The sequence below is a fragment of the Manacus vitellinus genome, unplaced genomic scaffold, assembly GCF_001715985.3.
Source record: "Manacus vitellinus isolate BGI_N305 unplaced genomic scaffold, ASM171598v3 scaffold_2_pilon, whole genome shotgun sequence".
Classification (NCBI taxonomy): domain Eukaryota; kingdom Metazoa; phylum Chordata; class Aves; order Passeriformes; family Pipridae; genus Manacus; species Manacus vitellinus.
Genome location: NW_021940208.1, coordinates 16,076,224 through 16,148,312, shown reverse-complemented (window position 1 = coordinate 16,148,312; position 72,089 = coordinate 16,076,224). Strand labels below are relative to the sequence as shown.

The window sequence follows — 72,089 nt, the reverse complement described above, 5'->3', positions numbered from 1 at the left end:
GTATGTAACCATAAATAAATTTTCCTTTCTAAAAAAACAATTGTTCATTTCATTTCATTGAATTTCACATTCTGCTGCAAATAACAAAACAATATCCTTTCTACAAATATAAAAGTAAGTATGTTCCAGTGCAAAGAGATGACAGATAACACTGACTAAACCTGGGGAATTAAATTCAGATGTCCAAACTTCAGTTGAATTTCTGTAGGTCCCCTGCATCTACTAACACTGTATCAATTTTGTACAAAGGAAGTATCAATTTTGTACAAAAACTCTGAAAGAAGAGCTAAGAGGAGTTCTTGAATGTAGAATTCCAAATGAAAGCCAGAGTGCCCTTCCAAGTCCTTTCTTTTTCAGTTTGTCACTACTGCACTCACTTCTGACACACTGCAATTTATTATCATTATATACACTCAGATTTTTGGGGGAAAAAATTCTAAATCCTAAATGGATGTAAATATTTAAGATTTGAGTTAGCAGTCATTAACTGGGAGAGCTAACAGTTGTAAGAAACTATGTTAAACCTAGATTTTTTTTTTTTTTAGACCTTTGGTCCTAATCCTCCAATTAAGTAACTGCAAAATCAGATGCATGATCAGAGTTCTGTATTTCCAATTTGACTGTTTCAGACAGGCTAAAAGAACATGTTGGACCATCTCATTTTCCAGATTAAATTTTTTATAAAATGTATATCTTAATTCTTTTAAATGGTTTTCTTGAATACTCAGCTTATTTTCCAGGCTTATAAATAGATGGGATGAGTTACATCTCTCACCGTAAGACTGACTGTTGTGTGCCTTCTGTAAAAAATTGGCCAGTGACTGGCAGATACCCAGGTAAGTGACCAAGAGCGTGGCTGCTTCCTTTACGTGATGCAGGACTACAGTCCTGCAGCTCAGATGTATACTGGAAGAGATCTTAGTGATGTATACTTCTACCAGACACAGCTGTCCTCTCCACCTCTCACATCAGACATTGAGGCAGCATCTGTTTTATCTAGAGAAGAAGTTGGTATCATGGTGCAGGAGTAGAAACCCAGTTTGTTTTTCTGTGGTTAAACTACACCGAAAGAACTACAGCACAATGGTGATGGGGATGTATTTGATAAATGCTTTTTGCTTACAGTAAACATGAACCACAACTACACAATACAGACCCTTAGGAACAATCAGCCATCCACTCTGTTAAACTGGTAAAGAAATAAAAATTAGTTTGGAAAAAAGGCAATAGAGAGGGAGGGGAAATAAATGTTTCACCTAATGGAGAAGCCCGTATTGAAATCATGTGGCCATGGCTGTTTGGGGATCAGTTTGGACTTGATTAGGACTTTAGTTTGGACTTTAGGCTGGAGCCCAAAGTAGGACAATAAACTAATGTTCAGTGCATTATTAACCTGCTTTTAAAACCAGAACAAGCAGGAACAAGCCAGAACAGCAGGGTTGGATGGTTCCAACCACCAAGCATCTTGGTGGTGCTGTGTTGGTGCCCCTTCAGCATCTCCCAGCATTGCCATCTGCCTGAGGAGGGCAAAATGGCTGCCCAAATTAATAAATAAAATAGTAAAAACCTGCCAAAACTTAATGGTAATCAGCCAGAATGTAAAGATATTCCTATTAAAATGGTGGAAATACTAATGATGTTACAGAACCGGTAGATATCCTGGCTACATTTTTGTTTAGTGCAGGTAACATCCTGCTTATGAAGCAATCTACAGTATCACAAGCTAACAGCACTCTGATTTAAACAGTGTCTTGGGTTAACTGGGAACCTTAGGCATTGGCAGTGCTTAGACCAAGTACTTTGTGCCTCCTGCCGATTGTGTGGTGCTTTATGCAATATGGTTGAATATCAGGTATGCCAGCTAAGTCTGGAACTATGCAGAGAGTAACAGAATTATTAATAATGGAAATACAACAGAAAGCTTCTGTGGCCAGTAATAAATGGCCAGTGTACTTACAAGGATAAAGTACTTGAAAGCTGTCAGGACATGAAATAGTTTCCATGCTACCGTAAGCAAAAGAAAGATTATTTATATGAGGCACACAATTGGAAATTAAAAAGTGTAGTTTGGTGGTTTTTAGTTCAAGGAGGCTTGACTGCGTTGTTCCAGATGCACATACCTGTTCTTAGGTTCACTTAAAGGTTTGTAAGTCATATCAGAGAAGAATTGAGTTGGATGGACTTTTGGACACAGTGCAGCACATCTTACCTTCTTACTAAATTCCTACGAATCATCTTATTTCTAGCAGGATATCAAAGAACATCTGCAACCTCACCACTGTCCTATGCAAAGTGTGAGCCATGTGCAGTTAGTGGCTATTTTACACTCATTGCTGAAAATGTTACAGGAGATATCAATCTGGCATGTATGACAAAGACAACTCCATTTGCAGATATTCAGAGTTTAAAAAAAAAACATACCTTTAAAGTTATTTTGAAATAACCTATAATTATGTGGCTCTAAGTACTTTTTTCTCTAGAATTCCTTTCAAAATTAGCAGCTTAAACCTATTTTTAAAATGTTTTTTAATTGAAATATTCTTATAACAATAATGCTTCATGGCATTGTTACTATTTGCCTTCCTCTGATTTGGATGTGAGCTGAGCAAACCCCACTGCTGTACAGCATGTTACGACCAACAGTTAGTTACTACGTGCAAATCAGCTCTTGAGCATTTTCTGCTTGCGGATTTTATTGTGATTTTCTTTTTTTCCTGTCTACCAAAGTGTTTCATCCCCTTATTTTGTTCTTATTATAAAGCTGGTGGCCTTTCCATGCAGCCATTCTTTATCTGACAACAAAAGATATTTTAATGTAACCAGGACACAATCTTCCCACTAGTGGCCTAGCAGAACTGCTTTCACCTTCATTTTTATCATGATGTATGGCGTTTAAATGGTGCTTGACAGAAAGCCTATATAAACACATTTCCTAAGATACATCGAGTTTGCCATCATCATCACTTTGAGCTGTCAAGCTCAAAAACACATTCTTACAATTTCCAGAACAAGGATCAACACACTCCAAATCATTCAGCTTACAAGGGGAATACAGAGGATATGGCAAACTAAAGTGAGCTAGAGCCCTTACTACTCCAGTTTCAGGCATTAGGCAGGTCTCAGTGGGAGCAGAATATTCCAAAATCTCAAACTAACCTCAGGATTTCCTTTGCTCCCCTGGCTATTCCTAGCTCTTTACCCTTTGCAAAAGGGGTGACCAAAGAGGTGCCTTCGTGTTCCCCCCTTCTCTCTCACATGGCATTCTTTGCTGCAGCCTTCAGCTCCTGTTTAGCTTTTTCCAAGACCTGGCCTCTCCCAGTGGCGCCACTGGTGGTGCAGTGCAAGGGCATATGTGGAAATTACTGTTATGCAAACCACACGTGCAAGGGCATCAGACAGGAGAAGGAAGCATTTGCAATTTGCCACTTTAGCCCAACAAAAAAATACTCCCTGATATCCAAGCAGATCAGACAGCTCCACTGCTGTTCAGAGAGAAGGTAGGGCAAGCTTCCATTTTGCTCCCACTGACCTAGAGGCAGGGGGCTGTTGCAGTGGAGAGGCTGCAACTCAGTGGTTGAGTTCACTGCCTGGCAAGGTAGCATATGCTACACAGAGCCAGGGCCACACAGCAGCAGCTCATCTCTCCCCTGATGCTTTGGCTCTTTCTGCAGTTTCTTGCTGAAATGGGCTCCATGATTTATTGTCAATCCTGGATTCCCAGTCCCCCTTCACAGCTTTCTGCAGGAACTAATGAAACAGATCTGGATTTTGTTATTTAATTAAACAACCTGTATTAGTGTCCCTGGAGTTTTCTGGGCTGAGGTTGGTTTTGGTTTGTTTTTCCCCCTCTTCTTGGAAGATGTCACAGAAAAACGTCATAGCTTCTTAATGTTTCATCCATTTCATTCATCACACTCTGTCTGGACAGTGTTTGTTTGCCATCTGTCCAGCCACAGCTTGCACACAGCCTTTACAGAAACACAGTCGGCTTTGCCAGTAGATGTGTATGGTCTTAGATCTGCAGACCTCTGTGTCTGCCATCACAGGGTAGCTCAGGGTAGCTCAAATTCAGCAGCTTCATGTCAGCTCCATAACCACACCCACAAGCAGCCCTCTCCCCCAGAGCAACAGCAGCAGCCCTTGCTGATGGCAGCAGTGACCTGCCTTTGCACCCCACAGAGCATTTGCTAAAATTGGCTGCTCCTTTTAGCAGAAGGGGAGGCCAAGAGGGTATTCCTTGGGGTGCTGTTTGCTGCTGCTGTGGTCATCCCTGGGGCCTGTGAAGAGTGGGGTGTGAGGGACAGACAGCACCAGGCACCAGTCGGAGAGGCTGGTTTTCCTTCCCTTGTGATACCACGTTGCAATCAGGTTCAGGAATAGACATTTTTCTGTCCAGGAGATGCCTTGGAGTTCCTTTTTGTGTCTCCCAGAGAGAAGATTTACCTTGGCAGCTGGGTATGTGTCATAAGCCAGACTTGTCCTGTGGGCATGCAGCTAGGCTGTGCTGGTAGGGGTGTGCACACAGCAGACCCACAACAGCTTGTTGGTTTCCAGCTCGTGTCAATTCAGTGTTTTTTCTTCACATCTACCCTTAATTTGTCTTACCGTGCAATTTTGCATTCTTCTTCAGAGACGAGATAAAGCATTAATCAGAGCCTGGTAGTTTTCACTATTCTCTTGTGTTTTTCTGCTTCTACTTGATTCTATTAGAGGCTGTTTTAATGAGCAGTCATTAAACACACGCATCTGTCTCCAGAGATCTAAACAGCAGAATCTCCATAATTTCCGCTGCTTCACAAAATGATACAGTGCTTCGTAGAGTCAAGTTAAAAACAGAACAAAACACTGCTCTGTGTCCCTTTCAATCATCTCACCTTCAGCAGTCATTTGCAAAAAAGTCTGTTCCTTTTTCCTCTGCTTAGGAGTTATTTTTTACACCATTTAAGTGACAGCTTAATCATATGATAAAGGACTTCCCCGAGCACAGGTCTTCCCCTTGTGTCAAAATATCAGTGGATTCCATATTTAACATCAGACACAGCTGCGTGGCAGCCATAGGTGAAGTTTCCCCTGTGAATAGCTTGAGTGATACTATATCACTGTAGAGAGCACTTCCTTTTGGAAAGCTGTTCTGAGACAGAAGTCAGCAGGGCTCCAACCCCCACAATGGAAATCAGTAGCAAAAATCCTGAGCAGCAGCTAAGTACCTGTAAAGACGTCAGTATACATGGAAAGATGGGGCCATATATAGAATAATTCAGGCCATTTATGATAAAGTAACAGTATAGTTTTCAAAGATAGAGAAGCCTTGAAAAACACATGTAAAGTGCTTCACAGCAGATAGCAATATGAGCAGAAAGAGGTCCTATCAAGCGTGTGGCAAGCACAAATATCTGCTGCTCCTCCTTCTTGCTTCCCTGAATGTTTGCTGTAAGAATGTGGCAGATTAGTGCTCTCTGTCATTGTGCATTTGTGGGATTAATGCCTAAAAGAAATTACTAAAGCATATTTAACATTTACTTGAAAGTTTTGAACAATGTCTGCTACTGAAAAAAAAAACAAAAAACAACTAGGTTCCATCACAGTACCTGCATGTCTCCCTAACAGAAGCTTGTATTACCTGTAGGAGTGTATCACCACATAGCAGTTGTAAAGCTTAACATCACATTGCCCTGTTGTCAGGTTTACAGTGTAAAACAGGCTGGCCTCAGCCTTCTGCTGATGCAGAAGCAAATAGCAGTGTAAAAGAGAGATGGTAATTTGAAAGGCCTCCAGTAACAGGGTAGGTGAAAGGTATGGATACTTCACAGATTCTATGAAGCTGTGAGCACTGTGCACCTCCTCCCCTTGCACACTGTAGACGTGTTACTAGTCTGAACCAGTGAAAATCCAAGGGGAGATGCAGCAACTGGGAGTTTCTGGTCAGTGGACTGGGTTAAAAGCTATGAGGCCTAACATTTATTTGACCCATTAAAAGTGCAAAAAGCCTCACCTCCAGCAGAGTTTTACCAGATGCTTTTTCCTGGTGAAGGTAGAGCCCAAGGGGTATTTTGCAAACAGCATCCATTGGTTGCAAAAAAACTGCAGCAGGGTCACAGGCCATTTGCAGTTTTCTGAGTCAAAAACAGTCCTTAAAACTCCATCTAAAAAACACCTGGAAGCAGTTGTCAAGCACTGTAATTGCCCTTGGGTTGGAGCAGCTGACTATGAGAACCAGAACTAGAAACAAAATCCTGCCCAGGAGAGATTACGGGTTTGTTGCTGATGATAAAACCAGAGCAAATGTGAAGTAGAAGAGCAGGACTGTGCTTTTGTGTGCACAGCATCATGGATAGGATATGGTGTTTCAGAAATAGGTGGGGTAATGAACTGGTGCCTGTATTATGTGAGAGATTATCTTCTCTACAGTGACCATTGTAAAGTAATTCAGGAAGCAACACAAAAACCTCTTGATAGCTCTGCTTTCCCTCTCATTCGCCATCAGGACAAACAGAGGTCTGGGTAGCTGATGAGGTATGGAGATGGTATTAGAGATCACTGTGAGACAGAAGAAGCTGGGAAGCCAGCAGGGCAGTTGAGAGGAACCCATCTTAGAAGAAAGGGTTTCATATGAAATCCAGTTTAGCAGATAAGATGACTAAAGAGGAACTAATGGGAAGCTTTGACATTTATATAAAATATGCAGGCACCTGTGCTTTAACCTACAAAGGCTTTATAATACCCAAATTGTCATCAAGATAACAGAGATCAGACTGCTCAACAAATTAACATCACCTTGTACTGCATTTTGATGTTAAGGAGTTTGTTTTATAAACACACACCCATACAGGTAAGTGCAACAGCTTGTGAGGAGATGCAGGGGGAGCTTGGCTCGTTCGGCCTGGAGAAGAAGTAGCTTCACAAGGACCCAGCAGTGCCTGTGGGGAGGTTATCAAGACAACGGATCCAGGATCTTCGCAGTGGTACATGATGGGAGACTACAGATAAGTGAAACAAGTGAGGTTGAAACTGCATATGAGGAGACATTATTTTCCCATCAGGACTGCCAGATAGTGGCACAGGTTGGCCAGAGAGGTTGTGCAGTCTCTCTTGAGGGTTTTCAGGACTCCGCTGGATAAAACCCTGAGGAGTCTGGTCTGACCCTGCTTTGAGGTTTCCAAACTGAATTGTCCCGTGGTCCTCATGGAGAATGAGACACACCTGTGGGTGTCCATACCATGGTCTGGAAGGCTTAGACCTTGGCAGAGCATTAGTTCATAACAAGGAGGCAGAGATCAAGCATTGGAAAACACTCTCTAGGAAATGGGGGATCCCCATTTCCTGACATCTAGGTCTGCTGATGGGACGGCTTGAACCAAGCACAAACTGCTGAACTTAGTAGAGGAATAAACAACTGTCAAAAGAGCCTATAAAATATTGGTGGTATGGCTCAGTGGACATTTCTGGTGTTAAACAATAGGAATTAATGACTGTAGTAACAGCACAGCCATGGGCACAACCTCTACATGTAACATATTGGATCCTCCTCTACCTCTTGGTATCTGCTGCCTTAAATAGTAACAACCAACCTTGGTGCCTACATTTAGGGGAAGGGCAGAGAAAGGATGGGCCTCTAGCCATATTTTTCACTTTTTGCATGATGCCCTTCATAATTTTAAGTATTTTCCCTGCTATTCATAACATTGGGCGCTCACAAAAAGTAACACAAACATTTTAAAATTTTAAACAATAGAGAAAGATCTGCCTTGGGGCATGAGTTTTGGAAATAAAATTAATTAAAGTTACGTAAAGGTCTTCAGTGGCCCAAAGTGTGTTTATGTCATATCAGAGGCAGAAACAGTGTTTAAAAGAAAGTGTTAACACTTAGGTCTCCTCAACAGGTAAACCAGAACAGCAGAAAGATCAGAGTTGCAGAATGAGGCAGCATTAGCATTTGGATTTGGAGTGGAAAAAATTTCCCAAGACCATTAAAAGCATATCCTTTATCAAACCAAACAGCTCACAGTCACTCAGCTCCAGCCCAAGATGTAGACACGTTTCAAGTCCGCAGGGCAAGATCATCTGAAAGAGTTAAGGCAGGGCCTTGTGTCTGCAGGGTACCTGTCACAGCATACCCTGGTCCTCACCTTAGAATTGTAGACAACCTGTGCTTAATACAGAGAAATAGAATGATCAGTCACAGTTATGAATTCAACCGTGATCTATTTCTCAAAATATCTGTCTAGCTGGTGGTGTCCGATCCATTATTCCTTTGACATTTGACCGGAAAAGAACCAAGAGCATGTAAGTAACTTAAAGACATCCTGTCCTCTGTAGGATTGAGGCACAAGGAAAAGCTACACAATAAGTAACTTTAAGACATCCTGCCCTCCCTACGACTGAGGCACAAGGAAAAGCTTGCACAATTTCTGGATGGACTGAGCCTTCCAGTCGCCAGGACTACCAATGCTGATGTCACGGCGTGGGGGGGGAAGTGAGGAATTAAAATCCTGCCACTGCCAGCATTACTAATCAAGTACTAATGTTTATGACATGAACGTTTTCTATGGCAGCTAGTGCTTTGCTAAGCTAATATATATTTCTTAATACTGTTTTCCATATTATTATGTCTGGCATTATTTCTGTAAATGTAATACAATTTTGCTGCTATAAGAGAATAAAACACTACACATCCACAGTTTATAGAAATTGCTGTTCCCTGCTTTATCTTGACAGTGGATCAAGCCACCTGAGTTAGTGAAGTAACAGCTCGTTTGTCACTGTCCCACCCACTTGTATAACCCCCTTGCTAGGAATCCTGTTCAAACTGCTTTTAGGCTTTCGTCCTGTTGAAAAGTTTCATTGAAAGTCTTGAATCTGCAACAAGAACTTGTTCCTGACTTACATTGCATGCATTTTTAAAAAACCTTCACACTCAAAAATACCTGATGGAAATCGCCATGTCAGCCACCTGGAACGATTAAAATGGGCCCACCACCATTCTGCCCAGCCAGAACCTGCTCACCCAGCTACTTCCATCTCCACCAGCCAGTGAGGTAAACATTTCCCCAGTTCATTTGCAGTTGGTCACTGGAAACCCCAAGTACTAACCCCTGAGTGACATGTTAGCCCACCCTGAAACATGACAGAAGCTGCCCTACAAACCCTCAGCAACTTGGCCTTGGAGGGGTGTGGGGCTGCCAGTGAGCATCATCACTCAGCCTGGGGATGAGGGAGGATGGGGGGAGGCTTGTCTTTAGGAGAATATGGGTTATAAACTCTGCCAGGTTTCACCTTAAAATAAAAACATTCTTTCCTGAATTTTCATAGAACAAAACTCACCACACACACAAAACGGTAAAAAACTGTCCCTGCCATTGAAACCTGATCCCTCTGACCTGGGTTACTTTAGGGCCACCAAACCTCTTTGCTTTGTGTAGGAGGGAAGTCACTGGGAAGATGTAGAAAGTGCGACTTGGGGGGCTTATGCTCACATCATTCCCTGAATACTTCTGGAAATGAAGGTTTGTGGAGAATCCCTACCACATGGAGTGTATTCCACAGTGGAGACTAACAACAGAGAAAACATAAAGGTTCGGATGCAACAAAAATAATGGTAGCACACACACATTTACACTCATGCAGAAGGTGGAGCCTATCCATCACCACTCTGCTCCCTGACAGGAAGAAAAGCAGCTGAGGGGAGTTCCTGGGGGAGCCTGGTGTTTTCCACGTGGGGTCTGTGCAACAAAGTGAATTATGGCTTTATCGCCCAACAGAGCTGTGTGCACACCAGCTGGGTGTAGGGCACCTGCCACATACCTCTGGTATAGAACGAAAGTTTGCATGAGCTAATTCACCCTGCCAAGAAGCAGATCTGAGGGTGCACCAGAGCACATTGTCACTTGAAAGACAAAGAAACTGAAATAAAATGAAGGAAGAATTTTTGGCTTTATGAGTACAGCTCCCAGGACATCAGGGCTTTTCCTCAGCTCTATATAACTGATAAAAAGGAATTACAGGAACCACATTACTAAAATTATCTTATAATATGCATGCATATTATAGCAAGGATTAGGAAAAGATTAAAACCAGAGCAGCTACTAACAGCGCTGTCTCATCCAAAAGATTTGCCTACCAATGGGAGACTGCTTGTGTAACACTCTTGAGGAGAAGCCAAGCACCAGGAGCTCAAGGACCCCAAAGCTACTGTGAGGGAGTCCTGGTGTGAGCAATGGGGCAGAGGGACCCTTCCCAAAGCCCAGGGGGGCATGCAGAGGACAAGCTGCAGCACCACCTCTCTTTTTGTACTAGTTTTCTCTTCCTTCCCCATTGTGGCAGGTGTCCTCCCTTTCTACTTCCTCTCTGCCAAAGTGATTCAGGAATTAGGAGGCCTAATTTGGCCTCTTTGTCATTACATTTAATTAGAAGATACCTTCATTTGCTTTCATTTTGCTCTTCTACCTGGTAGAATAGTTTGCATTTCACAGGCAATTCTTTGGTCCTGTTGATCTTTTTCCACCTGAAGTAAGCAGCATAAAGAGTCACACTGAATGGCTTAGCAGCAGCAGCTGTGGCAGAGCCAATGTTGACAGCTGAAAGAACACCTGGAAAGTCTACAGGATGGTTAAAAACCAATGAAAAAGGAAAAATGCTGAACATGCAGTAGGTCTGGGATGTCAAAGGTCAGTGCAGACACAGAGAGCATCGCAACTAGGTGGCACACAGAGAACAAACCAGAGCCCTGAACAGCATAGAGAAATAAGAAATTCATAGTTGTACCATCTACACCCTTTGTCCACAGTTACATGTGTGCCTGAAATACCTTGACAGCAAACATAGTACTGGAGTTCCCACCTCCTCTTCAAACGGCGCAGCAGCGAGGCAGCAGTTCACTTTCTGTGTTCCTTTGGCATCAGGCTTTGCCAGCGCCACTACCCAGAGCAATAACTCTTATCAGATCCAGTGCCACGTCACTTTTTTGGCTTTGTTGCATATTTGCATCAGCAGTATCATAACAAATCGTCTTTCAGAGACCAGATACTTTAAAACTCTCTGCCCCATAAGTTAGTAATAGAGTAATGAGAGCGTCTTCTAATTAAATGTAATGACAAGGAGGGCAAAATGTGTATAGGTTGGTAATACAGCAACTGTCACAAGTGCTCAGATTAAGATAGTCACAAACACTTCCATAATGTATGAAATAAATCAGATTTTCCAGGACTAGTTACCTTCTCAGTGGATATTGAATGCTAAGAGCTTTTCAGATCTCTGCTATAATAGTATGGATTACACTGTACCGTTTCAGATTGCTCTTGACTTGGCTTTTGTTTATGCCTCTTCTTAAGCCATGCTTCCATGGCTGAAACTTCCAACCTTCAGCAGCTATAAGTGAAGTTTGCAACTTCCGAGGTACGTAAGCTTTTCTTCAGATCCACTCTTAGAAAATGCTAGTGGGCCAGGAAAAATAAGTATGTTGCTATGAATGTGTCAAATACACCCTTCATGGCACACATACATGTGCTCACCTGGTGCCCCGCACAGGGGCAGCCTCTCACCAGAGACAACAGATCTTCACTAGATGCAAATGAAAACGCAGCAAAGCATGTACACATCAAATCCTAAAAAAGATTCATTGCTGAGGAGGCAATCTAGGAACAGAATGATGAAAAGAAGCCAGTCTGCTGTATTTCTTGCCACCTGTTCACACGAGGCTTTTTGAGTCTATTTCACTTAAAGAAACTGTAGTCATCTGGCAGAGCTGAAATGAAAACACAAATCAAAATAACAGCCCTGGTTTTTTGTTTTGGTTAGACATCTACAGAGATAGAAAGATATTATAATTGTACCACTCAAAAACTCTAGGCATTTCAATAGAATTAACTGTAAAGGAAGTTAATTACCTTGAAAGAAATAATTCATTAAAATAACCAAATGAGCTGTGTCTTAAAAAAAAATGTTTCAGGATCTATTCTCTTTTCTATAAAAAAATCAATATATTTAAAGGAATTTGCAGTATCTAAAGCTTTCTTCCATATTTTATTTGCCTAAATAGGCCACAACCAAAAAAATAAAATTAATTCCCCATGACAGCAGGAAATAAGGAATGCATAGTAGATACAGGCTTTAAATGCTGCAGTAGAGATGCAGTTTTACAGAAAAAATAGCCTGTCTGTACATGGTTTTGCCGTACACACAAAAGCAGCTGCATTACAGATTATTAACCAAACTGGTTCAACACTTTAGTTTCTATTCCCTAAGAAATTCTGAGAAAACCTTAGTCTAAAGAAGTCAGTTTTGAGTAATTTACTTGAAAGCCACTATGTGTTCTCTGAAAAAGCTAATTTTTTAAGCTATTAAAACAGCCCACCTGAAAAGCCACCTATTCTCCTCCCAGTCCCATGATTTTATCATCCTCCTCCCCCTACTTCAGTCCTCTTGCACCTGCTGGTTCTTTTTGCATCTTTGTAAGCACAGCAGATTTAAGACAGACTTAACTTGGTTGTGCAAAGCTGATTTAAAACCAGAGGAGAAGAGGTGATGTAAAGAATCTGAATGAAGTTAATCGTGGACCAGTGGCTGTATTCATCATACAGAAGAAGAGAGAGCCTGGTGGGGTGGGGAGTTGGAGAAGAAATAGCACCACAACTTTAAGAAGCTACAGAGAAACAGCCAGGGAGCATCAATACTCTGGCACATCACGTTCACTGCTACTGTGAATTACGATAAACTGCACAGCAGAAGATTTTATGTACCAGCCATGGGCATTCAGTCAATTTTAATTGTGACATGGCTTTGGAAAGAAACAGTGTTCTGATTGAAGGGTTTCTGGTTGTTTCTGATTGAAAGGTTTTCTTTCATTGTCACCTGTCCCCTCTGTTCAGAATCAAAGCAAATTGCAGAAAAAGAGAATCTGAAGAACAGAACAGCTGAAACAGACTGTTATATGGCTCCAGTCAGCTCAAAGGAAAGAACAATGAAAAAAAAAAAAATCAAGTGGTGGAAATGCCTTTCCAAGGCACAGCAGAGACGGATGATGTGGTTTTGCTATGGGCAGATGCAGACCAGAAGCAAGCTGGACTGGGAATCACACCATATGCTGTAGGAACACACTGGCTACAGGGTCTTTGCTGAGATGGCTGGGTTTGAACTGAATCCACTCCCTGCTTGATATCATTACAGCATTAAATTGAGTACAGTTTGGTCCATGGCAAATCTCTCTGCTCAGGGGTGGGCTTTGAATCAGGAAAAAGCCCAGGCTCCTGTTCAGATAATGTAGCTGCCCACCAGCTACCCCTCAGATTCAGGTTAGACTGCTGGGACCATTTTTTCTTTCTATGTTTATAGACCGTGTGCAGTTGCAAGCTTCTGGCTATAACCACAAACACTAATAAACTGACAATGCCTGCAACACATTTCTTGTTCTGAAAGAATGAAAAACCCATCTGGAAACTGCAGTTATATCAAGTTTATTAAGAAAGGATAACATGATCCTTCTTATGCTATTAGTACTATTGGCTTGTAATCTCTTGATGCAGTTTAGATATTATGGAATTTCAGACTTAATATTCCACCCAGAGGATGATATAAAAGCCACTGTTGATTTCCACTCCCTATAAGCAGGCTTGATCTCTATGTAAATTAAAGATTCTGTAATATATTTCACAATATAGATTAGTTGTCATTCAAGTCTTGTCATTCCAGCAACTTATCTGCAAGTTCCAGGCAGTAACACACCTAACAAAATCTGGTTAGGCCTTTGCCCATTAATGCCCACATCTATAGACATTCTTCAAACATCATAAGGAAATTTTGGGATGTATTATGAGAGAAGGAGTGGTATACACAGCAGTGCTGCAAAAAGCATCACTCACTGTCATCATCCCACAGGAATGATTACCCCCTTTCTTTTCACCTGAGGAGGACAGGGCAAGAGAGCAATGTTTTCCCTCTACCAACTATTTAAATCCTTCAAATATGTGGAGAAGTGCCAGAAAAGAGAAAGCAAAGCAGCAGCATAAGCATGCTAAGGTCTTCCACATAGCACCCTAGCTGGCTTCTCCCCTAACATATATCTGGGGACTAGGGAATGCTGGCGCTGCCAACAGCTCCCCCCATAACACAGTGAGGGTGTTTCCTCTATGCACTTCCCTCAGTGACCAGGAAGCATTTACTTTCTCCTCTTCAGAGCGATGAAGACAGTGGTGGGACCCACATCTCAGTCACTGGACTTTGGGAAGGGAAAGCTTACCATCAGGAAGGTCCTTGTCACACACTGGGGGAAAAAAACCAAACATCCTGGGAGGCATCAGATATGGGAGGCATCAGGGACTACATCAAGCCTTGAGCAGCTTGGTCTAACCCTACTGCAAGAAAGACATTGGACCAGAGAACTCCTGAGGCCCCCTCCTGCCTGATTTAACCTATGATCCTATGAAAGAGCAGAGGAAAGCATATCTGCTAACTAGGGCTCATTTCCACCACACAGAGGGGCACTGGAGTCTAAGGAAACAGCATTAGCTCTTGTTGCCAAATGTACTTCCCTTCCTAGCTAGGGGATGAATTGCACATTATCTCCTCATCCAAACATGTGCTTGTTCACAAAAGAATGCGGGAAAACTTATGTCTGCCAAAACCTCACTCTGATCCTCCAGTCCTTTTCTAAAGGGCAGCCACAAAACTCTCTTGTCCTTAAAAATTAGCCTTATCAACGCCAACAAGGCTCTCAGATTATTTCTCATTAGGCTGCTGATAAGCATTAGAAAACCTCTCAGCGTGGCGAAATTCAAAGTACATCACATAAGTAAGACTGGAGAAGAATAACCAAGGTTTTCTAGTTTCATCTTAGGCTCAGTTACAGCCATCAAAGTCCGATGATGTAACCTGCTGTGCAACTAACTTCTTTTTTTATTTAGTGATTTTTATTACCATGACACTCAGAAGCTGAACAGCACATCCATTGCCAGCCATACATTGTCTTTGCTGTATAAAGAGGGACTCACAAGATTTCTAACTCAAGCATTGCATTTAAAGCAACACAGTTGATAAGCACTGATGCTCAGCATCCCTAAAGCTCGAGCTCACAACTGAAGGCAATGGACACAAACTGACAGACAGGAGGTTCCCTCTGAACATCAGGAAACACTCACTGTCAGCCTGACTCGACACTGGCACAGGTTGCCCAGAGAGTCTGTGGAGTCTCACTCCTCAGAGATACTCAAAAGTCATCTGGACATAGTCCTGGGCAACCAGATACACGTCATCCTGCTTGAGCGGGGGGGCTGGATCGGATGGCCTCCAGAGGTTCCTTCCCATCTCAACCCCTCTGTGATTCTGTGAATGAAAAATTTAAAACATCCAATAAGAAGCTGCTGCAATTCACCCCCATCTACCAACTTCCTTGTAGGCCTTCTCTTCATTTGTGCAAAGTCGCATCACCTCACAACCACAGCAGGCTCAGACTTGTGAGGACATTTACAGGTGGGAGCTCAGCCAAGGTGCACCTTGGCTGTCATACCTTGTTGCTCCAGTGGTTTTAGCTTCACGGCAGTTTTACATTTCAGAGCACCTTGTTCCAATTTGGTCAAGGACCCCGAGACTCTGAACCTCCAGTAGTCAGCACAGTTGCATATGCACTAAGATTTTGCTGTACACCCACTTTTACCACAGCACCACTCAGCTACTCAAAGAGGAATGCATCTCTTTCTCCATTAACTTGAACTTCTTCATCGCCCCTCTCTGTCCTCATACACTTATATTTTAATTAGAACAAGTTCTTATGACTGCCCCATTTGTCCACTGGAGGTCAGTGTCTCTCTACAGAAAGACTGTCCCTCTTACCTGGTGGGTTTGCAGGTGATGGAAATCTTAGAGCAGCACTGCATTTTCCTGTTACAGGATTTTAGGCCTTCAGGTACATGATGAAGACAGAAGCCTAATGTGGGTCCATCATTGCCAAAGGAAGCCCGTTCCTTGCATGTCCTGTCCCAGTCAGAGTGACACAAAGAATTGCAGGAACCTCAAATGTAGTGTTTTCCCAGATACTAAAAGAAGGCTCAATCCAAAAGCTGCCGCTGCCCTCCCGCAGCTCTCCTGCCACCACTGCAGCATTGCAGGAGGCGTGTCAAGCTCCCCTCCCAGGGAGCATCTCACGGGGCAGGAGCTTCCTAAGTGATGACTGAGCATCTTGAAACATTTTCATGCTTTCTGCATTATCTGGCCTTGTATTTAAATCAAATACTAAAGTTTCATTACCAGCCAATAGATTTTTATTATCTAGTTAATTCTACTTGGCTCGTTTGCAGGGATGAGCTCCAGTGAACGCGGCTGTTTAGGCTGCTGCACAGGCTGCGTAGGAGAGGTGCTGCACCACGCTGCTTTCAGAAACACCCCCTCATTAGCAAGCCTTCCTCAGCTATTGCCAACACTTTGCCAGACATTCAGCACAAAGATATGGGTGTTTGCATCTCCCAAGCTGAGCAACATATGATGCTGAAGGATGACAACAGGAGCGGCCAAGAGCGAGCAAGTGTGGCAAGGAAGGATAAACAGCCATGAGAACAGGGCTGTCTGGCAGTCATGCATAGAGCATAGACATTGCTCAGGCACTGGCATCTCTATCAGTGGATATCAGCCAGTCTCTTCTTTGGAAGCAAATCTGCTCACTCCCTCTCACCACACTGTAACACCCATCATGGAGTAGCACAGGAATTTGGTTCCTCCCAAGTGCAGTTCAGCAGGAGACCTGTTCTCACTGCAGCAGCATTTAGTTTGCATGAAGCAGAATTCCTGAAGCCCCACTAGTGCTTACCAGCACCCACTGTGCCCTGCTCTCCAGACTCACTCCCTTTGAGTCCCACATCTGAGTAGCACAGACACGGTCTGACCAGCTAGCTGATGTCATGGATGTTTATGCTGCAGTTTTGCCTATTTACAGTAAATACCTCATCATCCATGAATCTCAAGGCAGTTCCAGTGAAAGGAAGGTAACGCTACCAGAGACTCTACTTGCCTGTATGCCCCTAGTTTGAGCCTCAAATGGAAAAAAATGAGGCATTAAAACTGATGAGATGAGACAGTTCCCATGTCATGTATCTCAAGACCTGGAACTTTTAAGTCCTACTATATTTCCTTTAACTTCTGTGCTAGGAAATTAATGGTGCCTCCTGTATCTTCAATTCTGTCCTGCCAAGACCACTGATGTTCTCAGAGGGAAATTTTGCTCTTTCCATCCCACTACGTCTCCATCTCATTTCACATATATATCTAATCATAGTCAACAAACTTTTCTACGTCCTTTCTACAGCACTGATACCCCTGTTAGCATTCAGACAGTTGGGTGAGAATAAATGGTTGCTGCCTAAAACCCAGAAAAAAGCCATACCTGCAGCAGGCTGGTAATTACAGCAATTGTGCAAAGCTCACATCTGGAAGCCTTAAAATAGAGCTGCACTTTAGAAGTGTGCCTTACCCACATATTCCTTATATATCCTACCACCCTGAGTATTTCATGGTTTGCCTTCTGAGCAGAAAACATTACCAGTTCACCAGACTCCTTTAGTAATTCTTACATTCACGAATTTTAAAAAAGACCTGTTTACTATTTAAAATGTCACCTTAAGTCTATTTATCAGGTATTGAGGCCAACAGCGCCACCAGTGTCATTTGTACCCTCATGTCTCATCTGATGAAGGAAATAAAGGCTGAAGCAGGCAGATGGCTGAATGGAAGAGAAAGGTCATGGCATACTGCAGCTGATAAGATGAGGAGAATAAAATAGGGAAGGTGATCTTCAGGGAGAAGGCTAAAGCTTAGCCTCACCATTTGGAGGATTCTGTATGGAGATAAAACAAAGAGAAGTATCATCAATTATTCACCGAAACATCTTCTCCTATTGTTTAGAACAGAAAGTGTCTTGACCTTTCTCTTCTTCCTCATCTCTGTTCTAAAAATCTTTATTTTCCTGAATGCCACAGACCTGTGGTGTTATTTTCCCCATTTAAGTGAGGCATCCATACTTAAATGCTTTTACTCTGTTAATGCAGTAAGAAGCCATGTTATAGCTAGACAACTCCCACATCTCCTATATCAAATAATTCTAGTTGTTGGTAGCTGCCTCACCATTTGGTATATTTTAACTAGGTTTGAAAATCCCTAAAGTAAGGATTTCTTATCTCTTTCAGCAAAGTAGGAAGTCAATCTATCAAGCCATATAAATAATTCATATAAGTTCTAGAAACATAGCAAGGAATATAGGTCAGGAGGGGCACCACAGGAGAGGAATGGAGCATCCTTTACTTAAAATGTGGTAGATATAAATTCAGTTTCCTAGGCAGACCACGTCAACTTAAAGAATGAAGATGGCTCTTAAAAAATTTAAAAAGCAAGGGTTGACTTGATAGTCACTGAGGGTTTTGAAGAGAGTACAGAGGATGATCAAAAATAGGATACTTTTTTCAGATAAGCATTTGTCTGGTGGCAGTCATTTGGGTACAAGGCAGCAATCTTGCTTATCTTTCTTAAAACACTTGTGAAATGTAACAATAGTGCTTTGTATCAGTTACAGCAAATCAGTGACTGGTTACTGAGAGAAGCAATGAGCCAGCAGGATCCATGTATTTTAAAGTAAACCCCTAATGCCCCAAAGAACTGTTGAGGAACACCAGTTGTTTTGATATACACACTGCAACTGGCCCTGCACACAATACACACCTTAACATTTTCTTGTCACAGTCAGATTAAATATTTTTATGAACTTAGACAAAGGTTCATCACAGCAATCCAAAAACTCCACCAAACTGCTTGTAAGCAAAACTTCTAAGCCTTTGTTAGAGCAAAATATGCCATAAATAGAAATCAGGTAGAAATAAATTTATGGGGAAACTTTCACAGCCAGCCTAGAAAGTGTTACTTTGATTATCATTCTGAGAATATGAAACACACGAGTCCTTCTTCCTCAAAGACAGAAATAATGTTTACAACATAATGGCAATCAGAAGCACTTTAGTCAGCTGTGTGAAGGCACCCTAAGAAGAGTTTTAGGAAGCATGCTAAATTTGGAAGGACACCCAAACAGAACAGAAGAAAACAAATACAAATAAATCCAGAAGAGTGAACCAAGCAAAGTTAAGGTGAGGCCTCACATGGTTGGAATGACCAGTAACTTCAGGAAGATTCAGAGTTCATCACTAAGATAAACCTTATGATAAAAAAAGTCCTGGTACAACCATCATTCTCCCCAGTGGAGGATTAAAGCCCTGTGTCCTGAAGTAGCACCCCTTTTAACACCATTACCACTTCAGTCACAGAACAAGAATCTATCCAAGGGAAAGAAACCACGGCTGGCCAACCAACCAAACCATAAATCCTGATGAAGGAGGGAATGGGAAAATGCTTGGCTGGCAACATACAAACTATCTATTGAAAACCAGGAGCATAAGAGTCAAGAGAGAAGGATGCAACCTTGTCCCTCCAGAGAGGAACAGGCTTCAGGTGAAAGCCAGGACTGGGCTAAGGAATTCAGAAGAGCAAGGGCACTTCTACAATCGCTGCTGACTGCATCCAGTTTGTGAAGAGTGACAAGCAGTGGGCACAGGCCAAGTCAGAGAAAGGTAACTGGGGACTAGGAAATTAAATTCATTACAGAAATAAAATATTAATAGCAGGATGACTCAGAAAACTAACTAAGGAATTCATCAGCACTAGCAGCTATCGAGAGAACCTGATTTTCAAGAACACAGAAAACAGATGAGTTCTGCCATGCCCCTTGGTGTAGCTGGTAGGACTCGCGTTTAGAGTTGCTGCCAAAGACAAAGGGGACAGACTGCTCAGTATTAACTGGCACTAGGGTAACTTGGTCAGATTCTCAGGCCTCCTTTCCTCTAACCTACACTTCACTGGCAACAGAAGTGACTGCTGAACAGGGCAGACAGTATTCACGTGGTACAACAGGACGCAATTGAAAATGCCAAATGACTTGGAAAGGCAACACATTTAGGACAAGCTGCTGAGATATCTCAAAACTGTTGCCGTCAGCCCTAATCTCCAAATCACTCTGCATGTGAGCCCTTGCCAAGAGGAAGGCGTAGTACTCCTCCCTGCTCTGGCTAATCAGATAAGAAGTTCTCTATTTATCTGCAGCAGTAAGAATTAATCTCAAAGAGACTACTATATTTAGCTAAGAATCTTAGGGGCTAGTTGTTTTCTTATGTAGCTGAAAAGCCTAGCCCAAACCTGAGACTGCTTTCCATTCAAAGTGCACATCTATGCTACCCACAGATGTTTCTCCAGAGAAACCTACAGATACTTGACAGCACATGAAAAAACATTCTTTGCCTCTAATGTTAGTAGAGAAAGCAAAATATGAAATTTCTTCTTCCAGTTTTGTACCTAAAGGACATTTTTTTCAGTCTACTTGATTTTTTCTTTTCATCTCTTTAATGAAAGATGATGGTCAATGGGGAACCCACAGTCTGGAGTACCCCCACTTCCTTTAAAGTACAAGGGAACTGGGAAGGGTGTTGAGTGACAAGCTCAAGTCTCTCCTGACTATTCTGTGACTGACACAAGGGCCTGAGGGATTCTAGGAGGGATCCTAATTTATTTTAATTCCCTGTATATCACTGACAATGCTTAGAGTACCTGAATGCAGATCTGCCTCAACATGCTGAAAATCCTTGGACTTCTGTGTGTGTGTGTGTCCATGTATATATGTACTCATTCTTGTCAGGAATGCCTCAGACTCAGAATTAAAAATTCAGGCTCCCACAGGGCAAAAACCTTTTCCCAAAGCAGAATACATCAGGCTGAATTTCTGTTTATTTGGTTTTTCAGAAGAAAAAAAGCATGTCATGTCACCAAAAAAAAAAATTCACTATCAAAACCATCTCTGGATAAGCTGGTCTAATATTTATTTTACTCCTGTGCTAGGAACTAATACCTCAGCTCAGAATTTAATTTGTGCAACTTCAGCTTCCAGTCATAAGATTCTAATGAAGTCTTCATTATTATCAGGTTTATACTCAGTTTAGTTTATAGTGAGATTTTAAACAATTTTAGAAATTACATATTTGCTGTACCCTTAGGTATCTTTTTTCAAGGGGAAGAGAACATCTCTTCATTATTAAAACAGCACCCAGCATGAGAGAGAACATACCTGAAAAATACATCAAGAACCAATTTTCCAAGGAATCATTTCCCTTCCTCTCAACTCCATCTGCGTATTGCAAGTGAGCTCAGTTTGGAGCTTGTTCTCAACAACATGCATCCCTCTTACAATAAAGATTTTTTTTTCCTCCTCTATTCAATTAATCTCGGTAAAAAGAAATCTCAAATACCTAAAAATCCAGTTCAGTTCAGTCCCATGTAAATTGTTTAATGTTCAAACGCAACCACAAGAGCTGTAGAAGCAGCACACTGAGTGACCATCAGTCCTAACTCCAATTGATCAATGAGCAGTCAGAAATGCTTTACACCAAGAGGACCTTTGAAACAAAAAAATAGCAAGCTTGTATATTCAGTTTCTACATAGAATCAGTGTCTTCGCTCTAAGTTACTTGAATTAAGTTCAAATCATAAAATGGAAAATTGGAGAGAAGAACTGAGTGCCAGAGGGTCAGGAGGTTTTGGTTGAATGGAGTAAAGATTAATTTATTTTCCCAGGAAACAACTGAGCCTAAGATGCATAAACAAATCTGCTTCATTTACAATTAGGCTACTGTATTACACAATTGGTTTATATAAGTTCTTTCCAGGAGGATGAAAAGCCTCTTCTGGCTTTAATCCGATTACAATTAAAAGATTAAATTAAAAATATTTTTTCTAGTAGGCAGACATGGGTTTGCATTTTACAGTATTGTGCTTGGCATCATTAACCTACAAAGACCCTTCTTACTGGGAAAGTGGGGAAAGAGACTTGCTAATAAAACTTATATTTTCTGCCTTGTTCTTTCAGGAAGCAAAGCTGATGTTTAATGCATTTCACTGAAAAAAAAACCCTAAAGCTACCTGTAGGGAAATTAATGCCTATTTAGACCAACCAAGAACTTGAACTTGGAGCTTGAATCAAGGTTGCAAAAGCAAAACGTACACATGTTTGAAGAAGCAGCAGAACATCAAGGGAACCTGGTTTTGTGGACTCCAGCCTTCATCCCAGGAACATCATGGTTCCCTGGGATCACAGACAGCATTTGGAAGCCTTACATTTTCATTTCTGTTACTTATCAATAAGTTAACAGCAAACTCTTACTAATCTAAGGAAAGACAGGCTCAAAAGTGAGATTTTATTAATATTTGTTACTTATCCACAACCCGAAGTATGATAAAACTGATAAAAACAGCCTAGAATCATGTTTACATCACTAAATTCAATTCACGTTTTGTTCATAAAATACCAAAAGGGAAATGACAACATTGCAGGTTCAGAAAAACAGGTTGGCTACTATGACTGAAAAATCTACACTATCTTAACTGGTCACAACTGATTGCTTGTTAAATGCTTATTATTTAAAATAAGCACAAATTACAAAATTTCAGACACACTCAACTTTTGTGCTCATAAAATATATCTTCTGTTGTATCAAATTTCAGGAGATTGGTAAGAATTTTCTGCTGAGATGTTTCATTTCAGCATGTATCAAAAGAATAGAGAGTACTGTCACAACCTACATAGTGATGTAACACTGAGGTCCCAGTTGCACTACCCATCCAAAGAATTATTTTGCAAGCACACCACTATGGTAAGGACAAGCCATCTCTCATACAGTGATGAAAACCACCATCAGGCTATTACCTAAATTTTGCCCTCTCTGGTGGACACACAGGCTCAGACTCCAGGACACAAAATAAAGCAGAATTTAGCTCGGCATTTTAAGGCAAAGACAAAACCAGCTCAAACTGGGATGGAGATGAATACCCTCAGCTGCCCCTGACTACCAAGAGCTGTGGTTGCTCACCACTATGCAGAGATTGGTTGTACTTAGTGATAAATTTAAACACCAAACTGAGGCAGCATCTTAACCCCCTACCATAAAGGCAGCTGCCACGGATTGTAAAGTCACACATAGATTAAACAGCAATGCAGTAGCCAACAGTTTGCATGCAAACATTGTGTTAGACTGTTACATTCTCAGGACTAAAACTGTTAATGGTGTAAACACAGGTTAGATAATCACCTTCCATTTCTCTTTATTTTACATACTTTTTTTTTAAGAACAGATAGGGCCTCACAGAACAAAGGAGCTTTACCAAATTTTAAACCTGGAATTACACAGACTTCCGTTACAAAGATTAAAACTGTAATCTGGTAAGGAAAGAGCTATTCCCCTGCTATGAATAATTTTTTGAAAGCCTCATTAGGCAAAGCAGCAGCCTGATTCTCTGTCCAGAAGAGAGCAAAAACAAAACAAACAAACAAAATTTTAATACTGTACTGTGGGGAAAAAAAAAAAAGGAATTATTTTTAAAGAAAACAAAGACAGCCAAAGCAGACTTTATGGCAGCAACTATCCGTAGGGAAGGAGCAAAAAAAGTGTATGTATGTGGCATAGTACCCCAAAAGCCATTAAAACTGCTTTAACTGTCAATGTTTTATCCATGGGATGTACTAAGAAATACATTCAACGTAAGAGTTCTGAGTAAATGTGCTACATGACTACACATGTACAAATCAACAACAACAGAACTTATTTACACACATTTATACCTACAGGCATAAAGACCAAGTTTAATACTTGTGAAATGTATCTGATTGCTAGATCCAGACTGTTCCAATCTTCGTAAGAACAGTAGCATTTCTACACTCCAATAACCATGTTGTTCCAATCAGGTCTATCCTGCATCCACGTCATCTCTACCATAAAACTGAAAAAGCTCTACAGGTATTTTAACTTTTATTTGTAACACGGACATGCATCTGCTACCAAGCAGAGATACCCCTCCCCAACACTCTTCTCAACAAGCAGCCAGCAACCTAAAGCTGGTGCTGTTACAGACATATCCAGTCTGCTCGCCAAATGTTCTTCTTGGACCATGTGCATTCATTTTTCAAAGTATACATTTCATCATCTGCTACATGTTTAAGATAAAAAGGAAGATAATATAAAATGAATTTTTTATGCATAAAAACTTAAGCCCAGAAGTGGTTAAAAATAGACTAAGGTGGGCATAATTAGTACCTAATAAAAAAGCTAAAAGTCACATTTATGGAACCTAACACTTCACTCAGTCATATAGTTAACTGCCCTCAAAGACTAACAACCAGACCAATTCACAAGTACCTAAGTTTCTTACATAATTAAAAGAATAAGATGTAAAGTCAAAAAAATATATTTTATCCCTTCAAGATCAGGAAAGTAAAATAAAATGCTGGTTCTGTAACAGTGCAACAACTGCAGCATATTTTGCACGCAGCACATGAGTTGCTACATTTAGTGGCACTTAAGTATTATGCAGTAAATACTGAAAGTAAGACAAGTTTCTGATCTGCATAAGCATAATCACATCATTATTACCAGAGTTGCTAAGCTACAGCATTCTGAATAATACCAATTCAATTTTAGCACTTCCATCACTAGCCTTAATACATGTCAACATCCTGCTTTACATCTTGCTAAGAGAGCAACCACTGAAGCCAAGTATTTAACGTAGTTGCCACTGGGCTTGGACCATATTCAGTCTGACCAGTCGTTCTCATCAAACTCTGAATCATCATCGGAATCGCTGTATTCCACCGCAATGCGCCTCGAAAGGATGGTCGCCACGTCATTGCCAACAGGCTCGCGCTTGGCTTCTTGCTCACGTTGCTCCTGCACCTTCTTCAGCTGAATTCCTGTAGAGACAATTACTCTAAGACAAGGTTTCCAATGCAAGAGATTTTAGGTTTTATATCGTTATTGGTGAGTTTGTTGTATTATAACAATACACTCTGGAAGAAGGAGGGGAAAAAACAGAAACCGTTGATTAAGGAGAGACTCCCTGAGCAGGAATTCCGAGAGAAAAGAGAGAGATCGGAATCCATTCTCAGAGACTGAATGCTTCTGGACTTCTAAAACTGCCATAAATATGTTAAGGATAAATATTCAAGACTATACAGATCCTTTTAATCTGAAGATGAAAGTTTTCATCATTGTATGTGGAAATACCATTAGACCTACAGCTCCATATTGTTAAGCAAAGTCAGGAAGAATCACTGGTTAAAAATCAGTGGGCTGAAGCCTGGTGTTGGGTAACTCAGTTCTTCTAAACAGAAGCAAAAGTCAGGTACATCTACTGGCACTTTACATAAGGAACACAAGTGCTGTTTTTATTACATCCACACAAACAGTAGAGCATGGTTGACAAAGCTGAACATCTTCAGGCATTAGAAGAAGATTCAAAGTCATGGTTGACAAATGTCAGAACAGGTGTGTGGTACCTGTGGCTCATGACACTCTGCTCAGCTGGCAGAAGAAGCCATGAACTCCTATCCATGGAAAACACAGTGCTTTCGTTGAAAAAAAGTAATACCTAGAGCTGAGTGTCCACTTACCCATTCTAATGGCAGCAAGGAGATCGCTCCGTGCATCGCTGATCGGTGCCTGGGCGGGTTCATGGCGCTTTGCCTCCGACGCCGGAGGAACGTGCATTGGGGAGGAAGAGAGGGATGCACCTGCAGCAGGAGGGCCTGGAGGGGGAGGAGGTGGGCCGGGAGGAGGAGGAGCAGTGACAACAAGCCCACTAGAAGGAGGAGGATGAGCAGCTGCATATGTAGAGCCAGTCACCAGTCCGGAGTGGGAAGGTGGCACAGGAAGCTGAAGGGGACTAACAAATGCAGTTTGTGCTGAAGGAATCATAGGGGGAGGAGGAGGAGGGGGAGGACCTGTAGGGTTGTAATAATCCACCATCTGAGCTGGAAGCATCCTATATAAAACAGAACAAAAACATTTAATGCATTGAAAGTTAGGACTTGGAGAATCATCACCTCTTAACCTGCTCTCATCCAACCTCAGCCAAAACAAAAATCAAAAAGAATTTAAACTGGTGAATTAAATATGCAAGTGATTATAAACATATGAACTGTCAAGTACTGGTAATATATTAAGATTTAAGACAGATGTCTTTAAAGACAGCATCCTTTCAGCATTCTACAAAGGGAGTTTTTTATCTTTATTCTCCTGCCTAGTTCAGTATAAAGTGTTTGTTACTAAACAGCTACTTTGTGGGACTATTAAGTACAAGGTCTATGATGAAGGGACCAAGAAAACTGCAAACTACATGTATCAATCCAATAGAAGACCAAATGTTATACAAATATTAAGAGATAATAAAGAACTCAGACATAGAGAGCTATGGAAAATATGAATGGAAAGATTTACCCAAAGGTATATCATGTGTCTCATGTGCTTCTTCAGTCAGGTTTATCAATTTAAATACCATTTAATTAAATTGATACAATTGATTGATACTTTAAACAGGAGGTACAGGGAAGAGCTACTTTTCTTGTTAACATGTCATGAAAAGTAATCTTAAGCAGAAAAAAAAAATGCGGCTATAAGAGCTATGAAGTAGGCAAAGAACTAGATATAGGAGACAGGAGTGGAAGGAAAGTGACTGATGACATTCAGTGACATGTCAATGTTCATGACAATTGCTGACAATACTCTGACAACGGTCATGGACCTGAGGACTAAGCACAATAATGTGTTATACACTGGAAATAACAGAGAAAGGGCAGGTTGAAGCAGTCACTCATAACTGAGTCATCTGCAACATGATACTATCATGAATCAGGCAAATGCTATCCCAGGATGCATCAAGCAAGGCTGACCATCCTTGGCTTGCCCAGTTTAGAACGACAAAGGCAAGAATGACTACAACTTCCTTGGGGTTACAGCTTGAAAGTTTAAGGTAATTACACTAAAGAAGAGACACAGACTGGTTAGAAAACAGATGTTTTCTTGCTATTGAAGAGCCAGTACTCTGGAGCAAGCCTTCCTTCAGAATGCATTCAGGCAAAATACCTACACAGGAGTTTGATAAATTCCTGTCTTGAATTATGGAGTGGCATTTGTCCTGCAGCAGTAGGGAATTCGACTATGTCTGAGGAGAGCCCTTCCTGTTCTAGCCTAAGCTCCTTTAAAAAGTCATTTCAGGGATGCAACAGACTCCACATTAATCACAGTGAGCAATACTTTTTCTATGCATTTCCTGAAGTTTAAAGTATTAATCAAATTATGTTGTAACTATTTTCCACTTTAAAGAAAAATTATCCCCTTTTTAATACTGTATTAGGAACCCTTAATATTTTACAAGCATATTGATTTCACCACATTCAATACGCAGTTCATTATTTTTGCTTTCACTATTTCATTTAAATTCAGTTCACACATAGAAATTATACCGATTTTTTCTGTCCTGCCCAAGGAGGTAGCTAATGTATTTGGGATCTTTTTGTGTGATACGTTACACATTATGATGGTTATGCAAAACATGCATCCCTCTAGTTTTGTCCAGAATCCACTAGAATAAATCAGGAGATTTACCCATATTCTGCTGGTACCACAGGTACTGAGCTATGCTGGCCATCTGAAGGCTGGGGTGGAGGTGGAGGTGGTTGCTGAGGTCTGTTTAAAGTAGCATGTCGTACAGTGGTGGAAGGTGGTCTGTATTCATGCTCATGGCTTTGGGATGCTGCCATGTACTGTGGACCATCTCCTGCTCCATATGAAGGCATTGCTATCTGCTGATGGAGGGAATGATTCGGAGTAGCAGGATAAGAATAATCTGTAACATCAGATGCATGGGACCTAAAATTAAAGTAAATGGATGCAGAAAAACAGATTATGTGAGAGTAACAGGGCATTATCTAAATAACTGAGAAAAAAAACTAAAAGGAATGCAATCAGCATTATTTTTCTTGCTGGAACAGGACTCTGATTATCAAACACCACTCCATTTTAAGTCCATAGAAAGCACAAGAACTTTAGTAGCCAGAAGGAAGCGTATTGTTTTTGTCAATGATTCTGACAGTCTGTTGTTTGAAGTGATTATACTTACCAGACCTGCCTCAAGTTAACAATGGCAGCAGAAAAAGGAAAGCAAGACTACAAGCATTTGCAATTATGCAGAAAAATATATTTTACCAGTGCAGAGAAACCCAAATTTCAAAAGTTAGAAGATGTTTTTTCTCTTGTTTGCACAATTAATTTTGTTGGAAAGGTTTAGAGAAACTGGGAAATGTAAATATTAGTTGAGCAGAGAGTTCATAAAGATACAAAGTCTAGGATGCTCTGTCAAATAAGCCCAAGAGAGGGAGCAAAAGGATCTCTTCGTCCCATTACTGTAAATAGTTGGTTTAGTAATGAACAATGGTGCAGCCTGGCTTTTAGTGAGCACAGTAAACTGATGCACTTATCTATAAGACTGGAAGCAAGGTAAGCAACAAAAAGCCAGGGCTTTGAGTAAAATGAAATAACAAACCCTTTGGGCATTTTGTCCTCTTTCATGCTTCCTGCCTGTTCCATTTTCTTTGCGTCACTCATGAACTCAATGCCCATTTTCCTTCTCTCCCACTCTTCTTTTCTTGTTCTTACTTTTCTCACATTAATTTGCTGGTTTCTGTTTGGATTCAGCTTGTGTTTCTCTCTCTAAAGTACAATAAGTATAACAAATACATGGTAAATGGCCACAGTGGAAACATTTGGATGTCAACATTCAATGTGTAAGTCTTACAGTTAGCAAATGAGAAGACATGAGAGATTTTTTTTCAGTTTGGCATTAGAAACAGAACGACAAAATAACCAAATACACTTCTTCGGGACCTTACTTACACAACACTGCTCATGCAGTTGCTGTCAGCATAAGAATGTTTCTGGCATCAGTACTTATTTCTACATGTATGGGGTTTTTTATAGCTTAAGACTACTCCGAGATGAAAAAACAGAAAACCTTCTCTCCACCTCACTACCATTCCCCAAATTAACCCTTCATGCATATAAAACAGATTTCAGGATTCCATGTCTGATACTAGATTCACTGAAATGTAAAGAACTCCATAAATTGAAAAAATCTGAAATGTTTATATATGTACAAGATAGCTGTCATACCACAACATCTAAATGCAACATAGAGATGCATCCTACAATTTCCGCTTAAAAATATCCTACACATGGCAAGTACTATAGATATTTGCAAACAGTCAAATACATATTGACACTGCTGGAAAATAAAAAACAAATCACTTCAATACGATCCTGATTTAAACTTGGGAATCCTGGAAGCAAGGTGTTAAGGCTAAAAAAAAAAAACATATAAAATGTGTGAAACAGAACTCCTGATGAAAAAAATTCACATCTTTTACTAGATCAACCTATGGAAAGTATTGTCAGTCTGCAATGTTTCATTAAGACTAACAGGAGACAACAAGGTTTTTGCATTAGAAACTGTAAAAAAAAAAAAAAGACAAAGGCTTTTAGACAGAGAGGGATTCTGAATCCATTATTAAAACAGCAATACCAATGTTATTTTAAATTTCATATTTCAATTACAAGTTGATTACTCTTCACAAAGACCACAACACTATATCTGCCAAGTCCTAAGCAGATTTTGTTTTAATTAGTCTCCACTGGACAGTGGACTAAAGGTATCAGCCCACACTTTTGTAGTGGTAGCTGCTTCCTCAACCTAGACATTCAACAATTTAAACATTAAATTGTTACAGGCTTTTTCCAGTGGACTCTATTTCTTTCTAACTTTACTGCTAGCACTTAATCACAACAGACAGAGGAAACAAAATAAGTGGGAAAATACTCTGGTGAGAGTCCTGAGTTTTTTTAGTGAAAAAACTCAGATTTCCATGCACACCTAGAAAAGGTACCTCCCACTGAGCTCAAAGGGAATCTCAGTCAATGAAGATGAATTCTGCTGGGTGTCTCTAAGCAGAGATTTCTGTATTTCAAGCAGTAACACTGCATCTGGTTTTGTAGCTTGCTCTTTAGACTAATATAACATCAATAAAGCTGAACTCTTCTCCCATTAAAGCATTCTGTTGGAGGCAAAAGTATGCTGAACTGAATAGATCCCAGAAAAAATATTTATTAAGCTATCAGCAGTGCACAAAACAAACTAGACACTAAGAAAGAGGTACTGACATTATCTACTAGAGGCAGACTTAAATGCTTTTTTAACTACAGCTACTCAAGACCAAATATAAAGCATGTGGCAAACACTTCTTTCACTGCAGTGCATAACATTATGCTGGCAAAACACTCCTGTGAAGCTGAGGAAGAAAAAAAATCATTACAGAATTTGTTACGTTATTTATGCTTTAAGATAATTTTGAAAAGAACTTTTAAAAACATGCATTGTATGTTTTGTCTAACTATTCCCATCCTGTACAAACACCTGACTCCACTCAGTATTTCTGAACATACAACTGTGGTATAACAAACAGCTTTGCTGTAAACAGACCTAGTATCTGGGGACAGTGATCCCTCGGAAGATGCTCCATGGTACACACTTTGAGACAACCTGTTGTCAGGTCTAAGCTCTTTGTCATATGCCATCATATTCCACTCCTGGCGTCTGTTCCTGGCTTTTCTAACCTTTTTCACCTCACGGGTGGTGCCATCTATACGTTTTTGCTCCTAATATTCAAACAAAAGAAATAAAGCATGCAAAGAGAGAAAAAAAGGAAAGGAAAAAAGCTGGTTAAAATGCAGTTAGATTGCATGAAAACAAGACCAGATTTACAGACGAAGCCAAGTCTTCATAAAATTTCCCTGCACTGAAAATGAGAATATCTCCTTATGCTATGAACCTCATTAGTAGCAAGACTGCTGATTTGTCCTTCTTCTGTAGGATGCACGTGCTACAGCGACACCAACCTACTTGTTTCCCAATACAGAAATGTGACTGATTTTAAAAGCAAGAAAGTTTAACTTCTTCTGACATCATGTCTTTTATTTCTATAAATCCTGAAGCACTTCTTATTTTCACCTCCTGCATATCAGACTTCTGAGAATATGTTAAATATGCTAAGGGCTACTCTGGCTCTTTGTTACGGTCACAGTCACCAGGGCCTGGGGAAGTATGGAGAAACTGGACACCTTCTCCTATTCCGTAGTCTATGTGAAAGGATTTTTCTTTGTTTAAACTTCCTCTCCCTTCTTAGATCTGATTAACTACCATAATTCTTCCTAGTGTTTCCTCATCATTGTCTCCCACTATCTTATATAAAAATGAATTACACTGATTCTCTCTGCTATTCAGGCCAGCAATATATTACAGCATGATAGCTTCATGACAGATCAGTCAGCTTAGTTATTGAAATCTTTCAGCATTATATCAGGCTCAACCAATGTCAGTATTTATCTTATTTATTCATCTTTATCTTACTGATAATAAGATCTCCTAATATCGGGACTCAATGCTTTGAGACCTCCAAAATGTTGTCCTCACTTACTTCTGACTAATCAATATGAATATAAAAACCAAATTGGTGCTTCAATAAAAAAAGGAACAAGTTTGTTCAATCCAAACTGAGAAGGTGCTTATGTGCTACTCCTTTTTTCAGTATTTATGAAGGCCCTAGATGTTTTTTTAATCAGCTCTAGATCCCACATCGTAGAATACTAATTCATAAAAAGTTTAAACATGTTTTATCTATTAGTAAGTTGGTATTACGGTTTTGGCTGCTAGAAAAATAGTTTCTCAGGAAATAATTATATTGCTATCCTGAGAATGCAGTCATAATCAATTGTATTGACAGAAGAGTTTGGTCAAACATTGACCAAACAATAAATGTAAGCCTTTATTGTGGAATCGACACTTCCCAAGTAAGGGGTGATAGTCAGAAAGCTAGCTCAACAAAAAGTACACCGCAGATGCACACAGGTTTTACTCCAACTGTCAAACAGCACTGAGGAAATAATTCTGAAATAATGTATTTAACATTACATAACTAACAAAAAACTATCAAATAGATTAATTGCCCTTGATTTGGATCTCTTCTTCATTCATGCATGTCTGCATGAGGGTCCTGCTGATCCTGCCAACATTAATAATGATGGAGAAAAGTCTTTTTAAAGTTCAACATCTAAAAGTTACAACAACACTTGCTCATCCCCTGCAGTAGGCAGATTTTTGGTCTGATTCATGTTAAGTAAAGATCATCATCTTGGTTTTTAATTAATTCCCCTAAAATCTTTTTCCTCCACAAACTTTTTAGAATCACACACTTATTTTATCCAGGTTATGTTTAGTACCACTTTTTCACATCAAATTCTCCTAGTACAGGATTTGGAGCAGAAAGGAGACAGATTCATTCATACTTTAATTTAAATATACAAAGTTTTGCTTATTGCTGTGGTTGAACATATATTTGTTAAAGGGTTTACACCTGTCTTTTTCAATTATTTGCTGCAATTTTTTTTTTAATTTGTGAGTTTCATCCTGATAAATTTATTAAGATTTTTTACTAAATCACACCAGATTTGAGAGGAAAGTACAAGTAAGTCTTTTGGTTCACCAAAAACACTTAGTTTTTCTCTTCTTACAGAACAATAACTTCACCTAAGGGTGACAGCTGCGTATTTCTTGCAAAGTATATATCCACCTTTTGACCAATCTATGATGCTACTCAGAAGACAATTTTGACACAATTACTGTACCATCAGGAATGCTTGCATGACTGCTTACACATAATTGCCTATTTAAAAGTTTGGTTTTAAAGAGATCACTGGGGTTTTTTTATGAAAAGGTAAGTATATATGCATGTGTAAACAACATAAAATAAACACAAAGCTTAGTTTGTTTTTATTGGATCAAATTTGAGTTGGATAGGTTGTTCCAGACCAGCATCTGTAAGTGTGCAAATGAATAAATATGTTGGAATACTTTTTTCTAAAGCAGTACTAAACGCTACTGGTATTGATTTTTGGATTAAATATTATATAAATACATCTCAAACATTTTAACTTCTTACAAAACAGTAGGGCAGGCCTATTCCTAGCAGCTGACAAAGCTACATATACCTCTAACAGTAGTATTAAGTTGTTCCAGTAGCAGTTTCATTACCGTGACAAACAATGGGGACAGCTCTAGTTTTAGTACCCAGGGCAATGACAACAGAGTTCTAGGGGAGTTGAAGCCTTTCAACATAACTACAGTCAGAAATATTTATTAGGAAAGTTAAGTTATATTAAGAAGAGTTATTTCCTTTAAATAGAAGCAGTGGCAGACAAGTGGGTGCTGTAGGTTAAGCCAGAAAAGAGGTACATCATTCAGCTGATGGCAGGAAATTATTTCAGCAAACACAAGTATATTAGAGCCTTCAAACACTGTTGAGTTAATTTTAAAGTTTGATATTTGCATCAAGAATTAGCAAGTGATATTTCAAGCGTCTTAATAAAGAACTGGAGCTAGTAACAGAAAGCACCATCAGCAAGTATTTGCAATACTTTCAAAAAACTGGAAGCACAAGCACAGAGTATTTTCCTGACCGCAAATTTATAAGATCCTATCAAAACACAAGTAACCAAGAACAATTTCTGAAATACAAGCCTTCAAAATTTAAAGGTTTTTACTTGTTTAAATAGCTAATTAGTCTCAGAAAAAAAATGTGGAACAATAAAAAGCAAATTAATACAACTTTCCTTTGGTAAATCAAGAGTAAACAACTGGCCCCTAATACAGTCATTCAACTCAGAACATTATTGATACATACAAAAGTCAAAACTACATTGAAGTCTTAGCCACAGACCTACCAAACATAAAAGACCAGCCTAGACATATTTTAAACTTAAAGAACTTAAATTACAGTTTTTTTCAGAGAAAAAATTTCACCTGAAGGAGCCAAATCTGAGGAAGCCTCTTAGATTTTTTCAATTAAACTGAGTACAGAAACAATAACATGATATTTGAAGGCAGGAAAATTAAACTCTTCACAAACCTCTGGCTGCAACAGCTCAAGTAATCAAAGCGAATTACCAAAATAATATTGGAAAACTGATTCTCGGGTGCAAGGACTACTCTCAGACTTCACCGAGCACCTGAAAAATTGAGGCTAAAAACCGGCTACATTTGGTCAGCTGAGTAGGATGGCATTTGGATGTCTAGCTTGTAATTTGCTAAACAATATATATTTATTTCACCTGCACAGTTTCTCAACAACTTTCAAATTTTGTGCTTCTGTGGAGCGTGAATTGAGTAAAGAATTCTCACCTAACAGATTCAAAATACAAGTTCAGCCACCAGATTATTAATAAATCCTCTGGATTCATTCCTGGTCACTGCTATCATAAGAACAAGAACAAAAGAAAAAGGACAGCTGATTCAGCGACCTGTGGAACAAAGTGTGCCTGTGAGACATCTCACCAAAACCCTCTAGCTCTCTACAGAGTGCAGATGATGAAATGCTCCTTTGCACAGCAGCTTCTGGAAAGCCAGAACTGAGATTTCTGCCTATCAGGAAGTAAATGCCATCCATGCAAACTCAAATCTATGCTGCTTTCTTCTTTGTTGGATTTGTTATATATTTAATCAAATCAAACACACTTCGGCTAGAATTTATCAAGGCATATTTCTGTGATGTATGGCTATAATCCTACACAATTGGAATTGAGCACATTTACATTTGGTTTGTAGATGGTAATAGGACAATTAAAATCTACAAAAAAAGATATACCATGGATGGAGATAAGTGGGATGTGTTGCCTTAGATAAAGTCTAAGAGCAAATTTATAAATATAGTTTTGTAGAAATCTTTCTAAAGGAATAAAAAAAAAACTCAAGCAATACTATAATTTTTTACAAAAGCATTTGTATTTTTCCTTTTTAACAGTAAATCAGAATGAAAAAGCTAGCAGTTGATAGTTTCTTTTTCTTCCCCTCCCTAGTGAAAATATCTAAACTTGAGGGAAAAAGGTAGGAGGAAAGGCTGCTATTATCTCTATATATTTTTCATAAAGAAATACTGAATGAAATCTAAAAAAAACCACCAACTAAACTACAGAATGAGAGCTGCTTTAATTAATTCCAGTCTTTCAATCAGCTCTATGACTAATCATACTGAGAATATAGTGGGAATATAATCTTGCATTGTATAGAAATTGCATTTCTATACAACCACACAAATAACCAACTGAATATTTTCTAATACTTTGCTATATATAACTATTGAAGATGCCTACCCAGCTTTTTCAATTCTATGCAATATTTCAATACTGAGACACCTGCCAAAACATAAAATGTTTTGACTCATAATCATAACAGGGAGACTTTATTTATTTCCTCCAGGATTCTTAAAGCCATGAATTCACTAAATCTTTTAGTTAAACCAAGTCTTCAGGTTTTGTTTAAAAATTCTGTAGTCAGAAAGTTTTGTCCAGCAAAAGGAAGAAGGAATTAATAGAATTTATTCTAATGAAATAGCAAAGCTTCCCAGTCATGCCCTACAAGCAGGTACCATATATACTGGCATATATATACACAGTTGTATTACATGTGTGATGTATATATACAAATATACATTAGCATGCATATTCATGTACTAGACATTCTGTACACACATGTATTATACATGATTATACACATATAATGATACCTGCTTACATACAGACATGTATAGATAGGTATGCTAAGATGGATGATGCATATGCACACATACACATGTATGTGGATATATGCACACATGTACTGAAAACTTAGTGGCTTCCTTCTGTTTCCTCTGAGCACTCAGCATATCTTGTTCAGATTCCTTTTATTTTAAATCCCTCATCTCTCATTGAACCTATTTATAAAAGCACCTTCTGCCAGGTAGTGTTAGCAATAGTCATTGCTTCAAATTTTCCTTTTTCACTTTTTCCCCCCCCAGAATTATCTTCAAAAACCTTAAAGCCCTCCAATTTGATAGAAATATTGACCACAAAGAAGCTGCAGGAATAGCAACTCATTTCTCCATTCACAACTAAAATCTATTAAGAAAATCTTGATTGCATCAGAATCTTTTCTATGAAAAAGCTTCTTTTTTTGCTGGTTTTCAAACTTAGAGGAAAAAAAGAATACTACTCCTAAAATTAATCTTCTCTTGCTGCTGAACCACAGAATAATTTTGTTGCATATTATCATCTTACTAACAACAAAATTATTTATTTCTGGATAAGTTCTTGTTTTGCTACCGGAGTTGATGCTGCTAGATAAGGAACTGTGAAAATAAAGGAAACTATAATTCAAATTCCTTCTCCCTCCCATCATAGTGTCTTTTTCTGAAGCACAACAAGGCCATTTTGCTTAGTACTAATAAGCAGATACTGGAAAAAGGCTCACTAACCACAGTACTCCTAAAATTCAATTTGCTGCCTTCTTAAAATAAACAGTATAAGCTATAAAAATGGAACCAAGTGAATCTACAGCCACACATAAAGAAGAATAGTCTTTCCATACACAGAAACTAAGTATGACCTGGAAATTTTTATGCCTGGACAGCCATACAAAAAATTGCAATGCATACATGTGCTATTATATGTTCCTGCTTTTACCTTTTGTCTCCTCTTTTCTTTTCGCTTATCTTCAGTATCCTGTAACATTTTTTCTTTCCAAAGATCAAAAAAATAGGAAGGATCAGTATAAAACTTCAATCCATCTTTCTTATCATCCCTGGAAACACAGCAGAAGAAAAACTAAGAATACATGAATTAGTATGTTTTAAACCCACAAAACTTTACTTTGACAGTCATCCAAGCTTCAAGCTGATCAATAACAACTCTTACTAACTGGATGCCTATAAACAAATACCACCATCATCTGTAAGAGTGGCAGAAACAACATCCTTCAATTATAGATCCAACAAATTTACCTTCCAATTAAAAGCTCTTAAAAATGAAACACACTGCAAATGCTCTGATATATCAGTCTTAAAAAAAATTCAAATAATTTACAGCAGATTGAGTGCCTGTTTTATACAGACACCTCACAACATAGTACCTCTCAAAAACTGAAGAACACAGTAAAACCCCATTGTCCACAACCCTTCAGGCAGACAAACTGCACTCATTTCATGAACAACAATAAATTTAAAGGAAACAGGAAAAGAAAAAAGCAAATGTAGTCCTACTTGTTGCTCTTCTACTCACCAGTAAGTAACCAGGAAAAGGTACAGACTGTGTGTGTACAACAGCGGGAAGGCAAAAGCAACAAGTCCAGCTTTCTGGATAAAGCCGCCAAAGAAATCAGTTCAGTATATTATTTATTTTATTTTCACTTCCTATATAATCAATGGCCCTTGCTCTCTGATCCTGTGCTGCCATGTAAGATTTATGTTGAAATATGATGATTTTTGTTAGGTACAACTTATGATTTTAAGTGTGGCAATAGCAATTTTTGTTTCCATAAACAGGAAAGTCCCCGAAAAATCAGATCTCCATAATCAATACAGCATCTCCCTTCTGCTGTAATTATTCTCTGCAGACAAGTAGGAGATGAAGGGCAAAGTACAAGAACGTAATCAATGACTATTTCCTTACCTATAAGGTGAAAGAATATTCAGAGGTGGTGGTTTGTCACTCTGATTATAAATATCAGCCACTGGGTTTGGAATGCTGTTCTTTGAAACTACCTGCTGATCTTGAATTGTTGAGCTCTTGAATGCTTTTTTCATGTTGATATCCTGTAAGGATACTGTTAGAAAAAAAATTACATTTACCACAGGTCTGAAATGAAAAAAAGTGGATAAAAAAAAAAATCCATTTCTCAGCAGCTACATAAAATATTTTCTGCAAAATATAGAATATTTTTCTTTAGTGGATAATCATGATATTTAAGCTCAAAGGCATGTAAGAACTGCCATAATAAAACAGATTTAAGTCCCACTTGGTCCAGAACCACACTTAAAATAATGGGACCATGGACTGTGTCTTGGAATATGATGCAAGAATGCTGTCACATGCAGACGTCCAATGATTTTTCCTTTTTAAAGCTTTATCCTGGCTTCAAGACTGAAATGCAAGGTCTGGTATTCCTCCGACACAGCATGTTTTATAATTACACATGGTATCCATAAACATTCAACCCCATTCTACATATGATTAAATTATGAGTGGAACAACTTCCTGTGAGAAAGAGTTCCACCTCTCTAACCATCCTTCAGCTCCAAAGTTTTTCCATATAATTGAACACTCCTTGACTGTAAGTTTTTGTCACGTCTCTGTGGAGAGAACTATTATGTTCTTTGTACAGTCCAGTTACATACTTCCATTTAAGCTTTTCACATACACAGTTCTGGGGAAAACAATATTAGCCTTTTCATCCTTTCTTTTCAAGTGAAAGATTTCAGTTGCTTTTAACTGTTCCTGTCATTTTTAGCAAGGCTTTCTTTCACTCTGAATACAAGTTTCCATGAGATAAAGCGACCATTGCTAAAAAGATCCAGTTAATGCTAATCACAATTTAAGAGTGGCAGTAAGCTCTCCACATCATCCTCCACTTTTAAGCAACCTGAAATACAGGTTTTTGACTGCAGTTGAACAGAATGCTGAAGTCTTCACTGAGTTGTCTACAACAGCATTAACCACTTCTTGAATTGAGGCAACTGTTTTCTAAGAGTGTAAGCTGTAGCAGTAGTGCAAACAAAATGCACTGGCTTCTTCTGTTTTTATTATCATTGTCATTTCATCTGATAGTTCTTGCCCATTCATCTAATTTATCGCGTCTCAAGAATAAACTGTGAGAAATTTCACATGGTAATTGAACAGTATTGGTCAAAAATTTAGTATACTGATGACTTGAAAAACCAGAGAGGCATGAAGTCTGACACTTTTATCCTTTGCCATGATGGAAACCAAGTCCCACTCAGACTTCTCTACTCAACTATTTTTTATGTCTGTGCTGAGGTCTTGCTTCTCACTCTGAGACCACTTAGATTGTTTCATAACTTTTACAATAGCAAAAAATTAAGAACAGAATATTTCATTTCAAATAGTTGTTCCCCCATCCACATCATCTGAAGTATCAAAACGATTTCTGAAAGTACTTTCTATTTAAACCTGCCTATAAGTACAAGGTAAGGTATTTCAGGCAGTTTTTTCAGATGTATGTATCTGAACTGGTATATTCTTGTTTAGAGGAAGACATTCAAGAGAGTAAAAATCCCCTTCTTCTGGGGCTTTTTAGCCTAAGTTATTCATATGCTTTTGAAAACGTAACCTCAATTACTTTAATTTTTTTCAACTGTAGTATTATATATATTCTATTTTTATATATGACCTGTTAGTTATAGCTAAGAATGTAAGAAATCACTGATGCACCTAAATCTAGCAATTGACATTTTACTTAAATGCCTAAGCTATCCAGAAATATATTGAGTATTAGTGACAGTGCAATGAATTGTTATAGACTTCGTCTTCTACAAAATAGCTAATAAAATTTACTACTGACATTAAAGTGACAACAGTTTGTATATGTAGCTTATTAATCTGAAACATGATTAGCAATGCAAGAGTAATAACTGCTGTCAATTTAAAATAAACACTGATTAAACTTGTAGTCCATACACTAGTCTCCCCTTCCAATAGATTGATTTTAATTATTCTCCAAACTCTGGAAACTAGCCAGAAAGTATTGCATAACACAAATGAGACATTAAAAAAAAGAAATAAGAGCAAAAACAACCCCTGATGAGGACTGAGTTTCCAAAAAATGGTAGACTTAAAAGTCATGAAGACTGACACCATCCACCTCAGCACAGAACAATTACAGTATATAAATATCATCTAGTTTGCTCATATTACCATCACAACATGCCTTTAAAACTAAGCTGAATAGTGATTCCATAATAACTTAATGTTCCTCTCTAGCTGTTGACACCTAAAATAAAGGTGCTTGTATCAAAGAATCACAGAGTGGTTTGGGTTGGAAGGGACATTAAAGATGATCTAGTTCCAACCCCACTGCCATGGGCAGGCACACCTTTCACTGGACCAGGCTGCTCAAAGCTCCATCCAACCTGCCCTTGAACATTTCCAGGGACTGGGAATCCATAACATCTCTGGGCATCTGGGATCAGCTGTGATACTCTAACAATTAATATGTTCCAAAATCAGATAAAACGCTCAGACATGTAATAATTTTCAGACAGTAACAAGTTAAAATGGAAGACTAAATATTACATTAGTAAATACCAACTATAACATTTATTATTATCACTAACACTATTATTAAATATATAAACTACACAAATATAAATGGCAAGGACCATATATAAACCATATAAATAGTACCATTAAATATATCACAAGTGGCATTAACTGCTACTGAGTAAATATTGCACTATCATCCTGATGTAACAAGCTTGTACATTTTTACTAAATGTCAGGAATCTTCTAACAGGGAGCACATGACATGTCTGACTGGCTCAGACATGAAGCATGAAAGCAAAGATGTATGTTCCAGCTTTTAGAGACAGACAGAGAAACATGTTTTACCTGCCCAAATAAGTGATTTCAAACAATATAATGTTACTTAAATCCTTTGTTTTCACTGTGTATTTATGAAGTGAATGACAAAACATGTGAGTGCAGCTATTACAATTTTTAAAGGAAATACTATTTCTAGTGACTAGAACCCATTGGAGAATTTCACCTAGTTGATGCAAACACAGTGCCTTATTTAGATAAAGAGTATTATGAGATCTTAGATGACCACAGAACAGATACTATTAATGTAGTTTGTGACTACCCCACCCTGAAATAAACAGATCTACTGTCTCAAACTTTTTCCAATATTCTGACTTATTTCCAGTAAGGACTAGATTTAACTCATTTTGGATTTACTATACTCACAAACTAAAAGTTTTCCCTGTGAAAAAGGCAACTTAGTGGCTCTGTTACTACAGGGGCTTATTGAAGTAACACTGATGACAGCAGTTACAAGACTGAGGAATACTTTTTCTTGCTCTGCTAACATGATTTTTCCCAGCTTGCTTACTGAGACAACAAGACAAAATATTGGTACAGGATTACTTTGAAAAGACAGAGATAGTTGTGTAATTAAATACTGTGGTCTTGTCAACATCACTTCTGGCTCAATGCTTTCATGCAATTACCTACCCTCTTCTACCGTTGAATCCAGCTGGGTAACTTTGACAGCAAGGCGATCAATTCTGTCTTGAAGGGAATTTGCTCTGATGTAAAAGCTGTTGGCCTCATTAAACAATTCACCAAATATGTCTTCAGCATGTTTGCCTGCATAAGAAAACAGACAGGGAAATCCCTTTGCTAGTGGCTTACAAAACACAAGACAAAAGGCTTCAATATCATGAAGTTATAATAGAAAGCAGCTATAGGACTATAACAGTACAGTTTGTCATACAGCAAAATTTTGGCCAACAGATTTGTACAAAAATTTCAAAATACACTATAAATGCTGCCTGAAGTCTATTCTCCTGGACACCCTGATTAGTCTTCTACTTAAAAAAAAAAAAAAACAGAGAAACTTGCAAATTTTAATCCTTATGCAGGATTCTGCCAATTGTCAGAAAACTGATCATTAAAACCTGCCTTTGCGATGAAAAGGCCCAAACTTACTGCTGTCCATAAAAGCTTCTGAAGTAAATTTTGAAATTAAAATCTTGCAATCCATAGTCATTAAGATTTAATTATAAGCACAAGCCAACATCAAAATGAAGGCTGAGCAAAACCAGATGAAAACCAGGATCCTCCTGCAGGGCAGCCCACTTACCTCTACAAATGCTCACTGCATACATGTTGCTGTCCCGGGAGTCACTTGAGATAGAAAGATGGCACTGACATTTACCTACAGTCACAATGGAATTTATGCACCACAAAAGTGGAGTTTACAACCTTTTTGTCCTCCCTTTCAGGTGCTGTATGTTCTTCATCACTATGAGAGTGGATAGTCCAGTCCAGATCTGCAGCTTCAGGCCCTAACCTAAAAGTGCTACAGTGGACAGGAGGTGCCTTATGACAAGCCCAATGCTCCTTGGTCCACAGATTGTTGTGCATGCCCATTCCTTTCCTAGACCTCCCAAAGTACTAGGTATCCTCATCTACAGTTTGATTGTCTTCATGCCCCAACCCAAAGTTCTCCACCATTCTGGATCAGTGGTTCCGGATCCCCAATACCTCCTGCCCCAGAACTTACCCTACAAATTTCAGTTTTCACCTAAATTTATTTCACCTAAATTTATTGCCCTCACTGAACTACAGTCCCTCCTACAAGATACTGCTGCTTCCCTTTAAGATCCTCCCTCTACAATTTCTGTAGCCAAAAGCCCTCAAGAGATCTCCACTCCATCAGTTCTCCTTGCAGAAAGGAAAATCCTGCCTCTTGCATTTAACCATGCTTTTTAAATAAAAATACATTTTAAAACCCTACATCTGAATTAATTATGACCTGCATCAAGAAGAGTCCAAAGAGCAGAAATGGAAGGGAGGGGGAAAGTGAAACCTTGTCTAATATTTGGAACAACATGGAATATGTATTAACCAGCTAAATGACAGTGGCTTCCAAAAGAACAGCAATTATTGACATTTTAAGTTGGGTCCTATAACCAACTTTAATACTCCATAAAGAAAAGTACAAATATAATGAAAATTTCAATTAAGATCCCATCCTGTGAACATCATTGGAAAAAAAAATATAGTCACACTTAGGAATATGAGAGGATCTGCCCCTTTCTTGGATCATTCTCCCCCTTGGGGGGAAGGGAATGGCAACTACACTAAAACAAGTTCAAAAATGCTGTTTGTGAATTACAGAAAAAAAAAATTAATGTGATTGCCTTCAAATGAAGGGCTTCACCAGGAATAGATTTCTTCACTAAACGTAAAATCAGCCAATAACTAACCCAAAACATTAGGTATTCTGGTGTATCCAAACTCTGCTTCCTGTGCCAGTGGAAGGTGGACAGACAAGGTGTGCTGTCTACGCGTTCCTAACCTCCTCCCCCTCCAAAAACAGAGGTCACACAACCACAGCATAGTTGAAGTTGAAAATCTTCCAGCCCATTTCCCTGCTCAAAGCACGACTGGACAGGGCAGGTTGCCCAGGACTCTGACCAGCAGGGTTTGGAACACTTCTAAGAACAGAGGCTCCACAACTCCTCTGGACTACCTATGCCAGTGCTCAACCACCTGCACACTAAAAGTGTTCTCTAAGTGCTTCCCAGCAGCCAGTTGAGATTCAATTATAATTCCCATTTGATTTAGTTGCTCCAAATGAAGATGTTATTCCAAGCTACGGAACAAATAAGCTTTTCAATTCTTCAGCTAAATAAAGCAGTTATTACATTCTCCAGCCACCAGTATTCAGAGCTCAATCAATTTTAATGGATGTTAGTTTATGTTAATATATTGAAATCAGCCTGCTGAGGGAGGACTGCTGCATTCTAGGATTAAACACATCACCTCTAGAGAAGTCAAGGAGATGGGTGCTTATCAGTTCTTTTTCAGAAACCAAAGTAGGAACATACTTCAGTTAATATTTAAATTTTTTTCGACACTTGTTACCCTAAAACATGTGAAAGACACCGTGTCAACCTGTGAAAACAGTGACATGGTAAAGCAATATTAGACATGCTGTCCTGATTATCATGATGCAGTAAATTTTAGAAATAGAAAACACTTGAGAAGTATTACTTTATGTTACCATCTTTTAAATTAGATTAAACAGAAACAAGCAGGAAAAAACTCCAACCTATCTGAAATAGAATCATGTATCTTTTAACTTAAGAGTTGATTTCTGTACTACAAGCAGTGGTTTAAAAACATTAAGTATATAATAATTTAAAAATTCACCAAAGAAATTATGCAGTCTTTCTTTCTAAGACTCCCTCCAGCCACTGAAGTAGTTTCAGGAAAATTTAGTCATGATTCTGCCTCAGCAAATCCCTGCTTTCCATAGTTTTTAATGTCAATTAACCAAAGTACCTCTTTGTAGCACTTTCACAGGTTGTCTTCATAGAGTTGTATATTTCATTGCTCACAAAATAAATTTCCAAGCTTTATGAGATATTTCTGCAGATCAGTATTTCACAAATAATTTAAATAATACTCTCTATTCAAGTTGTACAGTAATTACATGAAATATCATCTTGCCACACCAGTATATAACATCTCTAGCAGAGACTAAACATCACCTGAATTACAACTAATTTTCAAATACTGCATTAAAAAAGTGTGCAGTAACACATTGAACACATTGCCCCAAAGGTATCTTTTGTCAACAGTCAAAATGCTCAGTGCTGTACCACAAAAGGAATTCAACAATGATGCTGGCTTGTCTGAAAACTGGAAACCCAATGTGTTTATTACTCTATCTAGTTTCCATTCACATAATTTGAGTCTGAAAAGTACAGCTTTCCTTTGCATTCCTTGCTCCACAACACAATTACTGGGGACAACACACTCAAGAGAAAGACTTTGAGTGCATTAGAAAGGTTACCATTTTTCATGCCATGAACATGCATTATGAAAGCAAGAAGGTAATTTCACTTGGCATTCTGGTGTCTGGAGGCATTTAAGGAAAGACTGGATGTGGCACTTAGTGCCATGGTCTAGTTGACACGGCAGTGTTTGGTCACAGGTTGGACTCGATCTCAAAGGTTTTTTCCAGTCTAACTGATTCTGTCAGACACTGGAATAAAGATGACACTAAGGCTGCTCGAAAAGGAGCCAGCACTGCACTACTGCTCTCCTCAGGGTCCTAGGTAAGGACTGAAATGTCCCATAGAACTGTGTGTTGTTCCACAAACTGGAATTCATCCAGGATATGCTCATTTTATCACAATATGCAGCAGAAGACAGTGATTCCACCCACCCATTTGTAACTGGATTAATCAGAAACATCAGACTCATGCTTTCCCCCTCTCCTTTTTTTAAACAAGCAAAAGTGGTAGGTTGTTACTGACTAGGTCTTGATTCTCATTTGCTTTCTCACAGTACCTCTAAGCATGACACTAAATGGCAAAAAAGCTAACTTTCCAATCCAGCCTGATTCAGCAGTAGTAAAGAGCAGAGTGACACAAAGCTGGATGCAGTGTGTTCAGGTCTGCAAGAAAACCAATGAAACTCTGAGCCAATGGCCAATCTACCCAAGAAAATACTAGGAGGCAAGCTGGTGGATATTGTTCTCTGAGTGAAAGAAAAAGTCTTCCAAGTCTCTGCAGATGACACTTCCTCCATTTTATGTTGTACAGCAAAAACCGTTTGGTATCACTTGCACATGGGTCAAAGAAAGTAGCTCTGTACCTATGTTCAGATGCTTTATATCCATGTAGGTAAGATTTCAACCTGACAGGTACCATCTGAATGACCAGAGAAGTCAGAAACATGAAAAATACAAAATATTTCAAGACTCACAGAAAGGAATTATTTCAAGTGGTAATGCAACTTGAAACACAGTGAGTATTGTTAATGTACAGACTGCACTCTAATTAAGATAAGTTCAATGAAGGAGGACATACAGGTTTTAATATTTAATCCTCAACAACAATCAGATGCTATTTATTATTTTTTCCCCATATATACACATACATAAAACTCGGGAACAAAATCATCCTGCAAGAGATCCTGTTGCAGAAAGCAGCCTTTTCACTGGCTGAAGTCTTGCAGTCATCAGCCCAAACTCCACTGCCAAAAGCATGGGAGTATTTTGTGGAAGCGTTCAAGTCTTTGCTCCGCGATTATGTTTAGTAGGTAAAGCATCACAGTACTTACAGGTACAGGCTGCAAATGCTCCCAGTCCTCCCTATAGCAGTAGATTCTCTCCTCCCAAGTGGAGGTGAGTCCCCAGACAACATTTTGCCTTATACGAAAGTGCACAGTTTCATACAGAATGCTGCTCACTCTGTCTGTGCTCCAAGCCAGTTGGCTGGAAATGAACCCTAATCTGAAAACATAATAGAAAAAAAGCTCTCCTGAGAGCACATTCCCATTGGATAGGAACTTGTTCATGTCTCCTGAAAAGAGCAAAGGCAGAAGTAAGCCAAATTTGTATGCAACAGCACAGACCTACCAGTTTTTAAAATCCACACTGAACTCACAGTGCAACACTAAAAAAAACAGTGTGACTGTGAGATAGACCTGTACTTGCTCTCTCTATGCCTCAAGCTGTGGGAACACCAACAAGCTCTGATGCTGTCAGCAGGACATACTGCTTCAGCTCCAGCACAGCTTTTTTCTATGATCATTTCCTTGCTCCCACTTGGCCTGAAACACAGGCAAAACAAACACTGCCTGCAGAAAAAACTGCAAACATGACTGTGGATGAGGCTGGTGGTACTTTTCACTCATTAAATACCACGTATTCATCTATTAAAACAAAGAACATATAATTTATATGCATAGATCTTTAACTTAACACTATTAGAACTTTAGGGGCTATCTACAAACACTTCTGATGACCCAAAAGATCCAGTAAGGGAAAATTTCAGAATATGGATATAAGTAGCCAGTTCCTCAGCAACAATCATAAGAGGATCTGAACACACAATGTAACAGACACATGAGCCCCAAAATCAAATCTGGATAAATGAAAGCTGGACATTCCTAGCAAGCGAGACAAGTGTATTATCCACACTTGGGCAATCATTGTGCAGTACCAAAATGAGGTCTTATCAGGTATCCTTTAATGTAATTAAGAGCAGTAGCCATTCTTCTCACTTTTCTGAAACGTACGGATGTCAATACCAAGAAACTGCCTAAGAAAACAGTAAATGAAACAATGACAATGCAAACACCAATTAACCATAAATAACATGAGCCACTAAATTGGCAGCTACTGCTCAAGAAAGATCAGAGAATCACTTGGAAACTCCTCTGAAAATAACACTGTTTAGCAACAATCAAAATTGTATAAATTCTTAGGGAAATCATGATAAAACAGAAAAAGTCTGTTTTGAATATGATCTGAAGTCCTCAACACTCCACCTTATAAAACCCACAACATACCCTAACTTACATATCCAAAGCAGAAATAACAATGATCAGCAATATAAAATAATTTCTATTCAAAAAGAGTACTAACAGATCAAGACACTCCAACCTGGAAAGGCTATCTCTAGTAGAACACGATAAAGAATTAATAAAATCACAAATTTTTATGGAAATACACAAGATGAAATCACCTTTCATTATTTTTCATTTTATCAGAGTAAGAAAGTATCAAAAGAAAGAAAGAGATCAACTTCTACTATTGGACATTCTGTCACAGGTCATCAGACAAGAAAAAAGCACAATCCCTATTTCAACAACTCTAAGTAATGCCACAGATGATACTTTTACAAATGCTTGTTACATAGGATGATTCAGATGGACCTCCAGCTCAGAAAAATCCCTAAATCACTGACTACTGGAAACAGGAAATGCTGCGTTTCTTGTTCTCTTTCCCTAAGCGTAGGCTTTTGCCTATCCTCATAAACTGAACACCAGACTTAGTGGCACCCATAGTCTAAGCTCCATGCAGACTCTTATATTCTTCAACCACTTCCATTTACAAACTGAAGCAACTGATGAAGCAGTAATTTCTTTTCAAGAACCAGAGTTATTAGCACAAACAACAGCTGCTGATTGTTAAACACACTCCAAAAAAAAAAAAAAAATCTCTTCTCTCTTTCATCAAAAATATTGTTCATCCTGCAAACACTCCAGTCATGCTTCTAGAATTGCTAGTGCTGGTGTCACCTGACAGGTGTAGTGTGTAGGCTCCTCTGTATGGAGCTGATGCTAGCTTGCCTCAACAGGAGCCTACAGGCTTGTTCAGCAAATGCCATTTTTTCAATGTGTTTAATTTCATTCATATGAATTCACCGGACACATATATAAAAGAGAAGGCTTAAGAAATATAAGCACATTTAGAAAAACTAAAATTTCAGTCAAATGTGTCATTTAATGCCAAGAAGCAGAAGCATTTGCTGGTTTCATCTTTCAGAATCAAGAGGCAAGAAGAACTCAAGTGCTAGTCTTGTTTTTCGCACTAATTTCTCTCGGCTTAGAAAAATTTTCTGATTTTCTATGCTGTAGGATTTTGTTGGTTTGGGTTTGTTTTGGTTACCTCCTCCCCCATGGTGTTTTTTCGCTTGTTTGGTTTTTGGAACGCTTTTCTGGAGGAGAGGGTTGGGTTTTTCTCTTCTTTAATAAACTTCAAAATATATAATAACATAAAAGCAATGAAATAGAATATTATTACAATACATTAGTGGTAATATCCTGTATTGCAATTTTTCTATTTAAAACAAGCCATCTTAAAGCCTTTCATCTCTTCAGTTTTTCATCAGGAATCAAATACTTGCAGGAAGTTACAGATACTTACTTAAGCTGCTTAGCTGGCGTATGATAGCAGCAAGGGTACTATTTGTTACGCATTCCAGTTCACTTGTAATTCCCTCTGGCAGAGCTCCTCGGCAGAGATGCCGCGGTTCAATGTTCCTTTTCACCAAAGGCATGGCTCACAACCTGGAATTTACAAACAAATATGTATGATATTTACGAAAATGAAATTAAGAGCTATGAATCAGTGTAGCACACATTCAGGCTTTTTCTACAAAAAATACTCACCTTTCTTCTTCTAATGCACTTGCCTCAGCCTTCCTATGGAATTCCTACCAAGGCACTGGAGTTGTGCACTCAAGCCAGAACATGACAAGAGCGCTGCAGATCAGCAGAGGATACAGGCCATATGGATAATCAATGTTTTTTGCCTTAGACTTGCTGTAAGATTTACTGTACCCACAGACTTGTGCTACAGTACAAGAATTACTGGACTTCAGGGCACATTTGCATTTATAAAAAACTGGCAGTCCCCACAGGAGTGGCAGGAAAGATCGCTGTCTGGAGCAAGCTGGCTTGCTGCCTGGGCAAGCTGGCCACCAACAGACTGACTGTGCATTACAGCCCCCTGACTACGTCAGACCCTGACCCATTCCCGCTCGGACAGTGTTCAGTAAAAATTATAAATTCATCTGACACATAAAGGCAAGTGCCTCTCAAAATTAGGCTGAGTGAGAACAAGGAAGAAGCTGCAACACAAGGAAGAAGCTGCTCTTCCACAGGTGGTGCTGAATGACACTCTGAATGGGGCATGGGCACACTGAACAGCTTTTGGGAACATGCCAGATGCAGAACGACATATATGCTAGATAACTAAGGTTGTCAGAACTTTCTTGGAAAAAAAAGACTAGGAAGGGGAAGACAAGTACAAAAAGAGATATGAAAGCATCACAAAAGGGCACAGTGGCACAGAAAACATTATCCTGCAGAGAGCAGCTTTGAGAGCAAGGATGCCCAAGCGGGACAGAATTCCCCAAAAAGGGAAGCACATGCTACAAAAATGTCTAAACCAGTTTTCTTTAAAATGACATTAACACAATTATGAGTCAATTTGACTTCTTTTTTTTTTTTACACCAACAACTCAATGTCCCATGTACTTCCTATGAATAATATTCTGTTTAAAGACCACATGGCACCAAAATCTTATGGAATGAGAAGTTACAGTGTTACCAAGGACATAAGGTCATTTGGAAAAGACTCAATTGAAAATTTCTTTTTTACTGAACTAAAGCAACTAAAGTAGCGCTTCAATTTCTCTAATTAAAATCACATTACTAAATTAAAAAGATCTTCTTGCTTTTCAAATGTTGCATAGTAATTTTTGTAATGACTTCACCTCAAAGGTTTAAAATATCTTATTCTCAAAAACATTTCTAAAAGCTTAATAACTTCAATGAACAAAAAGCAAACTATTTCATAACAGATCAGGAAGGAAAAAGGTCATGACTTCTAAGCAGTAGTGTTGAATTATATTTTACATCTCTTGATATGAGACAGTTTATTTGAGTACATCAGAATTTTAAGGCCAGTTGAGTTTGCTAAATTTTAAACAATACATCAGAGGTAAGGGAGGAACAACTTTATATTTGACAAAAAAAAACAAACCAAAAAACTTTCTCTTTTGTGATTTTGTATTCCTCTACAAACAGATGCATTTCAAAATACTACATTTCAAAATACATTTCAAAACACATTTCAGAACTTGAACAAAAATAGATCAAAACTGGAAAGTCACTATTACCGAAGAGCAACATCTAGCAGCATCACACTGCAAACAGGCTAGTGCACTGTAGCAACTAAATAAAAATCACTAGGAGGAATTCTCTCACTCTTACATTTCACATAAAGCATAATTAGTAAGAAATACATTAATAGGAGCATAAATTAGCACTAAAGCAGCCAATTCCAAATCTCAGGATTATTTCAACTCACAAGCTACAAATTTTTGCTTTCTCTGTAACATGAACAACACCATCATATAAATTAAAGGTGTAAAAGACTCCCTACAAGTAGGACGATAGAATTCCTGAAATACTGAAGGGTGATTTGACATCTCAAAAAATTATCTTTCTTTGAACTAATATTGACGTGCAATTCATCAGTAAAACTCTCTGGAGAACAAGGCAACCTTCTACTAAGTTTGGGGTTCGTGGGGGTTTAGTTTTGTAAGAGAATTACTGGGAATATGTTTTACTACATTTTTCATACTCTCATTTTTTAACCCATTTTACTTAAATTTTTATACAAGGCCACCAGACTAAAGCCTGGTTTCCCCCATGGCTTTCTGTCTAGCATTCTCAGAGCTGGCCCCACTCCTACCTTTTGCAGTTCACCCACCTTTTCTCACTAACCCACACAACACCCTGGGCCCAGTCGGAAGTTGGTTGCACAGTGCCCAGCTAATTGCTTGCTACCTCTCAAAACATGTACCACACTGAGCACAACCAGAATGCCTTTCACCAGGAGCTCTAATTTAAGTCCCTTCTCCACATAATGTTCTTCCTTGCCTATAAAAGCTAATTTGAAGAAAACATACAACCACTATTTGAGCTTTTCGTTTTCCCATCAATTCTTTACAAAATGGTCCAGTAGGTTCAAGAGCTACCAAGGGAGGTGAAAGACCAACCCAAGACATTTCTTTACAAAGTAGGCTAAACCACACAGCTGGGCTGACAGTAGCGGGAAATAAACAACTTTCATATTTGAATACATGATTTAAATTACTATGTAGCTACCTCATTTCAGTATGAGGTTTAATTCCACAAAGTAAACTGAACACTGATGAGTAAATATATGCAACAAATTAAGCAATCCATTACCTGTTCCTGATCAGAGGAAAAATAAAAAAAACTCTGCAATTGCAATAAGTTTCTTCTAATTTAAAATCTTTACCTATCTGAATCAAGCACTTACAGACCTATTCAGATACTAACCCTGTAAGTAAAAAGCTTGTGCCCTTGCGCTAAAAAGCACTACCACCCTTTTCTTCACCACATACAACCTATGAACTTAATCTTTTGTAAAGAAAAATTCATGAGAAATGAGGTTAAATTTATTTCAAAACCTATGTAACAACAGTTTAAAAAAAGAAATCAAGACAAAAGACACTGAATTACAGGGTCTTCATGAGGCTCAGCCAGGCAGAGGAGACTGTGTTACTAGGTGCAGAAAACAAGAATTTGCAATGGCAGTTCCACTGCCTTCCACATTCATCTTCCACCTATTTCGAGTCACATTCAGTCACAGTTTATTACTAGACAAGATATGCATTGTGATGTCACTGTACTAAACACACTGGGATTCAGCAAATTATATTCAATTTTACAACACAGAGGTTAGTAACTTCCCTTCTGTCATGGCTTAACCCCAGCCAGCAACCAAGGCCCACACAGTCGCTCACTCACTCCCCCACCAGCTGGATCAGGGAGAGAATCAAAAAGATAGAAAACTCATGGGTTGGAATGAAGGGAAAGCAAAAGCCACACACACAAGCAAAGCAAAACAAGGAATTAATTCACTGCTTCCCACAGTCAGGCAGGTATTCAGCCATCTCCAGGACAGCAGGGTCTCATCATGCATAATGGTGACTTAGGAAGACAAACACCATCGCTGCAAACATCCCCCTTTCCTCCTCCTTCCCTTAGCTTTATATACTAAGCATGAGGTCATCTGGTCTGGAATACTATGGCTTTTTTAATATAATAAATAATAAACCCACACAGACCCGGCTGGTTGGGGGTCCATCAACCAAACCCATTTATTGGAAGCAAACAACGCCTTTTATAAGCACTTCAAAGCAACACGTGACTCCCCTGACCAATCGCCATGGGGTATCTCACTGCCCACGTGCGTGGGAGTACACTCGGGACTTCATTTCCCAGGATGCCTCATCCAGAATCCCTAAAACACGCCTCCGACAGAATACCCCTTTGGTCAGCTGGGGTCACCTGTCCCAGGTGTGTCTCCTCCCAACCTCCCCATACACCCCCAACTTCCTCACCAGGATGGCTGTAACAAAAAGTAGAAAAGGCCTTGGATCTGTGTAAGCCCTGCTCAGCTATATATTATCAACCCTCTGTTCGGCACAAATCTAAAACAGAGTCCCTACTAGCCACCATGAAGAAAATTAACCCCAACCAAAACCAGCACACCTTCCATCCACAAATAAATGAAAAATCTAAGGCAAAAAAGTTATTATTTTCAAAAATTGTGTCAGTTCAGAAGATTGGTCCCAATCATAAGTTTATAATTATTTTCTTTTACACATTGTTGCCCAGCTAAGTACACAATGAAGCCAGAGACTTACAACTGGGATAAATAGGTCCAACTCCACTCCCTGTGCAGAGCCACCCATGTTTGACAGCTGGCTTTAAACCAGCAGCTGCATCTGGCACAAGAGATGAAGGATCTAGAAAGATGCTATATTGCATACGTACACCTGGCTGCAGTTGAAATGTATGAGACATTAACATCAGACCATAAAAATGGGAGGAGTCAAAAGGAGAAAGAAGAAAACTAAGAGGGTGAAATGTCGCTTAACATCTCACTAAATCCACGCGTGCCTCATTGGACATAGATTGGATGAGACATCTAGCTGGACTGAACTCTGACTTGAGTACAAATGGACACCACTCTCCAAACCCTACAGGCATCAGCAACTCTACTTCCACACACATTCTGAAAGGAAAGGGCATCGGAACCTTCAACTAGCTTAGATCAACCCATTAAAATTCAGATTTTACACAGTCTCTCAGTATCCTCACCTCCCTTTTTCTTCTTTCTCCCCCTCCCTCCCAACAACTACTTGCATAACTGCCTTTTGTCTTAAAATTAGAAGGCACTTATCCCAGTAGTTATTGCTGTAGAGGCAAGTGTGGTACAGAAAGACTTAATCAAAGCATTTTTGCTTTTCTTTCCCTGCAGTCATAGGAATACTCACAGGGTCAAGTCAGACCACCTTCCTCTGGACAACAGCTGTTAAACAGCACGCAAGAAATCTGACATTGCCTTGGCAAGTCAGATTTTTAAAAAATCATGTAGAAAGCAGCTGTACAGTAACAAACACGAAAGATGACAAACACAATGTACAATCTTTCCAAACAACAGCAGAGCATGCCTATTGTAAGAGACAAGCTGGGTTTTTCAAGTATTTGAGCAACTGGCAAAAAACTCAAAGCACCAGCTGTCCCCGAAACCTGCCTTTTGTCCTTTCACATCCCCAAAAAGGTACTGCAATTTACACTAGTGCTAAAAATGTGCAGCTGAATTTCATGGTTCTTTATATATTCACTAATACCACAAAACAACTGCCAATTCATTAAACAGACCCTTTACTTGTTAATGTTTACTTATTACATTTTCTCAAAGACACTGTTCAATCCATTTTTTAAGCCCTTCAGAGATTTCTTATATCCTCCAGTAAAATACAACAAAGCTAAACATTTTACCATGAAAAAGAGCTTTCTTTACATGAAAAAAATACATGAATACATTCTATTATTTCAGAGAGCTTTAAAGCTTTTCATTTTTGAATCTCACAGACCTCTACAGAAAGAGAACATACCACAATTCTCCTTCTACGGAGAAGAACAACAAGAGATGGATTGAATATGCAGCTTGTTATAAGTAATGTACCAGACGGGATTCCATTCAAACTTAAGCAAAAGCCCAGAGAGCAACTAAATCACTGCATCTCTTGATAGATACAAGAATGACACAGTGAGCTCAAACACCTCATGTGTAAGCTCTGCTATGCACACACCTTAATTTCAGTGTGTGAATCTAGAACTGCATTTCACCTCATAAAACCACAGTTTTTTCTTTTTTGCATCAGACCACCACTTCTGATCTTCCCTCTCATCATACCAACTTAAGTATTAGCAATGATGAAATAAGCACAGAAATCCCTAAAGCTATTTTGTTTCTTTAATAGAGCTTTTTAATGTCTGTTGCAATGAGCTATTTCTGAAGGTTCACCAACTTGGGCGGTTGTTTTGTTTTCTTTATTTGGCGGAGGTTTTGTCTGTGCTGAGATCTTCAGGGCAGATTTTATGGTCCAATGATGTTATGAAGGAAATCAAGACATTAAGCGATGACAAGAGAAAGGACAACAGGAGAAGGGAGACGTTGTTTAGTTTTATTTATTTACAACCTAAATAAACTTCATGGATATATATTTTCCTAGTCAACCCTCTACACCTTCAAAATAATGTAGAAGGCAGACCTCTTAACACAGTGGGCCTGCATCACAAAAGTTTGTAGACCCATTAAAAGGTGAAGGCATTAATTCAGAAATTGCACGAATTAAAAGGCTGGGAGAGAAAAAAGCAAATTGATCTTCACAGTATTGAACATTTACAAGTACCTTAAATTTAGCTCTCATCAATATTTCACATTAACTCTAAACAAGCATAGAAGAGAGAACATTCACTAATATAGGAAAAAGGAGGCCCTGAGAATGATTTAACCTGAAATTAAGTAGCTGTTCTTTCCCTGAGAGTGCAGACTGTAATATAAGCAGTTTTCAAATACTATCAAAAACTATGAAGTCAGAAATATGCCTTGTTTTCTCCAAAACTTCCAGGATGGGTACTTTGGGGGGCTTTTTACCTTTGTTTTACAACCCCATCTTTGCATTGCCTGTAGTTCAAGATTATCTCTGTGCACCTGCCATTCTGTAATAGTGTCAAAAGTCTCGTTAAGTTCTACTTAAATACTTGTATCTACAGTTCACTGCCAAGCAAGAGTGCCTCAGTGAACAAGACTGAGGGACCACTTCAAAGTTACTGCACTAATTTTTTCATCTCAACAGAAATTAAATATTACAAAGCTACAATCCCAAGAGTAACTTTTCCCCATCACAGTATTTTTCCCAGCAGCTTCTAAGGAAATAAAAATCTTATCATTATGAAGAGCACACATATTATGAAGTTTCATCTCCTGCTCCAAATAAGGGATCATATACATATCATCCAATAAATGGCTTCATCATTGTTAAAGGGAGAAATAAAGGTATTTCTCACTCTCTGCTAATGAAGACAGTAACTGAAGTTACTGCACTGGTTTATCTCCATTTCCAGGTATACAACTTTTCAGGCCCAACTACAACATACCTAGGGAATACAGAATGAATTTCCTGTATTAAGTTTTCTCACTGTCCAAATTAATGGATTCTGCAATTTATACTCACAGAATTTCTTCCACTGCCCAATATGCAAAAATCTTTGCCAGTAAATTACATTGGATCTTTTTACCTGTCATTTAAATCTTCATACTTTTAAAAGATGCTTTATGGTTTCATAAAAATACAAGAAAACATATATACAGTATATTTTTCATGTTGATGTACTTTTTTTTAAAACACTAGTATTTACTTTATTTCACTGCTCTATTTCTTCACAGGATAAGCTTTCCTCAGAACATCTATAAATATCCCTCACCTAGTTTTAAAGTCTCTTCTTTTTCTCATGCTTATCTTTCTCTGAAGACTGAGATCTGAAAGCTGGAGATCTTGAGTTTTGTCACTTTCTTCTGATTACTTTCTCACTTAGAATAACTTAAAGCACTACAGTAGTAGTAGTTTCAGGCTTTAAGTATCCCATTTTCAAATAGCCTTCCTGAATCTAATTTCAGATTTCCATTTCTTAAAACTCTCTTCATGGAAAGAAACACAAAACAATGGAAAAAAAACACTGTGGTCCCACTGAACCTGTGTGTTAAGCTTTTAAATACAATTTCTCCTTCAGAAACACATTTTAGTCTTCCTTGATACACTTAATGTTACTAAGATACCTATTTAAAAAGCAAGTTGCTGACCTGAAATCTACTGGAATTTCACAAATTGCACAATACAATAGCTCACTGTACTGAATCCAATCACTTTGCCAGCATCGGATCCACCCACCCTTTTCTACTCATTCTGTATCAGAATACAGATGATCCAGGGCACCTTCACACATGACTAGAGTCTCTCATTTCTAGTCCATAAGCTGTCCTTTCTCTAACCAAAATTTTGTTCATTAAGCCAAAACACTAATTTACACTTTCTCTCAAAACATATAAGGCTAAAGGGTACTAAAGAAATCCAACTGAGTAACCTGAAAGACATCCACACGTGGTGTACTTGTTGCTGTAAAAAAAAAAAGAAATCAGGGTAAAAAAACAAAGTACATGAAGAGCATGGACTGAAGAACTCTGGAAAAATACATACAGAAGTGTTTCCACAAATACGTATATCTGAATCTATTTTCTCTTCTGCCTTCTTTCCATATCCACACGAATAATCTAAGCACACACAACAATGAGACCTCACATTGTTTCCTTCTGCTGAACAAACAGTGACCAGTTTAAAGTATCAACAAAAGATGCCGACACGTTAATCTTGTTCTTAGCGTGATGGTTGCTCATCCTGCTCATAGTCCCTTCCAGATGGCTCGGTGTGAAAGGGATGGTGGGACGGCGAAGAAGGAATATTCCATGCTGTTCTGAACATCTGTTCCACTGCGTTCATACATTTGAAAAAAAACAAGAAAAACCTTACTGCCCCTACCAATTTTACTATTTCAACGTAATATTACTATGCTAACACTAAATACAGTGTAAATGATATGCATGCACATTGGAAAGGAAAAAAATGTCTTTTCAACCCATATAAGAGCATTTGGTTAGTTTTTACTATCTTAAGAATGGACTTGTTTCAACCAGGAAGTACTTCTGTTGCACTGAAAACAATTTTCTTTCATATGAACTTTCTTGAAATCTGTATTATACTCCAAGAATTTATTATCGTCCCTTCTCCTATTCAAGCAAACAGAAGTTAACTGAGTCACCACTTGTTTCCCTTCAGTTTTATTTGTCTGTACTGAAAAGATACACATTTGCTGGAGCTTGTTTAAATTTTATTTGACCAGTTTTGCACAGCAACTCAAAAATATTTTCCTTGTGCATATGAAGAAATAGTGGTAGCCTTTGTTTTTTAAGCAGAGTTGAAAGAAATGAAAATATAAATACCTTAATACAGCATACAGTCTACCTCACAAGTAACATTTACCCTTTAGAAATGCCACCTCTTGAAAAGAAGCACTCAGCCAGAACCAGAAGGAACTCGTCATGTAGTTAAGAGGAAGAAGCAGAGGAAGAAGCAGTGCTTTGTCCTACAGCACAGGAAAAAAGACTTAGATTGATCATCCCCCTCCTTTGTATCATCTTGACATGTGCAAACCATACAGCTGCTGAATTATTCAACTCTTTGTACTTTGAATAACCAATGATTACATATATGAAATTTTAGAAGTACTGAAACATTGACTGGAAAAGCAGCAGATTGTAAAATCTAATTTTGTTTTAAACTTTAGTACCGTAAATGGTAACATTCAGTGAGGAGTATAAACCAGATGAAGTCAAAAGGAACAAAATCACCAAGCAGCAGAGAGCTAGTTATAACACCAAGCTAATTAGGTCAGGAACAGCCCTCCACTAGCAGGTCAAAATGTTTCCAGATGTCATCTGGAAACAGGCTTGGATCTTAATCAGATGTGAGCAGTTTCTTATGTAGATAGAGCCACACAGTTCTCACTCTCCACAGCAAAACTCAGCAGCCCAGAGAGTTGAGAAAATGTCTACAAGCCACTATGTCAAAACCCAGAAGTATTCTAACATAGTAAGACCATAGGGCAATAAATAAAAAAAAATAAGAATAATAAAAAAAAAGAGAACTGCTATTTAATAAGCACTGTTACTTAATTAACAATCAACCATACCAGGACATTTCCCACCTGAAGGAAATTTCTTTCTTGTTCTCCACCCACCCATTCCAGGATTTTTGGACTGCAGTCCAAAATGCAACATCACAAACACAAATCCCTTCTTCATCCATTTGACAATTAAAAGAAGAAGGCAAAAAGTGGCTTTTCATTTCCCAATTTACAATAAACCACTGAGAAACTATTTTAAGTGTGACTCTTTCAATACAGTCTCTTGAATGATGGCATTAAATATCTTGCAGTGCTTGCTTTAAATATGTTTGGGCTATTTGATGTACAGTTTTCTAAGAGTTTAGTTTGGTTATGGAAAGTTACATTTTATGGAAAGTCACATTTTACCTACACTACAGAAATGGAAAAAATCTGTAACACAAGAATCATTACCATATAATTTTTTACACTACTTTAGACAATGCTGGAACAACTCGCAACACAAAACTGAAAGTCTGCAACTATAAACAAGCTTTTTCTTAACATTTTAAACTACAGTAAGGCACAAGAACTTCTGAAGACCATTTAAACTGTATTTGTCCAAGCCTTCCTCCTTCACAAACAGTAAGTATTACCAGAAGCAAATGCCTTGATTATGTAAAGAAAACCTAAGTTGCAGCTAGGCTTGCTGACTTACATTGATCCCATTTAACAGAGCCTTACTGGATTTAAAGTGCTCGAAATAACTGTCTGGGTCACAGTCCATGTGACAAAGGCCACCTGGTAAGGCCTCAGGAGCCCTCCTGCAGGGAGAACATGCCATTCAGATCCTCAAACGACCTCAAGTTAAACCAGAAGGAAATTCAGTAATTTGTTTCTCAGAACTTCAATTAACCCTAAATTGGAGGGGAAAGTACAAAAGGGATAAAGGATCCCCTTTGTGTCCAATAATATCCATTTTATGGCAACACAGTGTTCCCTATTTCCCATATCTAATATTTACCATTAAAATCCTTTTAGAACAGCATTTTTCAGATAGAAAAATTAATCTGTTCTTAAAACTCTTTTACTCCATAGCAGGTAATCTAAAATGTCACAGGGAAGTGTTAAGATTTCACATAGTTCAGTTAATCCAAAACCTAAAATGTCTTCAGGTACTGTCAGGTTTTCTTATGCTTCTTTTCCACACAAGAAATCCTCTAAATATCATACATGTATATACACACAAGTACAGTTCATGTACATATTTTTTATGTATGCACATACACACACAGTTTATACACATTTATAGAGAGCAATAAAGTAGGTCAAACAGCAAAGGAAAAGGACTTCATATCATGACACTTCAACATCAGTCTTTCCCCACCTTAACTCCTAACATGCCTCCTCCACTCCTAGTTCTCACCAGGCAGGAGAGACTTTCCAACTGGGAAACAACTGCAATGATGCTTTATCAGGCTATCACACTGTATCACAATCCTTAAAATACCTTGCAGTTGAGCAACTTCAATGTCCACCTAAACAACCACACAGCAACAGCAGAAATTTCCTGGCATGTGTCAGGAAACACATGGACAGCCCATAAAGACTTAAATTATTACAAAATAAAGCAACATCCCTAGATTTCCTCAAGGTAAAGCTTCACACCCACACCATGAAATTTCAGCAGAAAACAGCATTTCCCAAATTTTCCTAGTTATGACACTACCACCAACACTTTGCTCCCCTTATATATCAGAAATCTGGAAATAGCAACTTGTCTATACGGGGGAAAAAAAACCAGATTTATTTTGGGTGATTTTATGGAAAAATGGAACTAAATATTTTGTGAATCAACATTAAAAATTCCCAACTATTTTCATCCTGAGCCAAGTGCACCATCTGTTCCCACAAAGTCCATCTTTTGGTAGTTACCACAGCTACAGAACTAAGTGCCATGCAATCAAGGATTGATGTACAAATCAAGAAAGATACTATGAGTGACAGAGAGCAACACTCAAGAGAGCAGTAAAAATTTAAAAAGTAAAAGAAAAACAACACATAAAACCAAACCACCACACAAAAAGTCATCAGAAAGCACAAACAGCCCTATTAAGCCTCCCCCTTTCCCCCCCCCATTAATGCAATTTTTCGTGTTGTGGTTATTTTGCTCTGGGGCCTAAGGAGGGACAAGCTCTGGTCAGAGGTTTTCCCAGGGTGGGGGATGCATTTCATAGCTTTCCTACATGTATCTGCCTGCACATGGTAACCTGAGCACTAAGATGCTATTTCCCTCTTCCAGGTAATCTTCCTCGCTGTATTCCACACAGTTAAGATCTTCAAGTAAATCACAGAAACCATTCCTGTTTGATGCATGAGAAATTAGCAGTGTGTTATTTTTCAGTTCATAAAATAAAATAGCAGCAGTTACAGATGGCACAGCAGAACATTCAGTTACCAGAAGTATAGGAGCTCCCTATATCCCAACAACTGAATCACGAGCACATAACAAGTAGGGTCCAGCACAAATCAAGATGGATCATACTCCTTTTCCTGGTCTTATCAATACTGAAGACACTTTTTTAAAATTAACTTACATGGGCAGTTATCCATTTATACCTTTCACGAAGAACAGAATCCAATAGAAATGAAAATGCAGTAAAAAAATAAATCAAATAAATCTGAACATACTTGATATACATGTTACTAATAAATGAGCACAATCAGACTGTAAGCAGCTACATCTCCCCAAATAAAAAACATAACCTTCTCTTGGTGTTTCTGTCTCTTTTGTGACAGATCCTCTTTCCTACTAGCAACACAAATTCAGATATCAAAATTCTGCCCACCATTAACTTCCTAATAATTCAACATACAAGCCTGGTCTTAGATTGGTCTTTTTGCCATTGTTTTGTTTTAGAGTTTTGGTATTGTTTGGGGCTGAAATTTTTTGGGTTTTTTGCTTGTTTGCATTTTGGTTTGGTTTTGGTTGGGTTCAGGGTTTTTTGTTGTTTCATTGGGCATTTTTTTGGGGGAGTGGGGGTGTTAAATAAAGCTAAAATCAACGTCCAGTAGTAGTACAAGTAACATGCTTTGATACAGTAACATTGGTTTACAAAACCTTATTTGCAGCATTAAAGAGATTTCCTTGTTACACATACAGTAACTCCCATTGTGAGACAAATAAGCTACTATAAAACCATAGCGAGTCTCAGACAGAATTCAGCAGTTAGTCTTCTGTAAAAATCCCCTTTCAAGACTTGAAGGCTGGAAAGTTGTGTTCCATGAAATTTGGCATTGTATCAACACATCTCCATGGAGCTGGCCAGGCAGAAGTGCTCCAGAAACCAGCTTCAAGGAAAAAAGCATTCTTACCATGCATAAAAAAAAAAAAAAAAAAATCACTAAAAAGAGGCTTAAGCAACTTCTTCTCCTAGCTAAAATCATCAAATCTTAGCTGAGATTACTTGGGGATGCAGAGGTTACCAATGACAATACTAAATAATTTTTAAAGTCTGCTTCATTCCAGCATTTTAAATCTGTGCATTTAAATATCCTCTGTGGAACCTTTTGTAAACCAAGGCTTTCTGTTTTTCTTCAAGACAGACATGTATATACATCTTGAAAATGTAAACTTAGCTTTTCAAGTCTATGAAATTTCAGAACCTAACACTGAAAGTTTGAAAGCATCATATTGATTTATACCTATGTCTATAACTCTCCTCTTTTAGTCAATGCCAAGTGAGGGCAAATGCCAAGTGTGAGTTGGGAGGAAAATAGTATTACATATAATAAAAGCACAATTGATCAAAACATATGGAGTCCACAAGAAAGAGTAGCATCATCCATCAGAGGTTTTTCACTTGTGAACCCCTGGAGGTGTTCAAAGACTTCAAAATGGGTCAGGAAAACAGTAACAAAGACTGCATTAGCAAGTTGTGTGGTACAACAGGAGCAGACACCTGCAGAGCAGAACAGCTCATGATGATGATCCTGTGTCCATCTTGCATACATTTTTTTCATAGGGAAGCAGGAATATTTGTTCCAAACTAGCGTTCTCCCAGTCTGATGGCCCATCAGATGCTGAACACCATCATATATGCTCCTAGAGAGAACCTTTCAGTTTTAGACTCCTCAGAAAGGAAAAGAGTTCATATATTCCACATCTGGAAAATCTGCATCATAAATATAATCCCGGATCCAAGCCAAACCTATAGCATAATGCAACCTAAAATGCCTGTTGTTTCAGCATGTTTGAATTCACTACATAAAGACTGAAAAAGAACAGTTTTATATTGGTTTTAATTTTATGAGGACAAGGTGGAAGAAAAGAGGCAAATACTGCTTAAAAAAAACCCAATCATCTAAGGCTGAAAACCTGTCACACAGTATTTTTTAATTATGGCTCCCTCCAATATTTACCAGTGATGGCTCCATGGGAAAGGAGGGAATAAAACAACACTATGTGTAAGAGTCTCAGTTTCACTGGTCCTCTCCCTCCCCATAATGCACTCAGCCACCCAACACTTGTGGAAAGATTTCATCTTCCTCACTAGCTGGCAGTCAAACACATACCAAATTCCTGGCAATACAGCCAGCTAACGCCCACTGAAAGAGGAACAGAATGCCTAAACCCAGCAAGGCTGTAACTGCCAAGTAGCATCAGAAAGCTTATTACAGTAAGGTTACCTAACACCTGTGTTCCTACAATATATGTACACCTAGACATTAAATTTACTCTCCAAACTTGAGAAAGGCAAGAAATAGCATTCTCAATAATAGGGCTGAGAGGCACAAAGTCACTTGATGATGGTGACCAGTACACAAGGCCTGTAGAAGGATCAGAAGTTGGACCTAGATCATATCAGTACTTAGCAACAAATGCCTCAACCACAAGATGAGTTATGTTTCCGTCTCAGACACAAACCCCAGTCATTGCCTTAGGATCCGCTCCACCTGAAGTTCTGCTTTTTAAGACAGCTGTAAGCCAAACACTCCTTAATTTAATTAAATGGATTCCTTCCCCCATTCCCTGTTTCAACATTTGTGATATTATTGCTGCTGCTCCTGCCTGAGCTGGTTCTAGTGCTGGAATCAGACTGGAAGTCAGCAGAAACTTAATCTGGAGGAAAGAAGTCAAAGCAGTTTATGGAATTACTGCTGTTATATCTGAGAGCACACAAGTGATAGTGAGAGCACTCAATCTGCTTCAGCACAAAGAAAAAAACAACAAAGCAATTCAAGTTAAACTCCCGCTTCATACCGAAACATGACAGAGGCATGCAAAACACCAATTACAATGTTTAGTTGTGTAGGTGAACAGTCAGCTAAGCACAAGTGACTAGATAACAAGACCTGAAGGTGTAATTAAACTGCTTCCTACAAGAAATGGCATCAATATTGTCATATTAAAACAATTTTAGTCTAGTCATATAATATCCTGAGTTGGAAGGGACCCATGAGGATAGCCAAATCCAACTCCTAACTCCACACAGGGCAAACCAAAAGTTAAACCAGATACTTGAGTTGTCCAAATGCTTCTTGAACTTTGAAATGCTTGGGGTCATGACCACTTCCCTGTGGAACTTGTTCCAAGTGCTTGACCACCACTCTCAGTGAAGAACTTTTTCCAAATATCCATTCTGAATTTCCCCTGATGCAGCTTTACATCATTTCCTTGCATCCTGTCACTGGACACCGGACACAGGCAAGATCAGCACCTCCCTCACAAGGAAGTTGTAGACAGCAGTATGGTCACCCCTCAGTACCTCCTCCAAGCTTAAACCTAGTATGTCCAGCTGCTCCTCATAAAGTCATGCCCTCCAGTCCTAGTCCATCTTATTGGTAGGAACACAAACCTATGACACCAATGAGCTCAGAGTTCTTGCAGTTTTCTGTCACCTTCCACTGCCACATTTCCCAAAATCATGTACAAGTCCCAGCAAACTCTGAGAAGGTCAACAAAAAATTCACTGAGTAGAAGAAAACAGATATTTCTTATATATTTATTCCTCAGGCTCAGAGAGGCATCTGTCATATCCCAAGGACTTTACTACAACATCCCGTGAATGCATTACAGATTCTGCTTACCTTGTTAGACACATAAGTAGTTTATGGTTCCATCATTTCCATCTCTTCCTGAAAAATATGCTTTTAGCAAATGCTAACCTGGTATACATTGATTTCTGTGGTTTGTTTACAAAAAGAAAAAAGCAGCATATACCCATAAATATTTAAGGCCAAATTTATTTTAAAAGCATGAAATATTAAATATATATATGTTCTATAAATATACAGTACTCTGAAATAGGAGGGTGGATAGAAGACAAAGACAAAAATTGGTATTCTCGTCTCAGGAACAACAAGTCACCAATCTGATGAAAAGTGCCATCAAGAAAAGCAGGCCCTTTCCTCCTCATAAATTGCAAAGATCCCTTTCTTCTTTTGCAGGAGAGTAAGATGGAATCAAGGACAAACCATTAAAAAAATTTAAGGAACCATTCTCTATATTTTTTGAATCTAAAAAATCTTAATTCTGACTATTCATAGAGAACAGAACATTACTTGTTTACCATTACTTTAATCAGCAATCATAAAATAGTATGCAAGTAGATTACATGTTAAACTGATCAAATTCATATTTCTTAATTGCAGAGAGAAACACCCAACTATCAAAATTAGCCAAACACCTGAAGAGAAGTTGCTCAGTTTTATATTGAGAAGATGCCCTGTCCACATTTTAGAGACACAGGTCATTTTCTTCCTTTACAGGAGACCTACTGACAGTGCTTCATCTGCTCTTTCACTTCTAGCACACCACTCTCTACTCCAGTTGCCAATACAGCAAGAAAGAGTTGCCTCCTTCCCACATCCTACAGCTGCTTTCCTCTACTAACTCAGACTCTGCTCTCCACACTTCAGTTCTGGCAATGTCTGTTACTTTAAAAGTAGCCAGCTGGTCCAGCAAGAGTTGGAGGCATTGGTAACTAAGAGGATAGCAATAAACTAATGCTTCCAACTACCCTTTCTCCACTACAGTTTTACATTGAAATGTTAGCCCAAAAGCCCTATTGGGTACTGTCGGGGTTGACAAAGAACCTGCCAGCAGCCTGGCATTTAGTGACGAGGAATGTAAACAACTCTAAGGAAATATTTACTGTAATGCCCACGGAACAAACATAATGCAGCCCAGACCAAAGGTCGCCAATCAAAATGTGCATAATATCACCAATGACAGTGTGCACAGTGTCCTCAGGTCACCAATGACAATAAGCACAGTGTCTTCTGTGTCTCCAATGAAAATATGTACTGTGTTTTATGCTTGAGACTTTTGACCAATTGTGTTGTGGCACAATAATGTACAAAGAGTATAAAGGAAACACTTGAGAGCAATAAACAGCTTCCTGATCACCTTACACCTGGACTACGTCTGATATCTGTGTCACTTTGGTCGTTCTGACTTTAACAACAACATCTGGTGACCCCGACGTGATTGCAGCGTTGAAGAAAGATTTATCTCCAACTCTGAGAAAAAGTTTGGAGGGATTCCTCTCCGAGAGAGAGGAGCTGCTGTGACTTTCCTCCTAGAGGGGGAAAGAGCAGAGATTTTCTCTCCTAGAGAGAGAGAGGGGACCTGTGGGATGAGGCACAGGGGGAACGGAGCCCAGTGAAGTTTGAGAGCAGGGGTGGTTCTCTGTCAACCCCGACAGGATACAAAACATTTCTTTCTTTTTTTTTTATTATTAGAAATGTTTATTAGTCATAGACAGATTCTAAAGACTTTCTTACTCTCAGAAGAAAGAGTCCAGTAACTAAAAGAATGGGACAGGGTAGTTGCTTCTCCCCCTTTCCCTATCCACTCCTCAGAGATGTTCCAAACTCCCCTCCCACTGTCAGGGTAATATATCTTGTTCAAAGGCTGTGTTCTTATTTGAATATGAGAACTCCTCCAATAGGCCCCATAACACATCAACTCTTTTTACAAGCCCTCAAAACTAACTGCAGCTTCTCCCCAAATAATAGGGAAAATGCACCTGGTTGCCTAAATGCTGATGCTACAGATGAGGAAGCCATCTGTAAAGACTCATTGCTTTATTTTTAAGTATAAGGAGTCATTAATAACTCTTGTTAAACTGTTTTAATGCATAGCTGAGGCTGTGTTGTAGCTGCAACTAGATAATTTAATGTTTAATCCTAAAGGCTCTTCCTGGTCATGCCAAGTAACAGGACAAGAGTCAACAAAGAGAAAGTCACACACAGAAGTTCCACCTAAATACAAGGAAGAACTTCTTTACTGTCTGAGTGACTGGGCACTGGAACAGATTTCCCAGAGAGGTTGTGGAGTCCCCCACACTGGAGATATTCAAGAACCATCCAGACACAATCCTGTGCCATGTGCTCTAGGATGGCCCTCCTTGAGCAAAGAGGTTGGACAAGATGACCCACTGTGGTCCTTCCTACCTGACCCCTCCTGTGAAATATACAAACTGTGCATAAAAAATGAGGAAGCTTTAAAAGCTGGTGTTTTATTTACAAGTAAAGGTATATGACTGCAATGACTATTGATAAAATATGCTTTAATTTTGTTCCTGAATTTAAAGAATCATAGAATCAGCTGGGTTGGAAGGGACCCCTGAGATCATCGAGTCCAACCCTTGATCCACTACCGCCGTGGTTGCTAGACCATGTAAGTGTCACATTCAATCTTATCTTAAAAACCTCCAGGGACAGAGAATCCACCACTTCCCTGGGCAGTCCATTCCAATGCCTGATTACCCTTTCTGTAAAGAATTTCTTCCTAATATCTAACCTAAACCTCCCTGGCACAGCTTAAGACCGTGCCCTCTTGTCTTACTGATAGCTGCCTGGGAGAAGAGACCAACCCCCACCTGGCTACAACCTCCTTTCAGGGAGTTGTAGAGAGTGATGAGGTCTCCCCTGAGCCTCCTCTTCTCCAGGCTAAACAACCCCAGCTCCCTCAGCCTCTCCTCACAGGACTTGTGCTCAAGTCCCTTCACCAGCCTTGTTCTTCTCTGGACCTGCTCCAGCACCTCAATATCCTTCCTGAACTGAGGGGCCCAGAACTGGACACAGGACTCCAGGTGTGGCCTCACCACCTAGATCCTGATGATCACTCTTTTGAACTTAAAGAAAGCAGCTTGAAACTAATTACAGCAAATATTTGCAAATTAAAAAACACGACCGATTATTTTTCCCAGTCCAATTCCACAATGGTTAGACTGAACTTTGCCCTGAGATTGCTTCTATATATTTAGCACACTGGACCAAAATACTTTCCATACTTTCCCTATCATTAAATTGCTTTGAACAAAACAATTTCCTAGATGTTCATTCTTAACATTAGTAAGTAGATTTTGAACCTGAACATGTTGAAGTGAAAACAATGGGGAAAAAATTAAATCCTGGAATGTCCATGATGCTTTTGTTTTTCTTTAAACAAAGAAAGATGCAGAATTCTGAAGTAAACCTACTATAAACTTGCCTCCCTCCCAGCACTGCTGTTGCTGTTATACCAGCAATAAAAATCTTTCCCTGCAAAATGCAATTATTAGTTTAAAACCCATTGAGCTGATGAGGTCCCGCAATCCAAGAGGAACGGATTTCTTAACTACAGCTGTAACCAGCTGGCTGTTGAGCAAAAAGATGGTTGCTACTGCCAAGTCTGTGGTGAGGCTCCAGGGGGCAATACTGTGATTGTTGGCGCCTTTCCTGAGACTATTTGAGAACCGCATCAAAGCGAGCAAGACCTGTACGACTGCATCGGAGACCAGAGCTTCTGTGATCTGATAGGGTAACAATAGGCACAAATGCATTGACTACAGCTCTCAAAGCCTGTCATTTAAAGTCATCTATGATTTCATGGATCTTCTACACACCTCACTAACTTATGTAACAAACCTATCAATACCTATATTGCTCTTAACTACACTTCAAAATAGTCAGTGTAATCTACAGAGACTACAAGCTGCATGTATTAAAAAAAAAAAATCAAGCCATTAGAGACTAATCTACACAGAGTTCAAGAAGAAATTTAACTACATCAGTTAAATTTAGAAACTGATTTAATTAATCATTGCACAGGTAACCAAGATTTAAGCCTCATCTTAACACAGATCCCTACACACTAGCTGCATAATTCCGAAAGGAAATTATTATGATGCCAATCATAGAAAAAGTTCAGAGAACAGGCCAATGACTGCATTTATTTGCAGTAATGAAGTAGTACTGAATTTCCCAGTCTCGGACAGTGATAACAAAGAACATAAATACGTGCTCATAACAGTCTCTTGAAAACATGATGAGTGTGCTAAGGCTCTCACAGAACACATGCCAGTTTTAATACACAAAAGAAGAAGCTTAGTAACATCAAACCTATTTTGCCAGACTGCAATTCAAAATATAAAGCCCCTCAACTCCATGCAGTCCAGTCCAAAACCTAAAGTGCCTACTGAATAGGATTTCACCTAAGACAGGCAAAAGTTAAGCTCAAACATTCAGCCTCATGTAGTATCAGAATCAATCAGAAAACAAGCACATAGAAAATGCTTGCACCTCAAGATCTCAATCTGTGATCACATCTCTGACATGTTTTCAGTCAGTTTCTCCCCAAACCAGTTATTTGGCTTTACCATTTGTAATGCAAGAATTCTGGAATATTTTCTCTTCTCATAGCCTTTTTTTTCTCCCCAGGAGACCATATGGAAAATTGTCCTACTACACCCCCCCATCCACTGTTATGTGATTAGTGATCTTCAGCTTTTGGTTGGCCAAGTAGTCCAAAAACCTTCCACCATTCTCCAGAGACTATTTCTCCCTCCTGCCCAACCTACTTTTCACACTCACTCTCCCATACTCCAGAAAGCTTCTTTCCTTCACAGAAATGGAGACTATAGTCTTCTGAAGAAAATTCCTAAGAAACTTTTCCTAATAGCTTGTTTTAAATCAAGAATTTAAGTTTCTAAATCATTCTCTGATTTACCAGCCACAAAGGTTACAGGATACAGATTACATAACTGAAGAGTCAGATAGCACAGGCAGAAGTCTTTGCAGATAAATTTTGTTTAACCCTGACTAAAAATATTTAAGTTGCTTTTCCAATAAAAGTATTTCTAAAGACTGGAACAGTCTTATCCACACAGTAATCACAAACAATTTTAACATTTTCTACAAAACACATAACTGAATGTGTAACATTTTTATTTGCCAAACTAACTATAAAGGTGTATTCTTACAATTGCTTGCATGTGATGACAAAAGAATTCTTCCAGCAGTCCAGTGAATTGATTATTAGGGCTGATAAGCATCAGGGTCTGTTTTCAAGCCCTACTTGAAAACCTGACTACACACTCTTTCTTTGTGAAAGACACTTTTGTACAGTAGTATTGTAGGTTTATAATGGAAGTTTAGAAAAGCCAGTGCATGTTACTCATGCAGGATGGCATGTTAAGCAATCAGAAGCTTTCACAAACATTTAATATAGTATTTTTAGCAACTTTAATATTTTGGGGGCCATTTATATTAGCAAAACACAGTAGGAAATTCAGAAAAGCGAGAAAAGATAAGGCACAATTACAATCCAAGCGACGAAATTAGGAACTTAATTTAAAATTAAAATGCCTTACTATGCATACTGAACAGGTGAATTAAGCCATTTAAATTTTTAATTATGACTTGTAAGTGAAATTCTTTGAAGCAGAAATTTAAAAAGAAAAAATACTACATTTCTGTACAAATCAACCGTTATTTTGAGTATAAGTTTCCCATTTTATTGACCAGGTAGAGTTTCCATGTTGTATGTCCAATTAAAATGTCTGTGATACATGAACAATCAATGTTCAACCAAAAATTAGAATTTGTTTACTAAAATTAGGTTTCAATATTTCTTTAAAAAAAAAAAATCAAAGGCTGATTATTTTCAAGTATGTTCAACATTGTCTTTAAATACCCTTCAGTTACATTAAACTTCAGACTGTTAAACACTAGACACTTCAATTAAACTCCACATGAAAGTTGTGCTTAACCTGCACAAAGAAACAGAAAATATTTGATAATACTACACTGAGTATAAACAGAAAATATCTCAAAACAATTTTTGAAGTTTTTTTAATAAATATAACCTAGGTAAAATATTCCAAAAGCTAGGTTCTTATTCCTGTAATAACTAATTTCTACAGATTCCCACGAATAAAAGCAATGATGCTTCCATGCATCATGAAATGCAACTGAAATATGACAGTGCTGAAACATTCACTGCTTTATTAAATAATAAGCAATATGTTAATCTAATAACCTAGTAGTGAGGCATATTTTTGGTCTTCATATCTGGTTTACCAATTTTTTTTCAGACTACTTCCCCTGATACACTTTCTCCACTTTTGAAATTTACAGCGAGTGATCTTTTTTCCAAACATTCCAACATATAACCACCAAGTTACCTTACCGTTTAATGGGGAATGCGAGAGGGGTAAAGGGGGAAAGAATGGAGGTTTTTACATTCTTTTTCTTCAAAGGCTGTTGCCATAACTTTCACATTTCTATGTGCACCAACTATATTGCTTACTGATCCCTTCATTCCTCCAAGGAAAGTTTACTACTTGACACTGTGAATGCATGCATTTTCCAGAATTCTTTTTCGCAACTTGAAATGCAATGTCTTTCAGAACATATATGCTGATAAGCACTTGAATATCATCAAGTATATAATCAGAACTCAAAATTAAAATAAGCTAACTTCAGCTCAGGGGGTAAAGTGTGGCAAAGGATCATAGCCAGGGTTACAGACAGACTCAGCTCTCCAGGCAAAGCCAACAGTATCCTAAAGCACTGCTGCACACTTTGCTGTTATTCACAGACCTTGAAGCAAGGCTGGCAGTGGTTTCTGCCAAAGGCAGCACTGTGGTGTGCAATGCAGGAAAAAAAGAGTCTCTCCTACAAGTACTTTTAACCTCACCCTCACAGAAGCAAGAACAACAAACCTGGTCTCCAGTTTCTTCCACTGCTTAAAAGGTTTCTCTTTCCCACTGTAGAAGCCAACACGCTGCAGCCCCCAGAATAAATACACACACATATATATATGTGTGTGTATATTTTATATATATATATATATATATATATATATATGCTTATCAGCTTTACTTATTCTAACAAAATTGTCTGCACTTTGGCAGCAGTCCTTCATTAGCACCTCCCAGCGTGTCCCACATCTTATGTCACACAGTGACCAACACAACAGATATTCCTCACCTAAAAGTCTACAGTGTTGAGTGTGGCAGCTGAGACAGATTGAGGGAGGGGGATATTTCCCCACAAAGCTAGTTTAATATCAATAAATATAAATCTTTTATTATCCGTTGCACTTTGAGGCAAACAAATATTTAACCTCAGCAGATTTAGTTTAAATCTCTTAGACAATACATCAACAAAGTACAGATTATACAGGGTAAAAGTAATTAACAGATGCAAATTTGTAAATCCAGTATCTCATGAACAACCATGAATAAAGTAAATTTATTTCTGTTTTCTACACAATAAGATTAGCATTTAACTGCTACTAGTCTCCTGACCTAGCAATGCTTTTGACATTTGTTTCAGGGCCTAATACAGCACATGTTCAACATCACAAAAATATAGACCTCCTTCCCAAGGCTAACTCAAAACCTTCTGAACAGTTTCCAAAATTCATCATGGTCTTCAGTTCAAGGGACTTACCACAGTCTTCAAAGCTATTTGTAATAGATTCACACAAACACAAAGGAAGTGACAAGGAATGTTCAGTAAGAGCTCTCTTGAACAACTTACCATTTAAAAAGGAATACACAGAATATCTTCACTATTTACACGTTTTAGGAGACAGTGTTCTGTAACTTGCTAGCCCACTCAGGTGGCTTTCTCTGCAAACAAAGACAAATTTGAACTTAGTCTTCCAGTAATACAATAATAAAAGGTATGCATTAAAAATGGATTTCAGTTCAGTGATCAGATAAAAAAACTTAGTAAAACATGCATGAGTATAACAGAAAATTTTAACTATTTTGTGCTAAACATTTCATGTTACAGCTTAATTTTTTTCAAGGTAAGAAAATAGCTTGTGTTATTTTATAATCA

At 38.7% G+C, this 72,089-nt stretch overlaps 1 protein-coding gene across 2 annotated transcripts; it reads right to left on the bottom strand.

The window, feature by feature from the left end:
* Positions 1 to 21,613: 21,613 nt before the first annotated feature.
* On the bottom strand, positions 21,614 to 71,878 carry WASF3 (WASP family member 3). Of its 2 annotated transcripts, none has more exons than XM_018071513.1 (9): positions 71,784 to 71,878; positions 48,277 to 48,419; positions 41,055 to 41,189; positions 37,476 to 37,629; positions 36,492 to 36,609; positions 30,424 to 30,599; positions 27,498 to 27,761; positions 25,505 to 25,875; positions 21,614 to 24,805 (listed from the first exon to the last, which is right to left on the bottom strand). In XM_018071513.1, the coding sequence occupies exons 2-9, from the start codon at positions 48,407 to 48,409 to the stop codon at positions 24,648 to 24,650; spliced, it is 1,509 nt and encodes a 502-aa protein (XP_017927002.1). In that variant the 5' UTR covers positions 48,410 to 48,419; positions 71,784 to 71,878; the 3' UTR covers positions 21,614 to 24,647. The 2 variants fall into 2 exon arrangements, with proteins under 2 accessions (XP_017927002.1, XP_017927003.1); XM_018071514.1 differs by lacking the exon at positions 30,424 to 30,599 and adding an exon at positions 28,435 to 28,601.
* Between the last annotated feature and the right edge of the window lie 211 nt (positions 71,879 to 72,089).

Bases quoted from the DNA above. Each gene is read 5' to 3' on its own strand.
- WASF3 (XM_018071513.1), bottom strand. From the start codon at position 48,409: ATGCCTTTGGTGAAAAGGAACATTGAACCGCGGCATCTCTGCCGAGGA. The intron at 30,600-36,491 runs GTAAAAGCAGGA...TTTGAATATTAG, and splicing joins AAGAAAAGAGGAGACAAAAG to GAGCAAAAACGTATAGATGG. The intron at 27,762-30,423 runs GTCTGTTTACAG...CTTTAATTTTAG, and splicing joins TCACTGTCCCCAGATACTAG to GTCCCATGCATCTGATGTTA.